General features: G+C 35.9%; 10 protein-coding genes and 1 pseudogene across 10 annotated transcripts; 3 read left to right on the top strand and 8 right to left on the bottom strand.

Annotated features, from left to right (window-relative positions):
* Window positions 1–12,978: 12,978 nt before the first annotated feature.
* On the top strand, window positions 12,979–18,327 carry LOC115451047. The gene is given in 4 exon segments (XM_030179244.2): window positions 12,979–13,592; window positions 16,805–17,060; window positions 17,568–17,867; window positions 17,870–18,327. Coding segments are annotated over 4 exon segments (1,509 nt in total). The 5' UTR covers window positions 12,979–13,034; the 3' UTR covers window positions 18,265–18,327.
* LOC115450781 (cuticle protein 16.5-like) lies at window positions 16,422–17,099 on the bottom strand. Its single transcript, XM_030178894.2, has one exon. The coding sequence runs from the start codon at window positions 17,048–17,050 to the stop codon at window positions 16,478–16,480; it is 573 nt and encodes a 190-aa protein (XP_030034754.1). The 5' UTR covers window positions 17,051–17,099; the 3' UTR covers window positions 16,422–16,477.
* Window positions 18,328–21,258: 2,931 nt separating the features above from the next.
* Window positions 21,259–21,997, bottom strand: LOC115451178 (cuticle protein 38). Its single transcript, XM_030179417.2, has one exon. The coding sequence runs from the start codon at window positions 21,938–21,940 to the stop codon at window positions 21,311–21,313; it is 630 nt and encodes a 209-aa protein (XP_030035277.1). The 5' UTR covers window positions 21,941–21,997; the 3' UTR covers window positions 21,259–21,310.
* A 5,643-nt stretch (window positions 21,998–27,640) lies between these two features.
* LOC115451222 lies at window positions 27,641–28,330 on the bottom strand (annotated as a pseudogene).
* A 2,059-nt stretch (window positions 28,331–30,389) lies between these two features.
* On the top strand, window positions 30,390–34,298 carry LOC115450791. Its single transcript, XM_030178903.2, has 2 exons — window positions 30,390–31,100; window positions 33,462–34,298. Exons 1-2 carry the CDS (start codon window positions 30,432–30,434, stop codon window positions 34,218–34,220), a joined length of 1,428 nt encoding a protein of 475 aa, XP_030034763.2. The 5' UTR covers window positions 30,390–30,431; the 3' UTR covers window positions 34,221–34,298.
* An 803-nt stretch (window positions 34,299–35,101) lies between these two features.
* On the bottom strand, window positions 35,102–35,785 carry LOC115450812 (cuticle protein 2). Its single transcript, XM_030178925.2, has one exon. It carries the CDS (start codon window positions 35,721–35,723, stop codon window positions 35,187–35,189), a length of 537 nt encoding a protein of 178 aa, XP_030034785.1. The 5' UTR covers window positions 35,724–35,785; the 3' UTR covers window positions 35,102–35,186.
* A 3,101-nt stretch (window positions 35,786–38,886) lies between these two features.
* On the bottom strand, window positions 38,887–40,080 carry LOC115450803 (calphotin). Its single transcript, XM_030178913.2, has one exon. The coding sequence runs from the start codon at window positions 40,078–40,080 to the stop codon at window positions 38,887–38,889; it is 1,194 nt and encodes a 397-aa protein (XP_030034773.2).
* A 2,980-nt stretch (window positions 40,081–43,060) lies between these two features.
* LOC115451284 (larval/pupal cuticle protein H1C) lies at window positions 43,061–49,811 on the bottom strand. The gene is made up of 3 exons (XM_030179555.2): window positions 49,707–49,811; window positions 44,867–45,034; window positions 43,061–43,384 (listed from the first exon to the last, which is right to left on the bottom strand). The coding sequence occupies exons 1-3, from the start codon at window positions 49,716–49,718 to the stop codon at window positions 43,268–43,270; spliced, it is 297 nt and encodes a 98-aa protein (XP_030035415.1). The 5' UTR covers window positions 49,719–49,811; the 3' UTR covers window positions 43,061–43,267.
* Window positions 49,812–55,778: 5,967 nt separating this feature from the next.
* Window positions 55,779–56,554, bottom strand: LOC115450682 (cuticle protein 16.5). Its single transcript, XM_030178755.2, has 2 exons — window positions 56,457–56,554; window positions 55,779–56,173 (listed from the first exon to the last, which is right to left on the bottom strand). The coding sequence occupies exons 1-2, from the start codon at window positions 56,472–56,474 to the stop codon at window positions 55,877–55,879; spliced, it is 315 nt and encodes a 104-aa protein (XP_030034615.2). The 5' UTR covers window positions 56,475–56,554; the 3' UTR covers window positions 55,779–55,876.
* Window positions 56,555–58,556: 2,002 nt separating this feature from the next.
* On the top strand, window positions 58,557–59,300 carry LOC115450663 (eukaryotic translation initiation factor 3 subunit F). Its single transcript, XM_030178733.2, has 2 exons — window positions 58,557–58,660; window positions 58,736–59,300. Exons 1-2 carry the CDS (start codon window positions 58,643–58,645, stop codon window positions 59,201–59,203), a joined length of 486 nt encoding a protein of 161 aa, XP_030034593.2. The 5' UTR covers window positions 58,557–58,642; the 3' UTR covers window positions 59,204–59,300.
* A 2,338-nt stretch (window positions 59,301–61,638) lies between these two features.
* LOC119189404 (vegetative cell wall protein gp1-like) lies at window positions 61,639–62,664 on the bottom strand. Its single transcript, XM_037438925.1, has 2 exons — window positions 62,583–62,664; window positions 61,639–62,505 (listed from the first exon to the last, which is right to left on the bottom strand). The coding sequence occupies exons 1-2, from the start codon at window positions 62,598–62,600 to the stop codon at window positions 61,759–61,761; spliced, it is 765 nt and encodes a 254-aa protein (XP_037294822.1). The 5' UTR covers window positions 62,601–62,664; the 3' UTR covers window positions 61,639–61,758.
* Window positions 62,665–65,681: the final 3,017 nt, after the last annotated feature.

The following is a 65,681-nucleotide window of genomic DNA, read 5'->3' as shown; positions in this document are numbered from 1 at the left end:
TTTTTGTGTTGTTATAAAAACATACCACGATTTTTTGTTAGTTGTTTAATTATTAAATATTATAGTACGTTATATTTTTAAAACTATGTCTATGTATGTTCATGTTGCAATTTAATTTAAAGGCTTTTCTTTTTATTTCTTCATTAAACGATTTATTAAATATCTCGAAATTAATTGAGCCTTCCATGATTCCTTTACTTTTTATACTTGGTTAGTATTATTTAAAAGTTTGTAACTTTTATGTCTTACATCACTTATATTAAAAAAGAACTACAGCTATTTTATCAGGAACTAATATCTCTATATGTAACAAGTACGAACTAATATTGCTTAAGGTTGGGTAATTCATTATTTTTCGACAGGCAATTAAATCGATGTTCTACCGTTCACTGTCCAATCTTTTTATTTATTTTATCGTAGGACATGAAACGATTAAATGACTTGCCTTCCGTGGCAAGCTATACACACGGAATATAGAATAGTCCACTATAGTTTAATTCCTTTGTTAGGTAGTACGGTGAATTTGTTTGAGAATGTCATATCCTGTTTCCATGGTAAGTATTTATGTTAAACACGTAGGTACATAAATATCTCCAAATGGCTGTATTCTAAAGTTTATGGTTTAGTGGGCGAGAAACTAGTCGGCTATATGTGCCTGACTATGACTTGAGGCGCTATGAGGATCTCAACACCACGACAAACGTTTGTTTACCTACAAATATTGTTATTGGCCTTCGCGTTGAGGTACCGAAGCGCCTCGTAGATCCTAATATCTGCAGTATCAGGTGTTTTTCTATGGATCGGCAAGTATACTTTAATAGATATGTATATTTTCGGCTCTACATTAAGATTTTATATTTGTCAAGTCGTGGTTAGCAAAATGGTGAGGGAAATTTCGTTCTACAACAATTAAACCCGAGATGAATACTTGTAATTTACACAAATGTCGGTCTCAGAGTGGGAGCCCCATAGCTTCTTTTTTCATAGTCGTTTATATACTCATCCGCTGCTCCAATAGGTTATTGCGTACTCGATTACTACAACCTGAGCCATAAAAGTCACCGTTCCAAAAGACATTGATAAATAATCTTGTGTCTAGATCATATTAAAGCTTATTAGTATGATAAACGATTTACCTTTTATACGACCCAAACGTACTTGACAAGGACGTAATGTGCTAATAAAGTAAAAGCACGAAAAATTATGAAAAACATAGCGTAGTCGCAACATGACTAGATAATCTTTTTACAGCCGTATATGGTAGACAATGCGTTTAACATAAAAATGCTTTAATAGTGTATACGTGAGGTGGTTTGAACTGTTCGTGAAGTAAAACATTAAAATAAGACAAAGTTCCTGACTTAAGCGGCGGGTGCATTTCGACATCCCGATTTGTTGTGTAATTGTTGCAACGCCCGCCTATTCCGAGAGTAATTTATGTTTCTGATATGCATTGGTACCTATGCACTTTCAAAATTGACGTTGGATTACGTTAAAGGGAATTAGTGACCGCCTTTAAGCTAAAACTTGCGCTTATTCGACGTCAGAATGTGTATGAATAATGTTCGTAAATGGTGTAAAATTATTTAAATTTTTCACGATGACGCCTAAAATGTATATTAATATGAATGGTTGTAATGCATAAACTATAAGGATGTTATATCAGTAACACTTTAATTGTGCGAGTAATTTATTAATACGTAGTTTTTAAAAATTTTAAGTAATTGGAATTAGTTGATTGTATAATGACTTTTATAACCACAAATCCATTAACATGATTAACGGTTACTCTGAATGTTCTCCGACCACGACATACTCGTAGGATGAAAAATATAATTCATTGAAATAAATATATCTCATTTATTTGAGAAGATATGATATTACATCAACTGTTTTTATAAAAACAAATTTCTAAACAAATTCAATTAGGGCGTGGGCTTTATGAAGAAAATCTAAGTAATAAGTATAGAGTTATTTGTGTTTTATGTGTTCTGTAATAATAAGCATAATATGCCTTTTATTAAATAAAATATCTAAGTTTAAAAACTCCCACGTTTTTTACTATTAGAATAATCTTTGGTTTATCCCTATTCTGATAACTGATTAAAGCATAAGTATTGAAAATGCTTGTCTCGGAAATGTTAGAATGCATAAATAATATTTTCACGGAAAAAATAAAAGATGCAGAATAAATATTTTAAGAATGAGGATAAATTAAACTAAAGAAACTTTGAGATTATAGAAACTAAAGGCGTGGTTACACTAAAAATTATACAGACGCAGCTTTGTGTTAGGCATTGGATTTTCGAAAGCAAATAGTAAAGATATTATCATCTTTGGAAATATAATCAAGATAAATGTAATACATTTTTGTAGGTAAGCGTTTTGTAGTAACTCGCGTCACGTGAAAGACTATACCCGGAATAAAAGTCTTATTGTGTACTTCTCTGGGATAAAGTAGCCTACATGTTCCTATCGTTTCTCTGTTTCGCAAGCGTAGTTGTGCGTTACAACATCGCTCTGAGCCCCCGGGTCGGGCTAAATAATTTTGGGGTTTTGTGTTCAGTAACAGTCTGAATTTCTAGAATTTCTACCTGATTTGGCGAAAGGTCTTCCCTCATGTTTTCATGGGAGAGAACATATATGGCGAAATGTAGGTGCCCTGATTGCACCAATGCTTAGTCCTTCGGGTATAATTACGTGACGTGTGTTAATATTTTTATGTTATTACAAATCCGTTCAGTTTGTTCGATTACTTATATCAAACAATGAAACATCTTCACAATTTTCGTATTTATAATATGTGTAAGTGAGATAGTAGATACGATATACGTCTTTGTTATGTAAGGAGCGATTGTCAAGCTGTGAACAAAAGGCTGCATGTTGGATATAAACATCGAGAACTCTTATTTCAAATGTTTGGTGTTCAGATATTATAGGATTAAGAATTGCCTTATTTCCTAAAACCCTCGATACAAGACTCGACTCATAGCGTAAGTCAGGTATCTTTAAGTTTGTTTATGTATTTAACCATTCGCCTAATGCGGCCACAGCCTAACCAAGCGGAGGCAATGCAAACAATACATTTACCACAAACTGGAACGATCTGATAATTTGCTGTCTGCGAGACTTGCCATTTTCAAACGAACAATACGTGAACAACTCAGGTTTACATAAAAGAGGTAGATTGTCACACTGTCATTCTGCCTACGTGCTCATAAAACCTTGGAAATACTTTATTTTTGTACCACAAAAAGTCTTTAAGCTTAGTAAGTATGACTATAATTTTAAAATAAATCAAGGCCGTCTTATTATAAGATTCGCAGAAATAAATGGAGTGAACTTTATTTACAAACGTATGGAATAATATTTTTGTGTAAGGCTCTTTTGTGGGAAGTAGCTGAGCATGAAGCTATTATCGGTGCAATTTATTGCTGCATAAGTGATCTGTTATAAAAAGGTAATCTTTGTTTGTAAGTTTGGAGGAAGAGAGTACAAGCAAGCAATCTCTGAACTTTTACTTATAAGGTAATGGTTAGAGGGGTCTTCAATTTAGTTTAAGGGATTTAATATAATATGTAAAGTCGCAAGCAAATCTTGTTTTTGTTTTAATAAAATTACGCGGTGGTGTGACATACAGTTGGAAACTTCCTGTCAGGAAACAGATATCGCATGAGATGAGAGAAGGCGTGAAGCGTTTAGAAGCGTCGCAACATATTCCTTAGGGACTTAAAGTGTCTTTGTTTCTATAAATAATCCTGGCATAAAAATACCCTATGATTCCAGTTCTTATATAAATAAAAAAATACATAGAATTGATAGATGTATATACAAATTGAATATAAGAAAATTGTAGAGTCATTTACATATAAAGTAAGTTAGCTGGGAGTGCTTTTCGGAGACTGTTCCGCGTGGCTATTTCTTGACTTTTTATAGGCGTCAGCCCAGCTGGTTTGCTGGCAACGGGCTTTACTAGATCAAGGCGATCGGCGACCGATAATAGCAGGAATGAACAGATACGGAGTGAGATTTAGACGTAGGGGGGCCGTCAATCACGTCACGCTAAAAAATTTTGATTGCCATCAACTAACTACAATCTTGATAGGAGGTTAGCATTCTGCGATAAATAGGATCCAAATAATGATGATTACTGCTATGTAAAGAAAGATCTTAATTAAATGAAAAAGATTGTTTGGTTCAGTTCTATATGATACAAAACGTAAAAGTGTATGTTATTACTGTTATCTTAAATATTGTTAATGTCAATAATTAATAATTTTTTAGAAACATAAACTTGCATTCTTGCGCCACGTTGCTTGTAGACGTCAAGTACTGCATTGCCGTGCAAAGCTTTTTATTCTGCATCTAGACAGCATAACTTTTTGTCGAAAAGAACCCGAGCATGAGGAACAACGACTAAAGTGTCTGTTTGTTCGTGTTTATATGTAAACCTTACGTTATGTCGTGAGTTACGTTACGGCTAGTCTGGATGGTGATATCAATTCGGTTCGCCAGAATGTTACACGACTTGAGCCGATCCATTCGAAATGTTGTCACAGTTCCGACATGAGTATTATGAACGGTGGCGCAATGATCATCTCGCCGAACATTCAACCTAAATGTATTTGTGCCAGTTGCACACACTCTGAGATTTCGGCTTCGAATCCCATCCATCCCATGTGTAGAACACAGTGGTATTGGTTTTTTCTGCTCAGTATAAGCCCCAAGTCTGGAATTTGTGCCCTACATAGCAATAAAATCGATAAGACCCTACAACATCATGGAACTGAACACACACGGCTAAAAGTTGGTACTCAAGTTGCACTTCTGTCTTCCCCTTCGGGGATATAGACGTCATGTGTTTTGTTTTTTTAATAATATTTATACGAAAGTTCCTGAAGATGTTAAAAAAATAAATGTGGCTATCGCTGAACGTAGAGGCCTTTAATTCTGCGAACATTTTAACGCGGACGAAGATGCGGTCAAAACCTAGTAGACTTAATAAAATAATTTCGAGCCTCGAGTACGTGCCTGGCGAATGTAAAGCATTATCTCGCCTTCCGCCGCAACTAGTTTGCAGCTTACGCTCTGTTACATTTCGATTGTTGTCACAACACAACCTTGCCTCTGTCTAATGACTTTTATGCAGGTATCCGGGCAAATTATAAGGTAGATGCCGAATTAGGGCGTTAGTTAATTTTTTTATGATCAAATAGATATATTGCATAAGAAAATATAAACACAAACTATAAGGCATGTTTATCGCGAGATGGCAATCATTCGAAGACATTTAATGATAAGTCTAATAATGTTTAGTTATTAGATTGGATACAAAGTAATATTTATCGAAATGTAATACTGCTTGTGCAGCTTAGCGGCGGAAATAGACTAAAATATTTGGTATCTGCTATACTTTCGTTTCAAAGTTATTTACTACTAGTTTAACTAGGTGGTGATCGCGACTTCGCACGCGTGAAAGTCTGTCTTGCTATAAAATTCCTTAAATGACTGTAGCGATACATAACGACATCTATACGACACTAACGTAATCTATTTAGTAATTCATATTATAATAATAGTAAGATAAGATGTAGGTGTCCATTTATAAAGAATCTAAATATACCATGAACAAAATCTATAATTTATATTATTCACAATAATACGAAAAACAAATTAATGTAAATTAGTTTTACTAATGCAAGCCAATTTTCATATTGATAATAAAAAATGATTAATGATTTCGTATGAAAATAATAGCCATTAAACACTATTCCCATTCAATAGGAAAGACAATTCTTAATCATCATAATCTGCCCTTATTCCATTCCAATGTGGAATCTATGAAACACGTTATTATACGCATTTTACAGATTGTAGTTAACTTAGCTTTTACTATTTTCTTTGAGTGGTCCAATCCCGGGTATTCCTGTTAATTGACTACACAAAGTGTTACAGTTTTTTAATTCCAAGTTACTAAGTAAAATTTTAATAGTCTAATAAAATCTTGTCTTCGCATATTTATGTAACTTGTTGATGCTTACATATTATATTCATTCATTCACGTATTATACAACAAAGTCCCCCGCCAAGGATGTCTAGCTGTGTCTCTCTGATCGCGATATGCACAAAAATTATCAGAACCGATTTCGATTATTGGCTTGGAGATAGTTTGAGAGTGTGGAAAGGACATAAGCTACATTTAATCCGGGAAAATATACTTAATACAGAAAAACTCTTTCACTCGGACCGAATCGCAAGCAAAAGCTACTTACTTACTAGTAATATAATAAAGTAATATTGCTAATTGTGACTTAAAAGTTTTTTTATTACCACTAAATTAAACACATAGAGGCGGACAGAGATATATAACTCTCAGAAATTTCGCGTAAGTATGTGAATGTTACTAATTAACACGATTTAGTAGAAACGTATTAAATATCATAAAAAAATATTTTTTACTAAACACAGAATTGTTATCTATACTAATATATGAAGTTGAAGAGTTTGTTTGTTTGAACGTGCTTATGTCAGGAACTACTGAACCAATGTCGTTTTTTTTTTATTAACGGGAAAGTATATTACTCCTGAATGGTATAGGCTACTTTTTATTGTAGAAAAACTTTTTCACGCGGGCGAAGCCGCAGGTAAAAATTAGTTTACAATTTAATCAGGTTAGCGTTAAGATAGTTATAATTATAGTTTGGTACTAGAATGCAATGTAATTGTAATATAATTAAGGTGTTATTTTTCTGTATCTGACTATAGCGATATTTTTCTACAAGTGCTAAGAATAGTTATTGAAAGCTTTGGAAGATATATATTTTTTCCAAGCATTAATTTATCGTGTTATATTTGTATATATGGTTGTTCGAATCAAATCTTGCAAATGAATTTAAAGCATTTATTTTCAACCCATGAAGATGAAACTTTGCACACATGTTTAGTTTGGATAACAATGCATGGTTAGCCAAGTGATGTCATTCTAAATTCAATATGGTAGATGGCTCAAGATGATGGACTAGTTATTGCACAGTCATGATATCAAAAGAAAGTATTTACTGAGAAAAATACGAAAAATAAAGTAATTTTACTTTAAATCCTTTTTTTTTACTAATAATTTTCAGATCAATGTTGTAACGTATGGCCGTTTCTTGGTATATATATTCCGAGATCATGATATTTCAATGTCGAATCGAATAAAAACAATAGTTATTAGGTGAACTCATTGTTTTAGTTTTTGTCGTATGATTTAAAAAAGCCTACGATTTCCCCGATAGGGTTAATGTCACACAGCCGGTCATTGTAAAAACTAAGTCAAATACTTCCTAGAATACGTATATAAAGTTTGACGAACTAACCCCATATTGATACGATTAAAAATTTATTGTTGGGTGTATGAAATGGTATGCTTTTAAAGTTTACATAATTTAATTCCAATGAAGTAGTAAAATCGAAAACGTTGATCTAGCGACAAGATTAAACCATTTTGCATTCAAATCTCACTCACCTTTCGGTTTGTTTTGCAATAAATGGTTTAAACAATTACAACAGTTTTTTGTTTGTTTTCGCTATGTCGTAATCGTCAAGAGTATTGTTAATGTTACATAGAATATGTTCATAACTCTGTCGGGGATTGGGTTGGCAGAGGCATAATAAGTAATAAGTATTCTCATGGTTTATGGACGTCGTTTTGTCCCATAATGCTTCTTATGGCTATCGCCTAAGCCATAGTTATAGCCAGAAACTACTTTTCATATTTAAAGACGATTTCTTGTGCGTAACTTGTCAGAGTTTTGAGGACAAAAGTAAAGTAAGGTTGGAGAGAGGGGACATTATGAGTTCGTACAAATCTCAATGATACACCTGGTGGTGACATCGCTGGTATATGGTTAATTTAGGTTTACTGTAAGTCTCTGGTACTACCACGTTCAAGCCAGTTTATTATACTGTATGTATTTAGAACAAATCAGTTCGTTGTGATTCCACCTCTTATAGTATTATAATTTTGTTAGGTTGTAAAAGGAGACTGTTAGTTAGCCACGAGAACCTTCCAAACAATGAATTAGAATAATCTGTTTCGTTCAAATTAATTTAGATTATAGTGTAATAAGAAAGACATTTCTGAACTAGGTTACTATGTAAGGTTTACTTAAAGAATGTACTAGAGGACAATCTGGTTTTTCCTCAATGACACTTTGTGGGCTGTTAGTGCCTACAACCTATATAAATTACAATAATAGAGAATGGACTGCGACAGCTCGGTGATCGGCTTGTGGAAAGAGATAAAGCATATGTTATTCAACCGATTTCAAAAAAGAAGGTTCTTAATTCGAGGTGTTTTTTATGTTTGCTACCTCAGAACTCAGTAATTTATTAACCGATTTGGAAAATTCATTTTTAATTTAAAATACTTTTAGATGATCCCATAGAAATATTTTTATAAACGGTTGAGTGGGTTGGTTTTTAAACCGAAATTATATCTATAAATTATAATTATAAATTATAATTATCTATACCTATATTAAGTTTGTAGTCCAAGTAATCAAAATTGCGAATTTTGTTTGCTGTGTCTTTTTCAGTGGTGTTTTGGTGTTAGGTTTTGTTGGATAATCGTACGTTACCCTGTGCGCAATTCAATTAAGACTAATACACAAATAAGCGAAAAACAAAAACTTTATACCAAAAAATTTAATCGTCTCAAAAAACACTAAAAATAAAAAGAAATTTACATTACCATAAACATTATGAAGGTCCTATGTACTGGTTACAAATTAGCTAAGCTAGATAAATACATTAATAAATATACCTAAACAATGTTTAATTTTAATTAGGCATTGACTCCATATTTAATAATCGGTGTATACATATAGAATCTTTTTACTGATTATGGTAATGCTAAATTGTTTTTTTTTAGTTGTTTTTGAAGGCGGTATAATTTTGTACGTCACTACCGATGAAAACACGCATGTAGAGTTCATCCGCCCTTGCAGACCTGTGACATTGATTAATCCGAATTTTAGAAAAAGACGTCTTATAACTGCATATACGCTTTATCTCTGCCACAGTTTTTGTCAATATTCAATTAATAGGAACATGCAGTCGTCTTGTTCTTTTCAATAAGAACTAACTTCTCTAAAAAGTTACGCGTTCGCTAAACGACGTGCGCATACGATACTTTATAGACTAACCACATTATTCATAAACGTTTTTTATCTAAGGACGGAGTAAAGCTGAGATAAAAGTAAAGTAAGAGTAAAGTCTGTTTCTCAGTGCTGACGGTATGGCAGCCTTCGCAGTGCGTAGACATAGGGACGTCCTTAGATAAAAAACATCTATGAATAGGGGAGTTTATCTCCTATAGCTCTTGGTCCATTACATGTATTACCAAGCGATAAAGAAGTTCTTTTCTGTTTTTATTAATTTTACAAATTAGACAAAACAATAAGGTTTAATATTCTAAATACGACAGATATTAAAATTTTAGAGGACGTTTTGCTGCAAGCGCCAGCACGAGGCGTCAGACATAAATGTATTTACGAATATACATATGATTTAGTAGTTCCCAGAAATAAGGTTTATTTTTACGCGATTTGTTGCTACGTGTAAAGTAATATACAACATCAAACACAAGAGAATAACTTATTCCTTTCAATAATTATAATTAAAAGCTTATTATTCGTATTTAAAGTGCTTTGCGAGTAAACTTGTTTTGCAAGATTAATGACTTTAAACTTTATATGTCTTGATTTGCGTTAACAAGGCGATAAAAAGACATATTATTGTTCAGTTGTAATTTTATTTTCTAGATACTTCCTTTTTAATGATTGCCGGTTTATAAAACAATAAAAAGTATTTTTAACCGACTGGAAAGGAGAAAGATTGTCTATTCGTCACAATTTTGTTTTTAAGTTTGTTTAGCGATAAATTTTACCCTATGATCCGATATAAGTAATTTTTTTGCGTTGGATTTCGTATAGCTACGGAATTGTTTCATTTTAATTTCATTCGTATAGGACTTTCGATTTTAAAGACGCAAATGGGGAATTTCTCAAAATAAAAGAACATCGAAGATGTAGTAGAGAACTCCTCAAAAAAGGATGAGAATCATTCTCTTTGTCTTGGGTTCAATTAGATTTGTTTTATAATTAACATTAAGGTTAAAAATAAAAACATTTTAATAAAAGTTTTAAAACATAAGTAATGTAATCTTCTTTCTTATCCCTGTTTTATTTTTGTCTATATGTTTATAAAATATTTTTTTGGAGTCGGTGCCTAATTTGAATTACCGGCTAAGCTAAGTAAGATAGAAAATTAATGTTCATTTTATATTAGGCACCGACTGCAAAAAAGTGTGTTTTTTGGAGTCGGGGTTTTTTTTCGTAATTGATAATTAGATATTAAAAGTATGGAGCAGGTTTTCAATAAGTCTAATTAAGTAGGTATTGATTACTTATTTTTATTGCGCATTATAATTATTATACGACCCTAAACATAAAAGCTCGTTTATAATATATTTTAAGTGATCATGTAGAGAACATTAATTATTCATCAAATTTTAATGTTTACATTGTACTTTATTTAGAAAAATACTTCTATTAACCAAAAAAATTACCTAAGACCATAAAACATACTTGATTTCTGAAGCATTATATTGCTGTCAACGATCGCCATATATGTTTGGTTTTTTATAGCAAACGTTGGAAAAAATTGGAATATCTCGTTTCTTAGGCCTTAATTACTCACATCAGAATGTTGCGTCGGGGCACGGGTAGCACCTGAAAACTATGAAAATTATGATTACAATCAATAATTTGCACTTATTACAGAAATGACAGATAACCGAGCTTCACGACTTATAATAAACAATCATAAATTTTTTCAATATTCAATATTTCTTTTTATATTTAATACATTCAAAGATTGCACAGTAATACTGCTTCAAAACGGAAAACAATTAGGACGCGGTTTCTTGATGGCAGAAATATACGCTTGATACTGGCATGTGGGGGCTTTATTCTCTATGCCACACGTTATTTTATTAACAAGCATTTGACGCAACTCATCGCGTTTAAGACAAAAAACACTCATAGAGAATACTACATCAATTTCACCAAGATAACGTAACACCGCTGTATTACAAGTTTACATTGTTATAGAAATAAGGGCCCTGTAAACTATAGAATTTATTTACCACTAGCTTCCGCTCGCAGCTTCGCCCGCGTGGATTTCGGACTTCAAAAATGGAGCCGGTCGCGAACGTTCGAGAATTTTCGTTTGACGAAGCTACTCGCTACGTGATTCGCTAGCCTCTAGGTGCCAAGCAAGCCGCCTGCCTGTGCTTTCGCGACCTTATATACTTATATACAAAAATAATCCTTATAGCATGATTAGTATTCACGCGTAATGGCTTATTATTAGCGTATTTCATGTATAACATTGGTGTTTCTATACCGATTTCTATGATTATTTTTTATGGAATATTTAATAATGTTAACTTTTTAATTAGGGATGACTGAGAGTGTTATAAACGTAAGAGTAGACAAATATAATGAGAACGCTTCGAACTGCTAAGCTATCGGGAGTTACACGTGTTATTGTGAGTCAACCATAAAAGATAGACATATGCTGTCGTGGGATATTTTTTACATAATTTTAAGGAGAACATTTCCGTCATACATGATTTCTGTGTAGCTTTAACCATTAAGGTTGCACACGCGACGGAAGCTTAAAAAATGGTGTAACTTCTCCCGTTTTCCCAACATTTCCCTTCACTGCTCTGCTCCTATTAATTGTAGCGTGATGAAAAGTATACTATAACCAGCACAGGAGTATGAAAAATAATTGTACCAAGTTTCGTTAAAATCCGTCGAGTAGTTTTTGTTTCTATAACGGTTATACAGATAGACAGACAGACAGACAGACAAAAATTTTACTAATTGCATTTTTATCCGTAATCACCCCCTGATAGTTATTTTGGAAATATATTTCATGTACAGAATTGACCTCTCTACAGATTTATTATAAGTATAGATAGATAGATAGATAGAAGAAGATAGATGAGTTCGCACTGGATCAAATAGATAGGTTTGGATAATGAACATTCAAAGTACTTTGTTATAAAAAAGCCAAACACTCAGAACAAGTTTGCATTGCGAAATAAAACATTGCAAAGGATTGAATAAAAAAAAACACAAATTAATATAGTTTTATCGAATCAGTTTTTAACCCATGAATAAGATATTTTAGGATAATTTAAGACACTTTTAAAGCTATTTGCGTGGTAGTAGTGTTTATAACAAGGGTATAGGACAAGGCCGGTGCCGGTTTGCAGGACGAAGGCGGGGCTGTGGTCATGACAGCGACACATGCATACAAAACTAGTTTGAAATGCACTAGTGCAATAAAATTACGCACTGGATAGAAATGATACGTGACTCAGATGTTTGACATTGTAAAAGAGGAACACGAAAGTCGAATGCTGAAAGAAGATTCTATCCTTACTATTGTAATAAAATTGCTCGAGGATTTAGAAGTGGGTGTTCGTAAAAAGCATTTTATTTTCGTGAGCGGGTTCTGAGGATCAATATGTGCATATAATTAAAATGTTTAGAAGGAAACAAAAAAAAATATATAGTAGTTACACAGTAGTTTTGTCGCCTTATCAAAATTATGCGATGAGGGTTGAGCTTGGTTGACATGTCTTAATGATTAGTCTAAATATTATCAAAAGAGAACGGACCTTTATCGCATTCAAGGCAAACACCGGAACAGCATTAGGTCTTTTAACATTAAACAATTTATCCCTAATAGTAATAAAGTTCAAAGTCGCCGATTGCCTAACATACGCTGACCCGCGACGGCTGGCCCTTATGGCAATTTTCCTGCCATCGGCGATTCAACCAACGCCCTGCTGCATATTTGACAACGTCACAAAGGTATATGGATAACACCTACCGAACTGAGACGTATAAAAGCTAGGACCTAATAGGGTAAAGGCACAGTCGGTGTATAACCTGAAAACAACACAGACCACAATGTTCAAGCTGGTGGTGTTGTCTACTCTCCTGGCCCTGGCTGCCGCGAAGCCCAGTGGACTCGGCGCATTGGGTCTGGCGCATCTGGGTTTGGCTGGTCCACTAGCTGCTCCTTTGGTCCCCCACCTCGCTGCTCCAGTGGCTCCTGTAGTGGCTGCTGCACCGGTTGTGGCAGCTCCCGTTGTCGCCGCTGCTGCGGGTCCCGTTGTAGCAGCTGCTCCGTTACACCCTGGTAGTAACTACAGGGGCCCAGTGTCACTGGCTCCTGGACAGCCCGCTACCATTTTGGCAGCTGATGGAAGGCCGCTTGACACACTGCCCGTGAACGTGGATCGTGCTGTGCACTATACTGCGAAGGCTGTCGACCACGCTGCAGCGGCAGCGGTCCATGCTCACGTGCTTGGCAAGCGCTCGGCTCCCCTCTTGGCGCATGCTGCGGCGCTCGCACCCTGGCATGCTGCGCGGGTGGTCGCCCCCGCCCATGTTGCTGTTCCTGCTGCGCTTGGCTTACACGCACCTTTAGCCCTGGGACACGCCGCACATTTGGGTCATCACTGGTAAAACTGTAAATTCTAGTGTAATGAACAAAACAACTACCTATAAAATATAAAGAGAGTTACCATTCAAACAACTTTTATTTTTCCACAAACCTATTTTAACATTTTCTGTACTAAATGTAATTTTGTAGGTAATATATTTTTTTGATTCTCTGTGTTTATTAGAATGTAATCGTACCTAGTTAACATCTAAAAATTAATTTCTGTAATCATGATTATTAGTTATATCGTGTTTCAGTAACTGCATGGAAAAGGATTAAAATATACTGATCATTTTTTTCGTGAGATCTTTTGTAACAAGGAACGTATTAATATCTACTTTAAAATATACTGCGCAGTAGCTTAGTGTTTGGAAACGGAAATGACCATTAAAAATATCATATTCTTTCAAAATAAGTGTCTAAAGTGCAGATACATTCTACACTATTATAACGTTTCAAAACAATGACATCTGTCAGTTGCAATCATCATGCCAGTCATCGTGCCTGGACATTATACTGTTAAGCCCTAAAATTGATTCCTGGGAGCGAGCCACTATGACAAGGTTAGATTATAAGGTTGTTGACCCAAGGCACGTTTGGGATAATTTTATGACAGTAGCTGATAAGTAAATTAGTTCAATTTAGGGATTGTCATAACATCTTAAAGTTTGACTTCGTGTTCTGTATACGTTGTCCATTGTAGGCATGTAATACTATTATTACCTATGTAATGACGGGTTATGTGTATGTAGGCATATACATAAAAACACAAAATTAGTTTTATCTAGTTTTATCTAGGAGAATACTTCAAAATATCAAATTAAAATATACACTTCCGATAATTATTTTATATAATTATAATTTGTATTTCATTCAAACATTTACACCTGTTACCTAATTTAGCACGAAGAGAATATAAAAAATCGCTTAAAAAAATTATAAGTATTTTTAAGCAAACTAAATGGATCGACTATAATTATTATCTTGACTTATTTTTGATACAAAACAATGGCTGCAGCATAAAAAATCTATATCACCACTCTCATCTCGTAATGTGGTAATGGTAGAGTTTATTGATCATAATAATATTTATTCATAATACTATTAAAATCCTTAAATATTATAAAACAAAGTCTGTGTCTGAACGCGATAAACTCCATGAACTACAGAACAGCTTTTCGTATGGTTTTCACCAAAGGACAGAGTGTTTCAAGAGACATGTTTATGTGTATAATTCAATAATGTTTTGTACTATAGAAAAACATTTAGACATTTAATAATATAATCTGCTACCCGTGCAAAGCCGGAGTAAGCCGCTAGTAAATTTGAAATAGCTCATATTTAATATCTTTGTTTAATCTTACTTCTCACTAATATTAAAAAAAAATGTTTATTATTTGATTCTTGTATGTTTGTTAGAAGTAAACTAAGAAACTGCTTAACAGATTTTTATTAAATTTGGTATATGGGTAGACCATGGCCTGAATTAGCATATAGGCTAATTTTTATCCTGGCTTCTTGCTCGCAGGGGAAATAATAGATATATTTAATTTGATTTTTAAATACGTGGCGTTAATATCATACAAGTGGCGTTATTAATTATTGCTATAGCATTTTACGGACTTCTATAGAAGGAAAGGATTTACATGTGGGTGAAGTTGCGAGCAACACCTAGTAAGTAATAAAATTAACTACTCTAGTTTCCACTATGACGAACAATTCCATTTGACAGACTCCAATGCATTGAAGTGGCGGCTTTTTCGGTTGTTACGCTTAAAAAATGTCAGTAAGGTCCAGTAACACAATGAAGACCCAAAATATCCCAATTTTCCTTCCCAATCCCAATTAGTTTATGTAAAGGTCAGCGTATACTACAACAAATAACTCGCACAATTGTATGTCCGTATTAAATGTATTTAACACTAGCTTTTGCTCGCGGCTTCGCCCGCGTGAAGGTGTTTTCCAGGATAAAATTCCACTGTTTGATAAAAGTCTTGCTACATATTTTCCCGGTACTTATAGGTTCAAACTAATTTTATCCCCAATCTATAATTTCAGTTCAATCAGTCGAAAATCTAAGAACATTTATACAAACTTTCATCCCCTATTTTATCCCCTTAAGGGGTAGAATTTATCAAAATCCTTTCTTAGGGGATGCCTACGTCATAGTAGCTTTATGCATGTAAAGTCTTAGCCCGATCCGTCCAATGGTTTGGGCTGTTCCTTGATATATCACTGTCAGTCACCTTTGAGTTATATATTATATTAACAACTGAAGTTAGCTAAAATTGAGTTTCTCGAAGCCGACCACTATTTATGTACTATGTATTTTGAGACTATGCAATTTTGTCGCGTTCGCGATTCACTTTCACTTTTGTTGAGTTTCAGAACGCGATATTAGATCCTCCAACGCGCACGCGAATTTGAACTTTATGCAGCGGTAATAAATTACAAATTGACTCTCCATTTTATTTAGAAAACGTTTGTATGGGAAATAGAAAAATGCTGTTTTGAGGATTTTCCCGGCAATTATTCGAATTTTTCTCAACTTTTAAATCTTCCCTAGACCTCCACGAATAATTCAAGACCAAGATAAGATAAATCCGTTCAGCCGTTCTCGAGTTTTAGCGAGACTAACGAACAGCAATTCATTTTTATATATATAGATAAAATATTAAAAACTCTATATTTATAATGAAACTATTATATTAAATGGAAATATCTATATTCGTGTGTTCGGCTGGTAAAGTATATTATTCGAAAACTTACTACTTAGCTGTCAATTATAGGAGCAATAAAAAAGTGTCGATTACTTAGTTGTCAATTATAGGAGCAATAAAAAAGTGTCGGTATGGATACAGTCGTTTATTCAAAAGGTTTGATCACACATTTATGTTGTAGATTTTCACTTCTTGAACCAGGGAGCAAAAGGTGCGGCGTAGGTAAGAGGAGCGTAGTGAGCAGCAGCGAAGGGCGCGGAGTAAGCGATGGCGCCAGTGGTGGTGATCAGCGGGGCGGGAGCCACGATCCTGCTGACAGCGGGCGCGATGAGAGCAGCAGAGCGCTTCTTGAGCACGTGCACGACCGGGGCGGCGTGGTAGCTGAGGGGAGCGAAGGGCGCGGCTAGGGGAGCGGTGTAGGCGATAGGGGAAGCGGGGGTGATCAGCGGCGAGTGGGCCACGGCGTAGGTGCTGACGGGCGCAATGAAGGCGGCCGAGCGTTTCTTGAGCAGGTGGAAGGGCTCGAGGGCTTTGGCGGTGTAGTGAGCCGCGCGGTCCAGGTTCACGTCCAGGGTGTCGAGGGGCCTGCCGTCGGCGCCGAGCACGTCAGCGGGCTGGCCGGGGGCGAGGGACAGCGGTCCTCTGTAGTTAGAAGCGCCGATCAGGGGTGCAGAGTACACGAGCGGCGCGTAGGGAGCGATGATCCCACTGGCAGACGCCGCGGCCATCAAGCAGGACAACACCACCAGTTTCATCATTGTGGAAGAGGTCTGTGTTGTTTATGCTACACTGAGCAACTGATATATTTACTAGTCCGATTTGCCTTTATATACATGCATATTACGATGGATTGATAAGTGTCGCGGAGCAACATCGCTGACCATGAAACTACTTTTATGTAGGAAAATATATTCAGCGGCATTTCATTTCAATTCAACTATTGAAATATTTGAAGTACCTACATTTACCGTGTGTCGTATATGAACGATATTTAGGTATACAATGTTTTCGACAAAAATTAAGGTACCACATAATGTGTACCTACCAGTACCTTTTTTTATATGCGGTAATGCAAATCATTGAACTTTAACAAGAGTTGAGGATAACATAGAAACAAAAAGTTCTGCCATTTGTTTACATGAACAACTATACTAGCGCTGGTACCATTACAGTCAAAGAAATTATAATTCACAATATTGTCCCTAATTTTTTTTAAAATTATTAGTACGAATCAGTCTACGAATATTATTGAACTTATTAAATTAAAGTAGACTTGACGGACGATGATCTTTAGTGGTGACGCCTTGAATCGAATTAAAATGCGAGTATATAAACCGAGAGCGAGATTGCATATACATCAGTTGCTCAGTGTAGCACAAACAACACAGACCTCTTCCACAATGATGAAACTGGTGGTGTTGTCCTGCTTGATGGCCGCGGCGTCTGCCAGCGCGATCATCGCTCCCTACGCGCCGCTCGTGTACTCTGCACCCCTGATCGGCGCTTCTAACTACAGAGGACCGCTGTCCCTCGCCCCCGGCCAGCCCGCTGACGTACTCGGCGCCGACGGCAGGCCCTCGACACCCTGGACGTGAACCTGGACCGCGCGGCTCACTACACCGCCAAAGCTCTCGAGCCCTTCCACCTGCTCAAGAAACGCTCGGCCGCCTTCATTGCGCCCGTCAGCACCTACGCCGTGGCCCACTCGCCGCTGATCACCCCCGCTTCCCCTATCGCCTACACCGCTCCCCTAGCCGCGCCCTTCGCTCCCCTCAGCTACCACGCCGCCCCGGTCGTGCACGTGCTCAAGAAGCGCTCTGCTGGTCTCATCGCGCCCGCTGTCAGCAGGATCGTGGCTCCCGCCCCGCTGATCACCACCACTGGTGCCATCGCTTACTCCGCGCCCTTCGCTGCTGCTCCCTACGCTCCTCTCACCTACGCCGCTCCTCTCGCCCCCTGGTACAAGAAGTGAATATTATATATAACGAATTACCTAAAGACAACTAAGTATTGTTAATAAACGACTACACCAATATTTAAATGTTTTTTTATCGAAACATTATAAACCCAATGATTTTATTAATTATAATCTTTTTATATTTTATTGGTTATTAAAAAATATTAGTCTAAATAGCGCTATGTTTTAAGGAGAGAGTACATTTTAAAGTGAAATAAGAAGTTTAAAGGCATAATTCGTTTGACAAGCGTCAGCGATTGTTGTTTTCATTTTATGTATTCATAATCTTTATTAATGTTTTTATGTTTACTTATAAGCACCTAAACTATTTGCGTTAGGTCTCTACTTATTAAGATGAAAACATGCGTAATATCTATGTCTTAGGAAGCACGCGATTTGAATAACACGCTGGACGAGCATTAAGGCTTATATTTTGAAGATTTACATTACAAAAACATACTATAACATAATTATATGTTAATCTAGGACAAATTACATTAATTTAATCATTGTTTTAATGTATACTTCATAGTATTTATAATAAATATAGCTCAGCCTTAGCAGTTGTAATTCAATTAGATTGTATACATATTTATTAATAAGTTTTCCTTCATAATCCATCTGTAATATGTTAATAAAGTAACTTAGGAAAATCTCGGCGACAGCACAAGGTTTTAACCCTTATTTTTGCATACACGTCTATCTACAGTACGGTTTAGTCGTCAATATATTGACAGCAATATTTAAGTTGAAATTATTTTCATAGTACCTAATTATTTGTTTTTGATGCTTCATATGAATGTAATCTTTCATTTTATATAAGCCGAACTCATGTCTCATAGTCAAACACAGATAAATTTCTCTTGCAGGTTCGTTATTTATTTTTTGATAGATATCTTTGAGAAGAAGACTTTATATTATAATTGTATACTCAAACAAGTGATATCACTAAGCGGTTCTCAAACTAAAGAAAGTAGCGGTGCTGATCTAAATTTAAATACTTAGTTGAAATTTGGAATATAATCTATGGATTATAATGTTCGAAGTATGTGCATAATTAATTACGTATATAATAATAATAATAATAATATCAGCCCTGTATTATATACTTGCCCACTGCTGAGCACGGGCCTCCTCTACTACTGAGAGGGATTAGGCCTTAGTCCACCACGCTGGCCTAGTGCGGATTGGTAAACTTCACACACCTTCGAAATTCCTAAAGAGAACTTCTCAGACGTGCAGGTTTCCTCACGATGTTTTCCTTCACCGTTCATTACGTATAATAAGTACATATTTTCTTACACTGTTTAGTTTTCTAGTTAGTAATATAATATTCTGTATAACATGAACAATAGAAACTAGAATGTACAAAGTATAGGTACTTTATACATTCTAGTTTCTGTAAAATTTTGGAAATTAAGTCAATATGTTTCATATTTGACGCCTTTTTTAATCAATCTGATCAGAGTAGGTATGCAATTAAAATTTTGTTAAAGTATTAAAAAAATTATAGAGTTCCTGTTTAATATTATTTCTTAAATAAATTTTATAAATTATGTTTCATATTACATTCCAAAAAAACCTTTACCTATTTCCAAGATTATTACAACATACTTGTAAAGGTGTGGTCACACAGATCCACACTTTGCGCCAATTCATATAAAAATGTAGGAGCGTACCTTTTATATGAAAATATTTACGTAGTACGTTCGGGTAAACGTTGTCAGCAGGTTATCAGTCACTGAGTCACTGCTCAATTAAAATGCGTGCTGTCTTGAGACCGCATGAACCTGAAAATGGTCAAAATCTGTGCCAACGCCGACAAAACCTGAACATAACTTTAAATTCTATATGAATTTAGTTGGTGTTTTTGTTAGTTTGTAATGATATTTAAGGCGTGCAACAGATGCTATTAACTTGTTGCCGAGTAACACTACAGTGAAGTAGTCAACAGACGCTATGTTTGTATAAATCTCTTCATAAAATCAGATAAAATAAGGTATTAAGGTTTCGTATGTTCGTTCTTCAGTAATTGTTCCTTCCTATAATCCTCAGTAATTGTTATGTATGTGAAGTATTCCATGGAATTTCATGTAATTGTGTAAAGATTATTAAATTAAGCAATGTAGGGAGATATTGCTAAAGTTTTATCATTTATTTATAAAGTGGATTGATCAATTTGTGCTATACTCGTACTGTATACATTACAGTCAGGAAGTTTTGAGATTATAATGTACGTACAGACGAGGTGTGTCATTGAAGTACTCAGCAGTGTCACTATTATTGCTTATTATAATATGTACGTTAATTGTGTGATATGTCGAGATTTTTTAGTTAGTTTTGTATGATATCTCACAGACAAGTGACGTGAAATAACAGCTGGATCGTGAACTTTGTGGGATTTGTTGGGAAAATAAGATTGTATAGAAACCTTACTCGCTGACAACCTCTCTTGTCTTTCTTAGAAGGTTAAAATGTTCCAATACATGGAGGCCTGGGATCATTTCCTACATTGCACAAATACACTAACGCCTTTTTATCCCTGAAGGAGTAGTCAAAGGCGCAACTGGTGCACCCACCTTCCGCCGTATGTATTCCGTCCCATGATGTGATAGGGAGCGCGCTTATTGCCATATCGGACACAAATTCCAGACTTCGGGTTGATACTGAGTAGAAAAACCCAATCTTACTTTGTTCGGACTGGGGATCGAACTCGACACTGCAGCACTGTAGTCGTACAACTATGCTACTGAGACAGTTATCATGTTTTAAAATATTCGTATAAATTTCATACTTATACCGTGTTGATACAATTAGTATCACGGGGTGTGGTGAAACTTCATAATATCCCATGAATGAACGAATAATTGTAACGGACATAATATGTGTTGCATAATCAAGAAGTAATAAATATATAATCAAATTTTAAATAGTACAAGTATCCGCCGATCCTCATTTGCTGTTAAATGTTAGTCAAATTATTAAGGTATGTAAAAAAAAATAACAATATGATCGTAAAGTCGTTTATTTACATTTGGTATTTAATAGTTGCAATTTGTATTCATTTGTACCAGTGGGCCAGAGGAGCGGCAGCGTAGGCAAGAGGAGCGTAGTGAGCGGCAGCCAAGGGAGCGGAGTAAGCAATCGGAGCAGCATGAGCGACGACTGGGGCGTGAGCCAAGGCGTAGGTGCTGATGGGCGCGATTACGGGAGCGGACCGTTTCTTCAACAAGTGGACACTGAAGGCCTTAGAGGCGTAGTGAGCGGAGCGGTCCAAGTTAACCTCCAAGGTGTCAAGGGGCCTGCCGTCGGCGCCGAGGATGTTGGCGGGCTGACCGGGAGCCAGAGACAGGGGTCCTCTGTAGTTGTGGGCAGCGACTAGGGGTGCAGAGTAGACCAGCGGAGCTATGGGTGCGACGAAGGCAGCGGAGCGCTTCTTGAGCAGGTGGAAGGGCTCAAGGGCTTTGGCGGTGTAGTGAGCTGCGCGGTCCAAGTTTACGTCCAGGGTGTCGAGGGGCCTGCCATCGGCGCCGAGCACGTTAGCAGGCTGGCCGGGAGCGAGGGACAGCGGTCCTCTGTAGTTGGGAGCGGCGACCAGAGGCGCAGAGTACACGAGCGACGCGTAGGGAGCAATGATCCCACTGGCAGACGCCGCGGCCATCAAACAGGACAACACCACCAGTTTCATCATTGTGGAAGAGGTCTGTGTTGTTTTCGTTACTCTGAACAACTGATGGATAAGTGTGCTCAGTGCTGCGTTTTATACTTGTTGATACGAGTATGTTACGATCAATGGATTAGCGACGCCGGAAAACATCGCTGGCCATGAAACTACTTTTATTTTGCAAAGTTCATTAATTGGAATGCTACCCGCATTTTTTCCTGAGAATATATTAAGTAATGATCTCTGCTCTGTGTACTAACACTATACTATTAGTAGAGCAGCTATTTTTCTTCTAAAATAACCTTATCGCAACGAAACGATTGCGAAATACATTTAAACTCAAATAGTGTGGAAATAAAACAGTTAACCTTTTTGTTGAAGTTCATAATGTTAAGTATTTCATAGAGCATAATAATATTATTTTGTTGTAACTTTAAATTATTTTAATATGTTTATTTTTGTGTACCTAATGAGAAATTTAGTTCTCATGTAAGGGATCCCTATTCCGTCTATGGGGGTGAATACGTCTTTTTTCGATTACGGGTGTTATAATTAAAGGAAAGCTTTCAAAATCGTATGGGTAAAAAGGGTATTTTGTGACTATTTTTCCTTTACGGCTATCAACACTGCCCTCGTAATATTATTTTGCTCTTTGAAGACGTACTAGTGCCCCGACTTATATGAGAAAAGGGCAGTCATTTTCCATTTTGGTATCTAAGCAAATCAACTCCATTAAAATGCACAGTAAATTGCTTTTATATTAAGACATACACACGTGTAAGTATTATAAATATTTTAATGGTCCGTGCATGTCATTTCTTGGTAATGTGTTTTGGCCCCAATAAATCTTAAGATAAACTGCAAGGAAGTCATTTATTTTGGCACGCGATCAGTTTATGTGCAATTCTATCCAATGATAATAATTTATACTTATTGTGCTATTTATTAATAAAAATGTTACCGCAAGAACATATTTGTTTTATGTGAAACGTATTTAATACACAATTATGATGCTTATTTATTATTAAAACATTTGACATTTTGTCTTTCGATATTTTTAAATCATGGATAAGATTTTAATTCAATTATGCGTTGAGTGCGTAAATCGTGTCACGTGACTAGACTGAAGGTTTAATCATAAAAAATCACTTCAACTGGATTTAATATTTTAACAGTCCACTGTCATATCTTAGTTAGCAGTATAAAGTATAATACGGCATTCTATGTTAATAGTTTAAAATTAATAATCAAGAATCTTCTGACATTTTATGTCAAATGCAATATCTAGATAATTGAGATCTTGGTTCCACTGCTTGACTTCTGACGATATTGCAACATTTCGTTTGCCCTTTTTGTTCAAAAACAGATGTTATCAAACTTACCTTTTAAACGATATCATAGAAAATGATATTATGGGTGTAAAACAATATTTCGCATTATAAAGGCAATATTTAAGTCGATCGCCGACGTACAGATAGACTAAATCGTATATTAACACGATATGTGGTGATTTTTTATGGTGACTGTTGTGAAATGTTTCTACCCGGAACAGATTTCGGGTAACAACATTTAAACGGGCGGAGCGGCGGGTATAGCTGGTTTAATATCTAAAGATATGTATAGTATAGTTATATAATTATATTCAGTATCGGATTCAGGAAGTAGTCCACTGGAATTAAATCAGGTAAGTTTTGAATAACGAAGACAGTAATGTTACTCGCGATTCAAGTACCACTTGTTAAATTTACTACAAAAAGTCCTCATTATTAAAACATGATCAGTTTTTGTGACATGTACTAAATGTCACAGCGGCATTTACACACGTTTAAACAATTATTAGGTGATCAGATTTTTAATCTGGCATTAGATCAATCAGTAAATATTGATCAATTTTTTACCGAATATTTTGTGATTTTTTTTATCTTAATTTAAGAACTTGGTCGTAAATCCATAATCATGTATCTCCATACGTCCGCTTTTACGGATGTTCACTCTGTATTCACTATGTCAAAATACTTCTTTATTAAAATCATAGCCCCTTCCGACATCGAAACCTAAGTTATGAGATCCACTCCGCATACTCCGGCAAAACATATTGAACGTCTTCTTTGACTCAACAGTCGGAGCAATTTTGTGAATTTAACATCAATACGCATATGAAGATCACGGACTGAAATGAGACCAGATTAAAAGTGTAAGGGATACCTTACATTTCCTTCGGATAAAAACTGGCGAATTTCATAAAAAGTGGCTTAATTTTCAAATTATCTATAATCTATATGTCGGAGAAGCATTATTCCCGTCGACATCATCATTAGTGTTGCGGACTTAGTGGGCGTTATCAGGGTAAAATGCGAGCACAAAACACAATGATCACAGATATTTTTATATTCAAATTAAACAATATTTGTCACTTTACAATAATGAAGATAGAAAAGTGGACAATTAAGACCGAGCAGCGGGTTCAGGGCACCGATCTTACTTTAACCAACAAATATTCTCAACGATCCAACTCGGTCAACTCGACCAGTCACTATCATGATTCCTCCAACGAATGTCCAAAGCACTCATGGCCTACCTGAATAGTAAAGATGGCGCCTCGACCCCGCTCGAGGCACGTACCTTGCTCTGATTGGTCGTTTCATAAATTATAATTTTTAAATAAACTTCTATTACATTATGGCTAATGCGTAAGGTTTTAAGTAATAGAAAAATGTAACAAATCAAATAAAATTAGATTAACAATTATTGTGCGTTATGCACGCAAACGACAATTAACCGGATACATGGCTTTCTCCGACATATATGAGTCCCTATTTCTCTTGGTCACGCCATTACGCGTGAACGGCTTGACCGATTTCACTATTTTTTTTGTTGTGTTTGTTATTGTCAGGAGAAGGTTCTTATGAAAGAAAAAATTAAGGAAGTTGAGCGGAACGTTAGAAAATTTAAGAAAAGTTAATTTCAGCGATTGAGAGAATGCGCGCTGCAAATTCATAGTTGACAGGTCAACGTCTGTCGGGTTCGTTCGGAACGAGGCAACAAAGTAATACCCTCAAAAACATAAATATAAAATATGAGAGTCAAACCCAGTATTAAAAAGAATAGGCGTGGCTGTCAAATTCGACAACAAAAAAAAAATAACCTAAGTGGGTGTCAAGGTTTGTAGATAATCCTGAAATTTATTTAAGAATATACGGCATCTCAAAATAAATTTAAAACTTTTTTTTTCGCCAAGACAATGTTTAATATTTAAAACCTCTTAAACTTTAAATTTGACGTTTTTTTGTTAATAAATTTTGAGTTATTGACACCTCAAATACCTAGTTTGTGTTATTTCCTTTTTCTTGGCTGACAGGCCGACGCGTGTCTAGATTTCAATGATTAATTACATTATAATTAAGTTATCAATCATTGTACTAATCGAATGCTTCAATGGCGTAGTAGTATTGCAGTATGATTATCGAGCTGAGGTCTCGGGTTCGATCCCCAGGGGCGGTAAAGTGATATTCGGTTTTTCTGTTCAGCATCTGGAATTATTCCTGGACAAATGGCAACAGGACCGCGTCCTATTACATTGAACCTAAAATAGCTGGTGAAAGTGGGTATGAATGCTAAACAGTTCTATCTATACCTGAAAAGGGAAAATGCGTGATGCTCATGATAACTCTAATAGGAATGATTTTATCATATATATTTCAAAAGAATATTGTTATTATTAGGTTTTATGAGACTTACATCTTACATGTAGAGCAATGCCACGCAGCGCTTATATTTAAGTTTTTAGTGGTGCTACTGGAGGTAATGGGTCGCCGTGATGAGCCGTCGTACCATGAGGCTGCCATCTCGCTACTATCGGTATTTATTTAGACATACAAACAGTAGGCGCACAGTCGGATTGGACCAGTTTTATACTCATTAAATTTTAAATTTTAATAAAAAAGACGTAATAATATTAAGTTTTATTAAAAATAATAATATCATAATTGAAAAAAATTATACATACACACCATAACATTAAAATAGTGCAACAATATTAATTCTAAGAACGTGTAACAGGTAAAGTGAATTTAGGAAACGGGAAATAATTTGCTTTCAAATATTAAGTTCGTTTAACACCTACGTTTTTTATCCGACTAGTCTGCATTGTGTTTATTTTTACTCTATTACCAATAATTGAAGGCCACATTTCAATGCTGTATTGCAGATATACGCCTTTTTTTATACGGGCCACAAAGACGTCTTAGTTATGGTTCCTTGACAGCCGGGCCGCATCGTAAATTCATTTACCTACGTTTGTGTCTAAAAATGTAATTAAAATTTTACATTCCATATTTATTTTTTGTCAAATTATTCAGAAGTACCTTAATGATTTATTCTCATGGGACTAATATACAGCCCGAGTTTTTTTCGGAAAGGGTTGCATGTTGCCTATTGCAGAAGCTCAGCGGGCCGCCGGCTGAGTATAGCTGGTGTATTGTAGTCGTCATTTTTTTAGTATGAAAGTTCGTAAACATAATTATTTCTTATGTTTACATAAATATTAGACATCTAAATAAAACTAGATTTCGGATTTTATCGCCTTTTTTTATAAAATTTGGATGTTTGTTTGTAGTAAAGGCTATGGTTTATAATAATAATAATATAGTATCAGCCCCGTATTATATACTGTCCCACTGTTGGGCACGGACCTCCTCTACTACTGAGAGGGATTAGGTCTTAGTCCACCACGCTGGCCTAGTGCGGATTGGTAGACTTCACACACCCTCGAAAATTACTATAGAGAATTTCCCAGGTATGCAAGTTTCTTCACGATGTTTTCCTTCACCTTTAAAGCAAGCGATAATTCACAAAGAATACACACGTATTTTTTTAGAAAAGTCAGAGGTGTGTGCCTTTGGGATTTCAACCTGCGGACATTCGTCTCGGCAGTCCGTTCCACAACCAACTAGGCTATCGCCGCTCATAATAAATTTTGGATAATTTATCGGTTTATAATAAATTTTGGATTTTTGATACAGATAAGGATAGCTTCAAGAATAGCACTTGAGTGCGGTGACTGGTAAACATTAGTATAATATAATTCGAAAGAAATATTAAATGTTATTTGCAGTTTACAATAATAATTCAACAATGTAATAATATTTTGTTTAAATAAAAAAGGTACGTCTATGAAAGTGGTGGATAACATTATGTCATTTCTAAAAATGGCAATCTTCGGTAATATAAGTGCTATTGAATTTTATAATTATTTATTCACATTATATATTGCTATTTTATTTATCTGTTACTTAAACATTGAAATTTTTATTTTTGGAGTACCTACCTATAAATTTTATTAAACATATTCGCGTTCTTACATTCTGTAAACCTGAGTGAACTAATTACGATGATCTTAAGCATTCCTGCAAAATACCAAAAATGAAGAAGTGTTCATATTATGTAGAAAACAGGGAGACATTTTTCCTTAAAAATAAATGCCTGGGTAAAATAATGTTTCATCAAACGAGTCAAGATTCCTTCTGGACACATGTCCAAAAATGCATAACCTATTAATATAAGAAACATTGCGACTGATATCATAGGATAAATATTATACTAATATCTTAAAATTTTATGACTCGAATTACGAGGGATGTACACAAGGTCATTGTATTTCCGTAACATATTCTATTCGGTTTTTTAAATCCAGAATACCGAAATTATATTCGGAAAAAAATAAACAGATATTTGCAAAGTCGTTTATTTACATATTATTGTAGATATTTACACATAATTTGAACTCGGTCAGTTTACTTTTTGTACCAGGGTGCGAGAGGAGCGGCGTAGGTGAGAGGAGCGTAGTGAGCAGCAGCGAAGGGCGCGGAGTAAGCGATGGCGCCAGTGGTGGTGATCAGCGGGGCGGGAGCCACGATCCTGCTGACAGCGGGCGCGATGAGAGCAGCAGAGCGCTTCTTGAGCACGTGCACGACCGGGGCGGCGTGGTAGCTGAGGGAGCGAAGGGCGCGGCCAGGGGAGCGGTGTAGGCGATAGGGGAAGCGGGGGTGATCAGCGGCGAGTGGGCCACGGCGTAGGTGCTGACGGGCGCAATGAAGGCGGCCGAGCGTTTTTTGAGCAGGTGGAAGGGCTCGAGGGCTTTAGCGGTGTAGTGAGCCGCGCGGTCCAGGTTCACGTCCAGGGTGTCGAGGGGCCTGCCGTCGGCGCCGAGTACGTCAGCGGGCTGGCCGGGGGCGAGGGACAGCGGTCCTCTGTAGTTAGAAGCGCCGATCAGGGGTGCAGAGTACACGAGCGGCGCGTAGGGAGCGATGATCGCGCTGGCAGACGCCGCGGCCATCAAGCAGGACAACACCACCAGTTTCATCATTGTGGAAGAGGTCTGTGTTGTTTATGCTACACTGAACAACTGATGCATGTGCAATCTCGCACTCGGCTTATATACTAACATCTTGAGATCAGTTGACAGGCGTCTCCGGAAAACATCGTTGACCATGAAAAAACAACTTGCGTTTAATAAAGCTCATTTCTAGAGCACATGTTGAAGTTTCTTTGTGATTGACTGATTGTGTGTGAATTTATTATTAAATTAATGTTTCACCAACTCGTCATGTCAAGAGCAGACTTTGTTTATATCCCGTGCATGTGCGGCGTATAGTCACTCGTTGCAATTACATGCTCCAATGAAAATTTTAAAATGTCACCTAGGCATGCACGATTTCTATTATTAAAATCTATTCTATATTTTAAGTATGATGGACAAATGAATATTAAGAATTGCAATAGGATCACGCGATAAAAAAAATTGTACATTTCGTGTCGTGCATCTCGCTAATACTTCTCAGAAAAACTCCTAAGATTTTGTATATAAGGAAAAATAACATTAAACTCATAAACAATGATAGTATACAGAAATATATTCTACTTACCATATGTACAGCGAATGTCGTTAAAATTTAAGTCGCGTAGCATTTTTGATAAGTTTCTGTAAGGTTTGTGTACCTTTATATCTACAAAAACATAAGCTGTTGATAAGAGTTCATTAATAAAAACACATTTATTAATACTTGTACGCAAAAGATACAAAGAATTACATAATAATTTAAATAGTATTACTTTTGAGCTCGTCTGATATTCTGTCTACATAAGATCATCACGAATAGAAATACCGTTCATCTATTTAGATTGACAACAATCGAATAAAGAAGTATGTTTAGGTTACATAACCACTCTACATCAGAATTAGTTTTACGCAGTAAATAGGTCACGGCAAAATCTAGAATAGCCATTTTTTTAATGAGTTGTTTCTGGCATTGTATTTATATGTACATATCTAACATCTTATGTATAATGACTAGAAGGTACAAAATCGAAATAAAATAGGAGTTTAAATGAATGAAATAAAATTGTATGATTCGGTGCTTAGGATAGACTTATTTGCAATGCTTAAAAAATACTCTTTATACTGTCTGTTACACTTCGTGCAGTTTTTAGCCAGCCTGGAGGTTCTGCCCTAAAAACGAGAGGTGGTTTAAATATTTAGATAAAGTTTGGCGAAAACTGTACACTTGTGCGTCTTACTTATTTATGGTCGTACCAAACAATATTTAATTATGTTGTAGGGAATTTCTTCGTCTGTACGATAATACTTAAATTGGTGTTTTAGTACACAGGATCTCAAAATACTGGTAGGTAACAGATTGTCGCCAAAACTATTAAAGATTATATTAATTGTGCGTAGGATAGGGAGATTCGAGTTGTGTAAATTAATAGTTTTAAGTAACAAAATTACTATATGGGAAAGAATTACTAATCTGCTTTTCTGGGTGTGGACAGGTGGCGGCTGCTGCTTCCTATTAAATTCAACACAAGTCCCTACTGTTGTATCTTGTTGTGTTGAATTATTCGCATAACTTACATGAATACTGTGCCCCCCACCCCAATAAAGGTTTTGCGATTTTGCCCCCCTGTAGCATATTAGACGATGTTGTTTTTACATTTAATTAATATGACAACAAATATAAGTGAATCATGTACAATTTATGAATCTTTGAACTATTTATCCAAAACCACAATATTTACCCAAGCATTGCTGGGATAAATACCCTGATTCTTAGTATTGCGTTATTTTTGTCATAATTCGAAATATATACGTTTTGTTAATTACAATGACTTGTATGAAAATTATCGTATTCCGTCGAGGTTGTCCTTTTTGATAATTAAGTGACATATAACTTCGAGTGGGTGACACGTTTATTACAGTAAGTGAGCGGGCGTTTGCGCTCTTTTTGTTACCTACTTACATTGTTATTGGACCCTGTCACTGTATGAGACGATCTACACGGTGATGAACTGACTGGTTCGGACCTTCTGGGCGGCCTCGCTGTTTGTAAATATCAACTTCCTGGATCGCCTTGCACCGGTTTGCAAAACGAGATCGCCCTTATCTTTGGTGGTTGATTTCTATAAATACACTGCATCGGACATTGTGTGGCATCAGTCGGTTCAATCAACACAGACCAAGATGTACAAGTTGGTGGTGTTGTGTGCTTTCTTCGCTATCGCGGCGGCCAAGCCTGATTTGCTGCTGACGGCTCCTGTGACGAGCTACACTACGTACGTGTCTCCGGCGTCCACCACCATCACCAAGCAGGCCAGCAGCGTCATCCATCCATCGCCCATTTTGTACAACACTCCTCTGGCGTACACTCACCTGATCAAGAAGCGTTCGCCGCAACTGCCTCTAACTTACTTCGCGCCTACCAACTACCTGTCTACGAGTCCCTTGGCTACTACTTATACCACACCGTTCGTCCATGGCGCTCCTATCTTACCAGCAGCGACTCTGCCCATAGCTGCAGCTCACTTGATCAAGAAGAGGGCCGCCCCTGTGCTGCCAACAACCTTCATCACTCCTGCTACCTATACCGCGACATCGCCTATCGTTGCTTCCACCTACTCTTCTCCTTTGATCTCAACCCCCTTGATTAATTCTGCTCCTTTAATTTCTCACCCTTATGCCTATACAACCCATTTCATTAAGAAGCGTTCCGCCCCAATCCTGAACACGTACCTTGCTCCTACGTCCTATTCGCACCAATCAAGAATTGATCTTCATAGCACTCCTCTGATCACATCTTACACCAGCCCATTGGCGTACACTGCCCCAATCGCTACTGTGTCTCACGTCTTTTAAATGTAGATAATACATTAAGAAGACGTATATAATGTCTACACACATAATAAATCAAAATTACTTAACAGTTACACAATAGTATTTTGTTTCGTACAAACCTATTGAATTGCTGCATTAAAAACTCAATAGCGACATATCATACTTTATTGTACAAATATAGAATGAAAAACGTTTTTACTGATTTATTTTTTTATTTTCATTTATAATGTTTGATGTTTTTCCGAATTTAAATTTTAGGTACTATAAACATTGTTTATTACTGCTCCAACCAATAGTGAGCGAGCCCTATAGCGTTCTAATTGTCTTTAACAGTTCTACTTATTGGGAAGTTGTAGTACTTACAATTAGACGAGCGACTACTCGCAGCGTCATCGTTATTAGTTGAAAAAAATATATATTTAGTCATAACGTGTATTATAAAAAATACGTCTACATGTATTCATAAACTGGTGATCCAAACACTATATCAGGCACAAATTCCAAACTTCAGATTGTTGAACAGCCGAAAAACTCAATATTATTTTCGTAACACGGGATTCATACCAGAGACCTCAGAGCGGCAATCGTACCGCGCATGCAATTCAACGACGCCACCGAAACCGACATTAAAACAATATTGATAATTTTAAACTAATATTAATAATATATTGGTTTAGAAAGTATCTAATAGTCATTAAATTGTGCACATTTTAAAAACTATGTGTCGTACAAAAACATCTATCTAGGTCATTGGGGTACAGTATCTATTGTACCAAAACATCGCCGCTGGCAAATAAGTTGATAAATACAATCAATGATCAATTAATTATAATTGCAAAGGTAATATATTGCCACACGAGTAAAAAATATAAAACACTAAAAACGAGAATATACCCTATAATCGAAGTACGTATATTTTAATTTCGTTGTAGACATTGTAAAGAAATACGAAAACTACATGTACCTATTCACAATAATAATACAAAAGTAAATGATCTTCAAAGATGAAAACATTCATTTTTTTATTATAAATATTTTAGTTCGAGCTATACTATATAAAACATTTCACACTACTTTTATGACTCTACAAATTATTATACTGTATTCCTATACTTAATAAAAGTAAAAATGTATGTTTATTCTCGATGCAAATGTGCTTCTAAATGTATCGTCAATTATGTTGATCTGATGGGTCGTCACTATTATCGTTTGTTTCCGTTGGTACATATGTTTGCATGTCTTCATTTAATTGTTCGATTACAGCCGTATCTTGCACGCTGGGTGTCTCATTTTCGGAGTTCTCCTCCTGTGCTTTATTTATCGAAATTGGATGTTCTAAGGCTCTTGATAGCGGCAAATTGTGGTAAAAACTGAGAGCCACTGGTGTAATAATAGTATCTGTTAATATAGGGGTCAAAATAGCCTCCTGGTTTAGTTTAGCTGGGGCATTGGCGTAAATCACAGGACTGTATATGACAGGCGCTAATAATCCTGAAGTATGTTTTATATCAATTCTAGATTGATGAGACACTGCACTGGGCGCCGAGAATATGATCGGAGTCAGCTGTCCTTGCACTTGAACTGCACAAACTATCAACACAAGATGAATCATTTTGAATAACTTACGTAATGATGCGCAAAGTAGATGACGCGCTGTTTTATAGCTATGTAACGGTAGTTGACATGGTCAGCCGCAAACGGTTCAAGTTCTCGGCCGATGATATTGGACAAGTCATTGCGTCACTGCATTTGCCTCCGGGGCACTCACTAAACACGTTTAACTCGACGTTCTAAAGATGAGATTAAATTACCACATATGTGTAGCAGCGCAGCTTACATTAACAGGTTGCATAATACATATTGGCGTCTGTGTAAATATATGCACGATTTCATTGTAAGTCAGCTGCAAGCTAAGTACAGAGGCGTTTCTATGTCATCAAAGGCACGAAATCTGATATTAGATAAGTACAAATTTATTTTAAATGCCAAGCGGAACGTGCTCATGTAAATTATATTTATAAAATAATATTATGCTTTATCATTCTATTTTGATAGTATATGAAATGGTTAAAGGAAAATTAAGGAATGGAAAATATAGCGTGGGAGAAATTTGCTTTTACGTAAGTTTATTATAATCATTTACTTATTGTTTTAATTTAGCATTTATTTATTTGCCCCTTATTAGTACAAAATGTTGAGTTGTACGAACGCCCAAATACTATTATTAGATCTATTGTTAACACAAACTTTAGTTTTTGCTGCGACAGTCACAACGTTCAATACCATAGCGAATCTATTATTAGTATTTATCCTGTCACTATGATTCATTCATAGTATAAGAAGGTGGTCTCCTGTCCATTGGGCATCAGTAAGTTTTGATCGTTCAGTCTTGAAACAATCAAGATGCTTCGCTTCGTGGTTTTGTTTGCCTGCGTCGTGGCGTGTAGCAGTCACGCTGTGCCAGTTGTGGTCCCGACAGTGCACGCAGCTCCAGTGGTTGCTGCGTACCCGTCGCATGGAGCACTGGGACACGGACTGGCGGGCGACGGTGCTTTGGGCCACGGTTTGGCTGGCTACGGAGCAATCGGCTACGGTCTGGCGGGCAATGGTCTCACGGGCCACGGTCTCGCTGGGCATGGTGCTCTGGGCCAGGGTCTAGCGGGCCATGGTCTCGCGGGCCACGGTCTCGCGGGTCACGGTCTCGCGGGTCACGGTCTTGCGGGCCATGGTGCATTGGGACATGGTATTGCAGGCCACGGTGCATTAGGACACGGCTTCGTAGGTAAATCATTAGGACATCACGTTTACAAGAGATCACCTCACATCGTAGCTCCGTTGGCTCATGGTGCCCATTTGGCGCCAGCTGCAATAGCTCATGTGGCTCCGGTCGCACATTTGGCTTCTGCGGCTCACGTCGTTCCTGTGGCGGTGTCCCACCAGTCACGCGTGGATGTGCATACCGCGCCCGCCGTGGTCGCTGCGCCGATCATTCCTGTCGTGAAGCCAGTCCTCGCTCCTGTGCTACACGCGGCTCCAGTCTTGCATAAATCTTTTGTCACTGGACCTCTAGGTTTTGGCGCGGGCCACTTCGGACACTATGCGTCCGTGTACCCGCATCATGGCCACGGACATTACTAGTCATTTAAGCAAGTATTGAGGCTATTTTCGTAACTTGGTATTTCTTTTAATAGTATTAAAAGATTAGGTAATGGTATATTTATTTGTTTTATTGCTTTGTAATTTTTTTACTGTTTGTAAAAATTTAAAGAATTAATTGTAATAAAAATAAAATTGATCGGAAAAATGCGGTTTGTTATATTTTTATATACCTATTCGGATATACAGTTACCACCTACATATTATATTATGAAAATATTGTATTACAAGTATTCATATATACAAACTTGTTACATATATATTTTAGGCACTGTTAGCAAAATACCATTAATATAGTAAGTATCTGGATAACATACCTATTTATAATCACTCCTAACATAATTATAACACATGCGAAATTACAAAAGCTTTTGAAGGTCGTATGTCAAGGAGAAATGTTTTATGTACCTGCATAAATGTCACATCTATAATACAATTGTGCAATTGTGTGCAAACTCCAAAAAAGTACAAAACGTGATCGTGATGTGGTGATATTGTAACTAGGCTTTTTAAAGCCTGTTTAAGTTAGCAAGCCACGTTTCTACACATACAAATTACCTTATAATGTTTCTGTTTTAAACATTTATTATTTGATGATAAGCATAATATTCAGTGTAATACACAAAGTGTCGTTTCATTTGATTTGTAAATTACAATGCAATGGAAGAAATTTAAATATTAAATAACAAAACAGACTTTGTTTTAACAAAAACATTGCTTTACTCAATTTTTATAGATTTTAAGGTTTGACATCTTTGTAGTTAAATCTATATATACAAAGATGTATGAAGTTATAGCGATTTACAACAATAAAATGAAACTAGCGCTGTTGTAGGAAGTAACGTTATAATAAAATACCGTAATATGTTCAAAAAATTCGTTTATTCGGCAGTGAAAAAAAAACTACAATATTTCGATGAAAATGTTTCTAAATTTCAGTTGGCTTATTTAGTAGGGGTGTACGCTGTAAGCTTTAGGGACAATTGAAGCGTAAGAGTATGGGGAATAGACGGAAGGGGAGTAGGCAGACACGTAGTGGGCGGAGTAAGGCGGAACCACGGCGCTGGAGTAGCTCAGGGGAGACACAACCGAGCTGTAGGCGACGGGGGCCACGGCAGCGACGGGAGCGACGACGGACCGCTTGCGGAGATGGTGCACGCCAGCGAGAGCCTTGGCTTGGAAGTGGGCGACTTTAGCGGCGACAACCTCAGGAGTGTCGAGGGGCACACCGTGAACGGCGTCCAAGACCACAGCAGGCGAGGCGGGGGCTTGAGAGTAGGCGACTGGTACCACAGCAGGAGACACGACAGCGGGAGCCACGTACGAGCTGTAGACAGCGGGCGCTACCACCGGGGATCCGTGGACAACGCTGCTGCTGTACTGCGACACCGAGGAGACTGCAGGCACCACGGGGCTGTAGGCCACCACGCTGGGCTTGGCCGCGGCCAGCGCCATTACGGAGAACAACACCACCAGCTTGTACATTTTGGTCTGTGTTGATGTGTGGACTGCGAGATGAATCCGAAGCAACTGATGCCTAATCTAACGTGACGGATGCTTTTATACTCCCACAATACAGGGTGTTCATTAACAAAATACTACCAAAGTAGCCTTCAAACCAGTATCTGTGCTTTGTATTTAAGTATCGTGGACACTGAATATTGTAAGCGTTGGTACGCAATCATTTTTTGTCATAGAATTTCCGCAATCGCCTCATACATATTTAAAACATAAATTGACGTGATAAAATAATTCGTTTAGGTATATTAGAATTACTTGAGAATGTTATAATTATTTAAGGTTGCCTAATAATGTTTACTTTAGTTAATTTAATATTTTCATGCTATATCCGACATCCGACAAAACCTCTATGATAAATATGCCTAGACTGAAGTTGACTTTAACAGGAGTGCCTACAAATTTTTAACTCAAATAGAGGTTTACAATTCATTTATACCCAATTTCAAAAGCACAGTAAAGTTTTTCAGTTATAAGAATAAGGATGTCTAGATTTTGCTTCGAAGCTTAATTACAACTAACCAATCATAAGTAAGTAGATATTTTTCGATGATCTTGAATTGAATGAAGTCAAAATCTCTGTTAATTAAAAAAAAAAACTTTATTATATGAATAATTAAAATCAATGTAAAAAAATGAAATTAATACATTCGCCTGCAAAAAAGCTCTTGAACACGTACAAATATTTAAAAATTATTTACTAAAGATCCTACATAACAGTTAAATATAAACATAAAAGGTCTTAAAGTATTGCTTTGTGAAGAAGTTCTTATGTGGGAGGCGATATTTGTAATCCCTCTTAAGGTTTTATCTTAAAGAATACACAGCATTAATTAATGTATAAAAATAATTATAGAGTTATCAGCAAGCCCAATGTTCGTTACGTTTTTATAACTATTATTTATTGCTTTACAATAAACTTAGTTTAACCATAGTATAGTATTTTATGTTTCGGCTTTTGGCAAAGAATAAAAGCTTTCATGTTCTAAGTATCAAAAAAGTTTATTGCTATACTAAACATGAATACAGGTCCTTGTAATTAAGCTTTGGCAGCACTTACTACAAACTTGTTCTAAATCAGTGGTTATAATTAATGTTATCCATTGAAATTACCTAAGTTTCTTGCTAACGTAATAAAAGTCGTCTGGTTTTATATCAAAGTTTTTTATTCTTTCGTTGGGTAGAAAAAAGGAATCAAACAGGGAATATTTTCTATGACAGTGTAAGCCTGTAGCACCGCCGTGTTACGTTATCTTATTTTATATATTTTTTTTTATTTGACAACCCATAAAACGTACACTGTAAATATTTATTTGTTACATGTAACAATAAGTAATTGCTGCAGTGCTGTTTTACTTATAGGCTGTCACCGCAAAAACATATTATTACATAACAATAAACAATTGGCAGCATCATAAGTACAGTATATTCTAAATATAAGACTGAATATAAAACTAGATTTAGGTTTCAACTTTCAACAAGCGAGTTCTATATTTTCTTTTTAAAGATAGTCACTAAATATGTTAATGCAATCAGATTTTTCTATAATTCGTTTATATAATCCGGATAGACGTGGAAATGGTATCTTTGTGAAATTAGCATGGAATTGTATTCTGTAAGCCAATTTCTATTGTCTTAAATGCAACGCGGCAAATTACGTGCTTAATGATTTCTTATGTTAACGCGAATTTTAGACATTAAAGTAAACTATTTTTCAGATTTTATCGCGGTTTTAATATTTTAGTTTTCTCCCGACGTTTCGAAGACTTTGCAGCCTAAATATATAGTTTAATAAATAGTTTAATTTTAACATTACGTATTTGTTACGAACTCTCAAAATAACGTGGGGCATAAAGAATAAGGCCTCAACTAAATATAAAGATGACGGTGGCTTAAACCACAAAGACCGGCATGGTTTGATAAACCCTCTTTTTATTCCACTCTCTTATTTTACAATTGTTGACTTTTCTTTTTTTATTCATTCGAGGTTGCATTAAATCTTAAAAGAGAAATTACGATGATATATAGGTATAAAGTACACATCAATGTTAACCATATTTTTGGTTCAATTCAGGTCCGTAATGATTTTTTATTTTAGATTTAAAGTATACCAGTTTATGAGTTATACTTATTTCCTAAGGACGTTACTCTCGGTTATTATATCCTCTACTTATAGATATAATTATGAAGTGTTATATTTAATTGGAACTATTGTTATCGTAGTTATTATATAAATGCAGGCCATGAAGTGTGGTAGTGACGTCGGTGGCATTAAACCAGCGTGAGATCTATTTTCAACTAATTTTGTTCATATTTATAAGTTTCATAAAAGAAATTGTTGGTTAGGTATTTTTTCAAATCGAAACAATGAAGATAAAATAAAACAATGTAAATTTTTAAAAGTTTTTTTTTGTTTTATTGTGACAGAAGCATAATTCGTTTTTTATTCGTACAGATATCTAAAGATTACACCTTTAGACATTTATTTTGTAGGAATTTTGCAATTATCTTTAAATTGGGCTAAAATCTATTTTATATTCTGAATGTCAAATTGATATTACCATGGTAACATTTTATGTTTAGATTAGAACATATTTATATACATTAATAGGTCTACTTAATAATTAACATTGGAATAAAATATTTTAATTAACAAATTAAGTAGATCAAAAAATGCAAAACAAACTGACTTGACGTATCAGGAAGATTGGACTTGTTTATTTTGCTTGTAAGTTGTGACTACTGAGTTTTAGGGTAAGTAGGTTTTGTTTGTGCAAAAAATAAAAGATAATTAATATATTTTTAAAAAGTAAATGAGATTTAAAATTTAATTAAATCTTAAATATATTCATTTTTGTCTGTTTTTACACGTTATAACTTATTAGCTGCTCCTCGCAACTTCACCCGCATTGTAATCATGAACGGAAATGGATTCTGAATTAAGGGGACGTTTCGAAATACTTTGTTTTTATTAGAAATACAAAATGCCACTTTGCTGCAATTGATGTCGGTAAAGTTTATTAAAGAAAAAAAAACACATTTTGATTTCGTTACTTTATTTACAAATTTTAATTCCAGTCGTGCGTCGTTTCATATCGAAGTATTAAATACCTCCCTATCGTGGTGACTTTTACCAGGAGTGGACTCCATAAACCTTGGTGATGGCTGGGCTTACAACGCTCAGAGGTGCAGAGTATGTTAAGGGAGCGGAGTAAGCCAGGGGAGATGTTGCGTATGTAGAGATTACTGGAGTAGCCAGGGGAGTCGCCGCGATCAAGGGTGCTGAACGCTTGTGCACTGTGTGGATACCAGCGAGAATATTAGCTTGGGCCTCAAAGTGGGCATTGCGGGCAGCAATGACCTCGGGTGTGTCAACAGGCAGAATTCTAGCACCGATAGGAGCAGGCAAGAAAGTACCGGTCTTATAAATAGATGAAGCGATACCGGTGGTTTTCACGACAGCATCACCACAAGGAGCTGTGGCGATTGGCGCACTGTAGGCAACCGATCCAGCAGCGAAAGGCGCGCTATAGGCAACGGGTCCAGCAGAGACAATAGTTTTCGCGAAACCTGGAGAAGACTTGATATCCACGCGGGACTGGCTGGATATGGCAGCGGGTCCAACAATACCAGCAGGGGCAACAAAAGCAGCTGGCTCAGAGTAGACACGTGTAGCAACAGGAGCAACGGCGGCAGTCGCTACTACAGCTGGCGTAGACTTGATGTCAATGCGGGATTGGCTAGACACGGCGGCTGGTGCAGCAAATGCAGCTGGCGCGGTGACAACAGCGGGCTCCGTCAAGACGCGTGTTGCAACTGGTGCTACGGCGGCAGTCGCTAAGACAGCTGGTGACGATTTGATGTCAATACGGGATTGGCTGGATACAGCGGCAGGCGCAGCAACGAAAGCGGGTGCGGCGATAGCAGCAGGCGCGGAAAGAACGCTCGGTTGCGCAATCACGGTGCGTGATGCGATCGGAGTAATTGCTGCCGTCTCTATCCAAGCTGGTGACGATTTAATGTCGATACGGGACTGGCTGGATACGGCGGCAGGACCAGCGAGAACAGTTGGGGCGGCGATCGCAGCTGGAGCACTGAGTAGAGCCGGTTGAGAAATCACAGTGCGAGTGGCGATAGGTGCAACTGCCGCCGTCGCAACTATAGCCGGCGATGATTTGATGTCCAGACGAGACTGGTGTGAGACGGCAGCGGGCGCAGCAGCTACTATCGGCGCCGAATAAGCGACGATTCCTTCATTGTAGAAATGAGAAGGCTTGGCAGAGGCTAACGCCACCACGGATATTAACACCACCAGCGATTTCATCGTGGTCTGTGTTATGTTGACGACGACTGAACGAGATTAACTGATGCTTTCTTTGTATAAGCATATGTTTATATACGTTCTCGGGATATCTGAAATAAAAGTCAAGTTCGACGGGTCTTTAGTCATCACAAAAATAAAATAACTGAATCCGATCTTGCATTTAATTACGTTAAAGTGCAGATCCATACCCAACAAGATTGTGACGTGGGCGCAATATTAATTTATCTTTACGTCATTATAGTTTAAGTAAAAATATAAAAATTATTTGACGCCTTTAATATTGAAAGATTAACTCCGCTATACAGGTTTAACTAAATATATGTATATAATATGACATCAGTGACATCCATGGGTAAATAGTACTTAGTCTTTATAAATATCATTGTTCAAACATTTAAACAATATAATTATTTAGATTTATTTAGTCACAAGAAGCTTAGCGCTCATCACTATAGCAATCATTATGATTACCTATAGACATTTGCGACATATCTTTCTTTTATATTACTTTGGATTATCACATAATAAGCAAAATAAAGAAAGAAAGAAAAAGAAAAAACCATGATTCCTGAGAGGGTTGTGCACTCGTATAAAATTTTAAATTAATTTATTCCTTATTTTACGAGCATATAAATGAACTGCTCTAAACAACAATAAAAAACCAATTGTATTTTTTTACTCCTCTCCTTATTATGTATTGTAGTCTTTACCATAATCTGATTTTAAAAAGAGCAACACCAGAGTTTCTTGCCCGTTCTTCTCTGGTGAGAACTGCTTTCCGAACTAATTGTAGAGTTAATATTGACGGAATCTAAATAATGTATAACATTTTACGGATTCAAATAAATCATTTCATTTCACATATCTGACATAACATTTATTTTATACAGCAATTATATCGTAACACGTAACGCCAACATACAAATTATTTTGTCGTACTACCCAATATATATCATGCAACATAGTTAAATGTGCACAATATCATAATAAGCGTAATCAAACCACATATCCAATATTTGCTTAAAGTGTCATTAGTCGTTCCGTACAAGCATTTGGCGTGCATAACTATTAACTTAAACACCATGGTCGAACAAATAGCAGTAAATTTTATCGTGTACTGGTAAATAATAGAAATCTAGACTTTTACCAAGCGGTAACGGGCTGTGAATATTTTTAACAAACTAGTAATACCACATAATACCTTGTTCAGGGGCGATTCCTTAAAAGGTATATTATAACGGGTATTGCGTCCGATTTGTTGGAAAGGCTAAACCAGTAATAAGAACAATCACGACTGTTACCTAGTTTTGGTTCGTGTGCCGTGTATGTGTGTCTCAAAATAAAAACAAAATGGCAATATCATGAGACTGATTTTAACTCTGATTACGTTTGCTAAGGCTGAGTGTGTCCTGTATAAAATTTACTGCACCAGTCAAAGGTCATAACTATACTAGATTTTGAGACACCTAAAATTATATTTTAATTTATAATCATAATATGCGTCCTAAAAGGAAATTTAGAAGGTGGTATGTGGACTGATTAAGGTATGTTTGAATTAAGACCCTTCACTTTTCATGTCTTATATTGTGTTTTTAAGGCGTCTAATACGGTCATTTGAGACTATAGTTTAAGGGCGCTATTCTACGGGGCGCCAATTCTCGCACAAGAATTTTGTAACGTATCATGTTCTGTACTTTGTACACAATTGTATTGTAGGAACACGTTTCCAAGTACTGCATAGAACTGCAATACGCTCATCACGAATACCGTAAAATTATTTTAACTTATTTCAATTTCATTACACTAAAAATACCCATTTTTACAGGAGTATCTACTAGGCTGTCTCCAGGTTTATATATTAACTGAAACTTGGTACAATAAAGTGGCTCTATAAGTGTGTGTAGGCACGGAACTATAAATAAAAACAATTTAGTATCCAAGAACTTGTTGATATCCTTAAAGGAAAACGTATTTAAAGAATAAAAAAAAGTTGAAGCATGCATAAAAATAATGATGTGGTTCGTTTAAGCGGGGCAGTTCCTATTGTGATTGAAGCATATTTTTTTGCGATGGTGACCGATGAAACAAAATGTTAAGGCTCGGTCGGCCTTGAGTACACTTTCATACTGCCGCGCACAGCTACTAGGCGTAGGTTTTACTTATATACACATAGAGGTGTTAAAACCAAATTAGTCCACAAAGACGAGTAAACGAAACGCTTGATGGCTGCGTGTAATAATATTCATTATTTTGGAATAACAAACGTTAGTATTTTATTTACTTAGAGACCTTAGATCTCGATATTAGCCATTGATGGGCAAATTACATATTGGTAAAATTGCGCCTATAAGTTATTCATGAGGGACCGAAGATAGTATTATAATATGGAGTTTGTGTTTTAACAACAGCTGTAGATGATGTATGATGCATTTACACTTAATAATACCATATGTGATTCAATTGTCGCATTGCCCACATCTTACATAAAATAATATTATGTCACACTTTTTCGAAATATTTTCCAAAGCACAAACATCTCTTAAAAATCTGTATCAAGTCTGTCAATAATATTGACATTACGCACGAGGTGGCATGCGGAATTCGTCTGTGCTCACACAGAGACTAACTACCGTATCCACTTGCTTCACTTGTTTATCGACATATAAAATCTCCTATTTGACAGGTTCTCGCAATGAGAAAAAGCGAGTAACCTTTTCATCGTCGACTAATTGCACTGTCATTTAAATAACTTATAAAAACTGTATCTCAACCATTATCTTGCCAAGTTTCATTTAAAGCAAGTCCAGGTCAAGTAGATAAAATAAATTCATTTATTGAAATTAATTTATTATTATGGAAATATTTTAAGTATTAATCTTGGATAGAGTTGTAATTTATTCATAATGTTTTAACGCATGCCAGGTGTTTAATGGAAACTTTGAGTAAATTCTCGGGACAATAAAAAGGTAAAACAGATTAATAAATATGTAAAAGTAAGAATTTATTGCATATTATTTCCAAACTGTGGCACAACTCTCCAACTCTGTAGAGCTAGATTTTGCTCCAACTTGACGAGCCGATTGGACTTAGCCTAAATGTAATAGATATGGTTTGACTGTTGCACATTCCGGAACTAGGCGACGTAAGCCTGTGTTGGGCCACGGTGTTGGTTTGGCTTATCGAGCCCTCACCATCCATGGGCATAAGCGGGAGCTGCGACGACCGGCGCGTGGGCCGCGACAATGGGCGCGTGGGCGGCGACTATAGGCGCCGGCGCAGCCACCACTGCAGCTGGCGATGCGATCTGACAATCACATAGTTTATTAATTATACAATCGATTGGCAGTTAATATATAATACGCGTCAGTTTGATCGTTTTGTCTTCTATAAAAAGGTAGATACGATTATACTTCATGACTTTTTGAGTACCGTAATACGTGGAACATCAAATTTCGTACATGTTTAGTTTTGTTAAATCAAGGAAAATATATTCAAATATATTATTTGGTATAAAAATAAGTAAATTCCCATATAAAGGCTATTTTTATGACAATGTGAGACAATAGAGATTTTAGATAACATGAAACTTTATTATCAACTAGCTTTTGCTTGCGTTTCTGACTGCGTGAAAGATTTTTCTGAGATAAAAATTCGTTTATATATATTTTTCCGGGATAAAAAACCTATGTCTCTTCTCAGGGTCTCAAACTATCGCCATACCAAATTATCGTATCGTAAACCGTTCGGTTGTTTTTGAGTTTATCCCTTTCAGACAGACAGACACAGCGTAAGGACTTCGTTTTATAATACCTCTGCCTGCCAGCCCGAGCTGGCTACTTTGTTTTACCTTATGCCTTTTAATTCCTTATTATTTTATATTTATTATCTCATTTAAAATGTCTGCAGTTATATATGTGATTTTAATTGTTATTTAGAAATAATAATAATTATTCTTATAAATTATTTTGACGTATCATAAGTGCAACTTAGTTCGCCTATGTGATAAATAAAGTATCTTATTTTGAATATGTAAGAATGAACATTTCTTTTACTCTCTAACTAAGTCTGAAAAACTAGGACATTATTAATAGTAGCTACAACATTTTCGGATCTTTTTTCTTTACCGGAATAAGAGTACTTAATAGGCTGGAATAATTGAGATTTTTACGTCCGCCTCAATTTCTACCTTGCGTCTGTTCTATATTAGGATTTACCTCGTCAACGTAGAGAAATGTTTTGTCTGTACCCACTTCAGCTATTTTTGTACAAGTCTCTCGAGACGTGAATACGTAGTGGTATTCACAAATAGTAAGATATACACACTCATGTCTCGAACCCTTGAGAGTAGACAGAGGGTATTGAATGCCACAAGTTATAATCCTGATACCTCCGCCCTAGTTAGCACAGAAAATAGACCGACCAGTTGTTTTTAGAAAGAGACAAAACGATTGTGCGGTCAATGCTTCCCTTGACTGTAGGTTCGCAGCGTAAACATTCTTTGTTCATAGGCAACAAGGTCGCTTATTTATACTTTTTGTCCGTAATCAGCTGGATAGGATCGCGCAGTAATTCTTTGAATAATATAAGATCACGTGCGTACCAGCTCGTATAATTTGCAGTACAATGATGCCTATTTTAAATATTGTTTTTTCTTAGCGAGATATGTATGCAAGCCGATGATCACCCCTCTATAAGGCGGATAAGTTTTTTTCTATTATCTCAAAGCTAACATACCTATATATGAAGACTGAAATGGTGATAAAAATATGTTATTGCAATTACTAACCCTAACAGTATTGGCATAAGAAGTGGCTACAGGAACAGCGGTCTTGACGACACCAGTGCTAACTAGGGGTGCGCTGACCACGCCATGGCCCCACGGTGCTGCGGCGATAGGGGCGCTGAGGAAGCCTGGTGCAGCGGCAGCGACGGCCAGGAGGGCGGTGAACACTACCTGAAAAAATACGTACAAGTATTATTAACTTTATTTATTTTGCTTTTCGTAAATAAATAAAAACCATTCAATTTGTATACGAGTGGTTTCTGTTTGCACAAGTAACTTAGCAGCAAGTTGAAATTGGTTGGTATAATGCGACTATTAAGGATTTATGTTAACATTTCATCTTAGTTTACAATTTTTACAAGAAACTGGAGCAAAAATTTAAAAAATTTAGTGGCTTTAAAAATCAAAGTGTCTTTAAATCTCTATGTCATATCAACACGGCTGTTGAATGTTGATACTATCTGTTGCAGTATAAGTTGTATTCTCCTTGTAAATATTCTATTGTCCTTTCTCCTTCTCCTCTTCGCATTGTTTTCCTCATTGCTGAGGGTTGTGATATCTTGAACGTGGAGTAATCTTTGTTTTATTTAAGTTGCGCCACCTTTTCCTATCTTTGGCATCGTAGAGCGCAACATGATGTTTGGTGCTAAGCGTAGATCGAATTTGATCCGACCATCTGATTGGATTACGACCTTTGGACGTTTGTCTTCGACTTTGCCAGTAACCATCAGTTATTCAAGGCTATGTACGTCCTTTCTGGCTATGTGGTCGAAAATCCCAAAATATCCTTTCTAGGAACTATTAGTTTGGTCTTCTTAACCAAAGCAACCTGGCAATGTAAGACTAGCTATACATAAATACAGTTTTCATAAAATGCAAATTGTAGAATTACTCAAGTCACGGAATTATACAGAATACAATAGAGATAATTGATAAGTGTGTAAATATATTATGTTTACATTCCTGTGACAAATCTGGTGAATATATCTTAGTATCTTGGCCGTGATAGGATAAAAAATATCCTTCTGCATTCCATAAACTTTGTCCTTAATAGTGCCTACTGTGATTGATGTTTTTTTTTATTATTACTCACTTTTGCACGCGGTTTCACTTGCCTTAATGTTACTGGGATAAAAGTCCTGTCTCGAATCAAAAACAGGCGTTTAGCACTTAGAAAATGTACTGTAAAATATATTTACTGAATAGAAGTTCTTAACGTTTCCAAACAAAAGAAATCTTTCTACCAAATAATATATATACATATAAAAAACATAGGTATTCAATGTCCGTACATAAATTATTTTGGAGCAAAATACTTGGAAGAAATGGCAACAGGAGAAAAAAACAATTATAATTGATCATAAATATGATTTTAACTATTCGGTCACTGTATTCAGTAGTGTAGACTTTATTGGAATACTAAAAACTCTGAGCAATGAACTATGGACTCGTTCTATTTTGTTTCAAATTGTATTTATTTAGCGTAGAGTACTTTAGTCCACTGACTTTGTTGTTAAGGTTAAAAGCTTTATTTGGTTTTCAGTAGAGCGTTTAGAGGTTGATAGTGTAAATATAAATAATATAATGTCCAATAAGATTATTCGGTAATAGAATTTAACGTAAAACTATTAATGCAATTTAAATCATATAAATACTTGGCTTATTTCTTACAAGTAAAGCGATGATAAATAGAATTTCTAATGGCGCCTGGCTTTGTTTTTACTTCAACTATGCCAACACCTTTCGCACATACTGCAGTTAAACGAAGATTAATGTCGTCGTATCCTTTAATGGTGTGGTATAGCGGTTTAGAATAAGTTATCTTATCATCAATATTTATCGTGCATTTTATTGATATCCAAGAAAGGTAATGCACTATATATTATTTGATATTTCTATTTACGGTAGTTATTGATAATATAATAAATGCCCTTCATGATTTTTAAATATGTGTGTTGTAGGGCTCAGATCAAAATATATGTCATGCAGCTATAAAACATACCTTATGTTGTGATAACCAGATAAATTAATAGTTACTAAGCGATAAAAGAAATGCTCGAAATGAAATGTACAGGTATTTGTAAATAGAAATTAAATGTAAAATATGAATAATTTGTAATGTAATGTATTAAAATGTTTGGTAAAAACACAGAATTGAATGCAAGAAATATATTGTATTAATAAACGTATTTTTTAGGGCATAGATTTTAGACTTGTAGGCGATATTGAGCAAAAAAACCCAATATTACTGCCCTTACCCGGGATTCGAATCCGGGATCTCAGAGTCAGAGCCCTGCCGTACCGTGCACGCAATACAATTACACCACTGAGGCAGTAAATGATCTATTATTTTGTAATTTTAAGTGATAAAACAAACGTCCATAATTCTATTTTGATTTCAATGATTATTTGTGACTACTCTAATATAAACAAAATGAACTAGATCTTATTTAACCGTACCTACAGAATTAAGCCGAGATTGGGAAATACTTCGTTATAATTTTGTATGATTCAGCCAGTCTGCCGTCCTTAAAGGACAATTGTAGGGCAGCAAATCCGCGTGGGCTAAATTCCTTTGTAGGTATACAGGTACGCAAGTAATTAATCTATAGTAATATAAAGCTGAAGAGTTTGTTTGTTTTAACGCACTAATCTCAGGAACTATAAAACGGATTTTTTTTTCACAGATAGGAATCAACGTTACTCTTGAGTGTTATAGGCTACTTTAGATTCCGGGAAAATATTTATCGCGGAAGTTATAATATTTCCATTTATAATATTAGTGAGAATGTATATAAATACGTTCTCACTAATATTAGAAATGGAAGTTTTACGAACATGTTTCGATGTTTGTTAGAACTAAAAATATAAACTTTTGAATAGATTTGGATGAAAAATGGCACACAATTGATTTCCTAGATTAGATCAGATTTTTATCGGAAAAAAGTAGAACATAGTGTATTCATTATGGCGAACAGGGCGGGGCCGCAAGAAACACTTAGTATTTACAAAATTAGTGGATTACTCAACTACATGACATAGATTTTATATGGATCATCTAGAACCCTAGAGGTTGCGTAACTTAATGCTCGGAATAGTATCAGTACCAGGTGGTGCTTTTTGTATATTAAATAAAGCATTTGTACACAAAGCAAGGAATACTTTAACTTCGCTATCATCATCATCACCATCAGCCCTGTATTATACTGTACTGTCCTGCCCTGCCCTGTACTGTCCCACTGCTGGGCACGGGCCTCCTCTACTACTTAGAGGGATTAGGCCTTAGTCCACCGCGCTGGCCTAGTGCGGATTGGTTGGTAGACTTCACATACCCTCAAAATTCCTATAGAGAACAGGTATGCAGGTGATAATTCTCAAAGAATACCAACCATAATTTTAGAAAAGTCAGAGATATAATAGGTGCTCGCAACCCTTGAAAATTAAGCAACCATGCTTAGGGCCACCCACTTACGAGTTACGAACCTCGGCTCAGGATCGTTACTGGAAGTAGATGAGACATCAACCATTATGATTGAATAATTCATATTGTTACATAATTTAATTCACGATTTTATAATACATTGTTTTTTTTGTTATTATTACATATTATTTATTTATATTATTTCTGTGGATTATAAGTGGGATCTGTTGTAACCAAGTCGATAGTTACCGGTACAAAAATATACTTGAACATATATTTTTCAAATTTATAATTTTTTTTAAACACATTTCGTTACATATAACCACATCTATCTTTGGCTATTATAATAAATATAATTATTTTAATTGTTTTTAATTTTACAAGTATAAGACACTAAATAAATTTTGGTCATTAAAATAATTTTTATAAACAATAATTATATCTTAAGCGACAATCGCTTATCCAATTTACACGATGTAAGTAAATGTTTACTGATTAAAATATATTTATTAGACATGCAAAAAAGGTATAAACTTCTGAACAGGTTATATTATTCTTGTAATACAATCAGATTTTATGTACTCGTTTTGGAACGTTCCGTGCCATCGATTGAAAAGAAAACTCAATCTTCTTATTACAAACTAAAGCTTAAAATTTCAAAATAGCTGTTTGTACAGCCCATTTGCTGCTTCGCACTATAGCTCAAAATATAATTTCAGCTATTTGAATGATTTACGACTCGATAAATGAATAAAAAGTGTAACATATCGTCTACCGGATGGTAGTGTTCGACCTCGGCGGGTCGTTGTCGCTACGAAGAATGTCAGCGCATACAAAAACTGTCGATACACTTAAAAGTGGCACATGAATCATTGCATTTGTTATATATAATCAGTTTTATTATGCATTATCTTGATCTATTTAAAAGTAAAGCAATAATAATAATTTTACTAATTTGAATAAGACGGTAAAACTGGGTATTTTTGGATATTTCCTTATCGTCATTTCGTAAGGATAGATCGATATATCGGACACAAAGATGGATTAAAGAGTCACCTCTTGTACATATAAACCAAACCTAAGATTGTATCGAATATTTTAAATCGCTGTTGCTTTACAACTTAACACAAAAAAAATTGCGAGAATTTTGACACAGCGGGAAAATTATATGTTTTCAGAGATTTAAAAATAATTTTTAATTAGTTTATTTTTTACTTTTAGCTCTTTGCATAGCAACTAGTCGTGTAATATACGTATAGGCACTTAATCTATTCCATATAATTGAGTCACCATTATGTTAAGTGTAGCTTAAGCTAGTATTCTATTTATATCAGAGTAACCAACAAAAGTTCGTAATGAGGTTTTGAATTGCAAATAGTGTTAAAAGGAAAAATGTAGAAGAAAGTTTAAGCGATGTCTTACCAGTTTGTACATTTTGAAGGGTGGGTAGGGACGGCTTGATGGTTTGTAGAAGTAGGATGAAAGAGCGAATGTGATTAGGGCCTGCTAACACACGCTTTTATAGGGCTGAGGTCTAAGGCACATGACTCGACCAAATCCGTCTAACCCTACCTCCTGCCTGGGCCTAGGTCAACTGTATCAACCTTCGCTAAATTGCACTTAGGGTCAGCAAAAAAAGTAAATTTTAAAAATATCACAGTAAATAAATGATTGAAAATCAATAAATGTTTATAAGTAATAATTACGTGCCTACTAAATGGGGCGAATGAATAATGTTGGCCTTTCAAATCAACATTGTACAGTGGGTAGTTCCTTATCAAGATACCAACTCGTTTTAATAATATTCATAACTCATAGAAAATGTATTTGTAATATTTATCTGTTATTACATCATTGTCATTGCAAATATCTTATGGTTAATATAAATAAGTGCGGGTATGTGCCTTGGCAACTTTTTATCAGAATAAAATTACAATAAACCTTTTTACTTGCGGGAAACCGGTATTAATTTTGAAATAATGCAAATTGTATATGTTATAAAATAATTACACGTTTATCTCATTGGCATTTATGTTTCCTGTTATAAAATATAATCATAGTGATAGTTGTAACGAGATGTTTAAAAGTAGATACTTACTTATTAATATTAAATAAATGTTCAGAAAATATAGGAAAAATTTAATACTTTAATTCATTGGTGAGTGTACGAGATAATGAACGGTATTTGGTAAATTACTGTTTAAAGTACTAGGTGTTGTTCGCAGTTTCGTCCATGTGAATAATCTTTCCCGTTATAAAAATCCCTAGAATACAGTTCATAGTGTCAATTGTACGACGCCTGCGCCATCTATCTACATATGTGATTACAAAATTCCATTATTGCCCATGCGAGAAAATTACCGTAATAACAAATAGCCTATGTGTTAATTTCGGTCATGATCTACATGCGTTTTAAATTTCATCTAAATCCATTCAACTGTTTCTATGTTTACTTCTTATAAACATTCACAAAGTATCGCATTTATAATATAAAGTTCTGCTACGATTAGTAATAATTTCTGTGTTCCTGAGTATTTGAAGATTCACTAATCTCATGTGAGTCTATCAAAAATGTTTTACTGAAAGTTTGTCAATATATTGATTTTACTCTATTTAACTTTAAGGTAATATTGTAATAAAATTATCACTTACTAATTGACCAACAACCTATAAGCAAAGCCTATACCGATAACTAGTCCAGAGTATAACATTATACAAACATAATATAACATTACATACATACATAACACCTATACTTTAGAATAATACATTTTTATAATGATATATTAAAATACATAGTATATGAAATTAAAACCGACAGCAACGATCCAGGCACAGCCTAGTGCCTGGACATTTATAATATTACTAAAAAGGTTTTTTGAAATTTCATTAAATTATATCGTCGATTACACATCTTTTTATTAATAAATTAGCGATGGCTCTTTGCTCAGCCCATATTTAAATTTCGAGTATAATAATCTACAACTAGAGTAACGTAATTGACCATTGCCAATCTTCTTATAACCGTGAATTGCGAGGAGAAACACAAGACGTGTAAATACCATGATAATAATAAATAAAAAAATACCAGTTTATAATACAATAAGATTAATAAAAACTATAGGTATTAATTAAGAGATAGGTTATCCTAATTGCTCTGTTGACAGAGACTGTCTACAGACAGTAGACAACAAAATATTTCAGTTTTAAAACTTAAAAAAAAACACGGACACTTTTAAAAAATAAACAGAATTTGACCACATTTCGAATCTAACGGTACTGCGGTTAGTAGTTAGGTGTGGATATTTTTAATTCTACACATGTGTTATGGTTATGCCCTCGTTAGAATGACCAATTTTGATACTTTACTTACTTTTACGCACGCAGAGCCACGAGCAAAAGGTGATGACGAATATTGTCAAAACCATTTTATTACATGTTTGATGTAGGTTAGGGATTAAATTATTTGATCACGTTATCAAATTGTGTAAGTCGATTTATTTCGGTCGCGATAAAGTCAATAAAAGGTTAAATCGATATACTCGCCTATCATCTTAATTGACTTCTTATTACCATGGGAGACTATATCGTGGCACGTCTAGTTTTTGTGTATTTTATTTATTTATCAGACTAACAAAAAATGTACCATAAACTTCATTTACATTTATACTCCTGTTCGAAACGAATAATTATAATCAACCCGGTTTTAAAAATCTTTCAAGCAAAAAGTTGATTTATGACGACACCTCCACCTGATTCCATCTCACCTTCGATCAAGAAATGGATAAATAATTGCGAGTATTATCTAGAAGCAATATTTGAAAATAAAATGCGCAATTTATAAAAAAAAAACACATACACGTCGAATTGATAATTTGCTCCATCTTTTAAGTCGGTAAAAAAAAATTGAAATATCAGTAAAATAGGGCAAGTACGACGCAGAGGTGTGAAAAGGGATATTTTGATCGAAACTATTATTAGTAAAAGAAAATTAACTATATTTGAAATCAGATTTTCGTTTAAAATATGTTATTAAACACTTTAATTTCGTATATTGTTTATTTAAGAATAATTTTGTGATATAATTTCTGTTTTTACGCCACTAAAGTTATCTTCACCCATTTTTTTTTATAAAACGTAAATTCTATTTTTATTTTAGTTATATACCACATTCAATTCTATGTTAGATATTTAGTAACAGTTTTACACCTCCCATTATACCATAACAATGTATCTCCCAGGCTATAATAGATTCAGTTATTTATTCGCATATCAATTCGTTATTATAATGTACAAGACTTGACTCAATAATTATTCAATGTCTTTCATAACCGTATTGTATTATTGTGGAATGTGTTTAATACTTAACATTACGTATGTGACTGACTCGGTTCTGTAGTTGTTTTAAGGTATGATTGCAGTGCTGCGGTCTCGCGTTCGATCAATTGGGCAAAGTGATATTTAGCTTTTCCACTCAATATCCGCCCGGAGTCTGGAATTTGTGTCCGATATGGCGATAAGCTCGTCCGCTATAACGTAATGGACGGAATACACATGGTGGAAAGTGGGTGCACCAGTTGAGCCTCTGGCTACCTCATCGGTGCGTCAGTATGTGTGCATGATGTATAATATAATTACTACTTCTTTTGTATTATAAAACTATGTATTGTTTAAAATGTAACTTGTAGGTAGATGTTTCGTAGTAAATTCGTTTGGTTAGATACCTGTATTGTCCTATTTCTGCCGCGGAGTAGCATATCAAAGCATTGTTGTATTCCACATTCCATTTTTTCCCATATAATGACTGGATAGAATATGAGTTGACACCTAATATGTCAGAATTACGATCGAATTTTGAACAGTATAGAGCTTTATTACCAAAAGCTCTCAGTACAGATACTCTTCTCACATAAAATTATATAAAAAAAATATTACCACAGATCAAATTTACAATGTCGTACTAGCTAGAGCTTAGTTAATAGCTATTGGTTGACTAAAATTTATTTGTCCATAGATGAAATTGGCCAGCCGTCGTGGCCGCTTGTAAACAAGAAACGTAATGAGGGCAGGGCGTTTTCAATGACACTGTTCAGTGCAAATACGTCACACGGTCAGCTCTATCATATCACTTTGGTAATACTCTATTACCGTAATTATGTTGATTAAATACTTTTAATCATAGTTGTGATTCAATTTACCTTATGTTACTACGGTGAAACTTTGTAAATCAGTATAAGACATGGCTCCATTTCTTATTTTAATGATGCCACAAGTATGAAAGTAATATTAAAATATGCTTATTAAATATGCTGCTTTGGTGGCGTAGTTGTATTGCGTCGGCGGTATGACCACTGCTAAATGCCCAGGTTCGAATTTCGGGTCGGGAAAAGTGGTATTTGGATTTTCTGTTCACTATCAGCCCGGAGTTTTGAATTTGTGCTCGGTATGGCGATAGGTTTGCCCCCTATCACATCACGGGACGGAACACACTGGACAAAAAGTTGATGCCTTAGTTGCGACAATGCCTACCCATTTGGGGATAAAGGCATGATGTATGTATGTGTGTGTGTGCCAAAAGTATTTTTTTATACTGGTACTACATATACTATATTAAAACTGATGGTAAGTGTAGTGTGGGTTCAAGCAGGTATTTTATTAAAATATTGCGTTCTTTTTATTCTGAGTAGGAACACAGACAAGAGAATTATGGCTTCCCGTGTTACTGGGCATATACTGGCTGACTCCGGAAGGCGTTTTGGCCAATTAATGGCGGGTCTTTCACTTTGTATTTGAATTACGGTGGTTGAAATTTTGCTAGATGTAAAAAAATGTCGGTAAGTATACGTATAAACTTCGTTCAGCAATTACGATCATCATTTCATCTTATCTTCTTTCCACTAATATTATAAATGTAAAAGTTTGTGAAAATGTTTGGATGTTTCTTATAAGTAATCATGTAAACCGCTGAGCAAATTTCGATGAAATTTGGCACATGCATAGAATATGTCTTGGATTAATAAATATGCATATTTTTATGCCAGTAACTTGTTGCCGTAGGTAATAATGGAAGTTTATAATCTATTTTTTTTGTAGATTGCGCGTGCATCCTAATAGTAACGCTGTAAATCGCTACAGTGATTAGGGACTTTTGTAACGGAAAAGGCTTTTCACGTGAGCAATGCCGCGAGCAACATCTATTTATAACACATTGGAATTAATTATATAAGTGGTGGTGTTATAGCGCTTAGTTAATATAAATATGTCGGCTCGTCAAATATGAGACCATTTTCTCTCACGTTTCAATTAGAGTAATATACAATGTTTGATTATAACATGTTTATCCGAAATATTTGTAATTAGTCCCAATAATGGGCGGCGATAGCCTAGTTGATTGTGGAACGGACTGCCGAGACGAATAACTGCAGGTTCAAATCCCATAGGCATACACCTCTGACTTTTCTAAAAAAATATGTGTGTATTCTTTGTGAATTATCGTTTGCTTTAATGGTGAAGGAAAACATCGTGAGGAAACCAGCATACTTGAGAAGTTCCCCATAGTAATTTTCGAGGGTATGTGAAGTCTACCAATCCGCAGTAGTCCAGCGTGGTGGACTAAGACCTAATTTCTCTTAGTAGTAAAAGAGGCCTGTGCCCCCCAATAGTGGGACAGTATATTATACAGGGCTAATATTATTATATTATGTATAAGTGGTAATGTCGTAATAGCTCTTTGTCGATATGAATATGTCGGCTCGAGAGACATTACCCTCTCTTGCGTTTGAAATAAATTAATATACAATGTTTGACTATAATACGTTTGTCCCAAATATTTGTAATTAGTCTCAATAAATAATTTAGTTGTACCTCTAATCACCTTTTAAATCAAATTCAAAAGGAGGTCGCATGTTGATACTAGCTTGTTATCACGATATAAAGTAAACAAACCGGCTAACCCATGCTAACCTGTCGGATATTAAAGTCCAAGTGTTGACACATTAGGCACATTAAATTTAATATCTACCTAAGTTTTAGTACAAAGCGGTACATGTGCCACTTGTTAGTAAAATACACATTACTTAACAGATAATTAATAGTGTTTTTAAATGACCGTGAGAAAAGTGGTAAATATTTTTTATTTGCAAAAATTATTTATATGGTTAAGATATCTTTCAGTGTAGTAAATTAACAATGTGGCTATTAAATGTAAAGTAGCGGAAGCTTAACCGTTCAAAACATTAAAACAATGAGTAGAAAGTGTAACTGAGATGAAACTATGAAGTGCAATTGTATCTTATTTAGATTATTCATTGCTTTCTTGTACTAAATTTCTAAAATAGTATAAGCAAACATATTTTATTTCTATAAATATTAGTACACATACATTAATTTGAATACTTGTCAAACAAGGTTCACTCGCTCGTGACCGGTGTTTTATTAATAAATTGCTCGCATTCAAATTGCTGTTTTAGCGGTTATTAAATAAGTAAATACAAGTCTGATTTATAATTTTATATTTCACATATTATAAACAATAACAATTAGGAATATACAATATTGAGCAAGTCACTAGGCAATGAGGTTACCAAATTCGTTTATAAGTAGTAAGGGGCTGACAGGTATCTGGCGGCTAGGACAGGCGCGGCGGGGGCCACGAGCGGTGCGGCGTGGGCTACATATGGGGCTGCGGCGAACACAGGGGCAGGGGCCACTACTCGCGCAGGGGCTACTACAGGGGCAGCGACGGCGTGGTTCACTGCGTGAGCCGAGTACGAGCTGGCGTAAGGCGCGATGTACGCCGCCGGCGCCACTGCAGGGGCCACAATTGCAGCAGGAGCAGCAAGTGGTGCAATACTCGCGTTGATGGAAACGACGGCCAGGGCGATAACAATCTAGAACGAATTACATTTTGATCAGTTTTTATTTTGCATCAATAAGGAGAAACCTCATCAATATTTCTAATATTGGTCGGGATGTTCGGAAACAATGCTCGTTGTCATTGATGATAACCACGATACAGATGTCCCATTTTCCAGTGTACTTGGTCTACACCCCATAAAGATCTCTTTATCTTGAATATTTTTATTACTTGACATCGAAAATGGTAGTATTTCCATCGGTATAATAAAGACACTAAACTGTTAAGCCTACAAAAATTTGGTTTAATATACTTACAACGAATTTGGCAATCATTTTGCTTAGGTTATGTGACTGCTCAGTTGATTACACTGAAAAGAGCGATGGACTGTGTGGTCCCCAGGGTATCGGCATGTTTTATACTGCCTTTTGTTTCTGTTGGGCAACAACGCGGACGCGATGCGCGTGCGCGTATCTAAATAATGCGCAGGACATTGTTGGCACTGTGGTTTTTGGCCCAGACACGTTTGACGGACGGAGCATTCTAATTTCGACTTTGTACACACCAATTTCACTACATTATATAATGCACATAGAGAGTTGTTCAGTCTTACGTTATTGTTATTTGTCATACACAACCCATGGTACGTGCATGGTAATTACCTGGATCACTATCTATTTTTATGGGTAATGGTGAAACCAAGAGAACAAAGTTATGGAGTCAGACTTTATTATTTATACGGACAACCACAATTTTAAAAGGAAAATAAAATGAAGTCGCATTTTAATAGGTTTATTGAATATAGATAGGAAGTATGAGCATTATAATCATCTTCGATAATATGGAGGTTGAAGAAAGAACTATGAACTTTTTTCTAGGCTTAAAATAAAATGTTAAAGGTGCCACACAGATGCTCACCCAGTAGACGTGATCGCTTACAACGCGAATAGAATGGTTCGTTCGGAATAGCAATACTATCTCAGAATGGAAACGTGAAGCGGCAGCATACTGTTGCGCTTATGAGTGAGATTTTCGGAGGGCTATGAAACCACTCCCGATCCTAATTTCCTTTGCAGTTACGAGTTAATCCATGGTTCTTAAACATTTTAGGTGGGATTGCTAAAACTCTTTCCCTAAGATTGATAGCTTAGAAAGCGATAACGAGTCTGTGACGGGCGTGTCTTTAGACGGGTGGCGAGTTGTAAAGAAACATTAGAACAAGTTTCTTTATCAGTCACTGGATTTGATGGTAAGTTCAGTGTAGTTTGAGTATATTAACCTGCATAGAAAACTTGCTTCCCGTCGTAGTTGTCGGAATTATTCTGACCTATATCAGGATTTATAGACGCCCGAATACGTCCAGGTTTTATATTGACATATACGACGGGTACTTTACAGCCAGGTATGAAATATATTCAAAAAACTATTAAATAATAATATCAGCCCTGTATTATATACTTGCCCACTGCTGAGCACGGGCCTCCTCTACTGCTGAGAGGGATTAGGCCTTAGTCCACCACGCTGGCCTAGTGCGGATTGGTAGACTTCACACACCTTCGAAATTCCTATAGAGAACTTCTCAGATGTGCAGATTTCCTCACGATGTTTTCCTTCACCGTTAAAGCGAACGATAAATTCACAAAGAATACACACATGATTTTTTAGAAAAGTCAGAGGTGTGGGCCCTTGGGATTTGAACCTGCGGACATTCGTCTTGGCAGTCCGTTCCACACCCAACTAGGCTATCGCCGCTTCAAAAAACTATTAATACACAAGATAGAAATCGGATAGAATTTTGCACCAATCAAGTCTAAACTCGATATACAAAGTAGGTATTCATTCTCGATACCGCTGGAGGACGACCAACTGAAAGTACAGCATAGGTCAAAGTCTGAACTAAGACACTGTAGGTAGTAGGGAGTGGCGCGAATAGATTTTTTTGGAAGTTTTATGTCTGCAACAATAAAAAGTGACTAGCAAAAAGTTGGTAATGTCAAAAGGAATGACCAATAAAAACTATAGTTCCGGATTGTGCCGACACTTTTCTGAGAAGGAAAAAAATGGAAACGTGTTCCACACCAAACTAGTACCTATTAATGATAAGTTATTTTAAGCGAACAATTACTTATAATCATAATTCATAACTTGCTATTACGTATTTAAAAATGCATGTTTAAAGAGCAAATATAGTCATACATAATATACGTAACCATATTACAATTAATTACATATCGGAAATAGGGATCTCTTATAAATTCCTCACATCAATAAATGCACTTCACGAATCTAAAGAAAAATTTCACAAAGAATTTCTCAATGTGATCCATTTCTCCACGCGTGCCACCGCGAATAGCAAATGAACGTCCGCGATACGTCAAATGTTCGGTTTGTCGAACGATATCTGAATTACAATAAACATGGTATAAAAGGCTACACTTTTTTTCGATAGTCACACACTAAATCTTCTTTTCGTTAAGAAAGGTTCACTACCAAACTAAGCAAGATGTTCTCTTTCAAATCTGTAAGTAAAAAATTGTTTAATGTTTTCCTGTTTATAAAGACCATCGATTTGCTAATTAAAATGTCTCTTTAACAGATCGTTCTCGTCGCTGCGGCGTTCGCCATTGGAGCTGAATCCAGTGCAGTACCAGCTGTAGCTGCTGCCCCCCTGGTGGCGCCTGCGCAAATCGGCTATGCTCATGCGGTACCTCAGAACATTCCGCCTTACGCTGCCCAAGTAAGCGTGGTCAACAGGGCTCTCAGCCCGTTGGTGGCTGCTCCCGCCGTCGCTGCACCTTTGGCCGCCCCTCTGGCAGCACCGTTAGCTGCTCCGTTAGCCGCGCCTGTAGCTGCGCCCTTCGCAGCTCCCTTCGCCGCATCTCCTTACATCGCTGGACCTGCTGCATACGCCGCTGCACCCTACACTGCTGCACCTTACGCCGCTGCACCCTACGCTGCTCCTTACGGTCTCCCCGGCCCCGCTGCATACGCCGCTCCATTCCCTTACGCCTCTGCTCCATTAGTACGCTCTCCTTTCGGTTACGCCCCAGCGTACGTTCGATAGGTTGAAGAGAATACTCCAAGACCTTTCTTTGAAAAGACTTATAACAAAGACTTAGTTAGAAAATTTTATATGAATTAAATAAAATTGTTGAAATATTGTTTGTGTTTTTGTGATAATCCTTCTTTGTTCTTATAATTATTTAATGAGAAAGAGATGATGGCTATTATTGCTTTATATTTTCATCAAGATCTTATTCATATTATTAATGAGTTGGTATTATGTAGATTCTGTTTTCACTGATGAAAATTAAATCTTCATTCAGAATAACGCATTCTTACATTAATTAGGTACTTACGCATGCTAAAAACTTAAAACGCTTTTCTAAGATAACACATGCAATGTCTACAGTTTATAATAGGTACAAACATATTCATAATTATAACATAGATCCTGTTTGTTTGATTGTCGCTTAGAAAAAAACTAAAACATTTGCCTTATACAAAGTAAAAAAAACAAAGCGTGTAACACCTACTTTTATAGGCAAGCAGGTGTGGATAAGAATTGGGGACGAAGACTTAGACAACTCCGTCAGAGGAAGCCCGCAGCCGTTCCTAATGCGCCGAAGAGGGCCACCGCAGAGTTTTAGCTGGTAGGCCGTGCGTAGGTTAGTTGTATGTACATAGGGACTCGGCCCGGCGGCCGCCCGAAGGTCGTCATCAAATCCGGGCGGCTCAACTCCGGGCCGTAAGGCACGGTTTCCCCAGCATAACCGCTCAGTCACCCCCCACGAAGGCTGGGCGGTAGTAATAAGGGACTTTCTCTGCGAAACCAAAAAAAAAAAAAAGGTGTGGATAAGAACAGGAATATATTTGTATCGGATTTATTAGATTTATTATAAAGGTAATTATAGTTTTCAAACGCGCCGACATAACGCTCATACCTATTGACGTAAAATGCGACTTAGGCATTTTTATACATGAACTTCTTTAATGTAATACTTACTTTTTTATTATAATTGATTATTATTGAGTAATTACAAGGATTTAAAACAAAAACAAATGATATATGGGTGTTATTGACTTAGGTCTGTTGTCTTTTTTCTTTTGATAATTTATATCGATCAAATTTAAAACGTTTGATGCGAAGCCCACAATACACGGTAGCGGAAGTCCTAGTGTGGTTTGGTTGTTTTTATTGTAACGTGACGTCAAAACAATTCTTGTATACATCGAATAGAATTTTATTTCTAATAGCGAATAGATTCGTACTTTAGGTCAAGATCAATACAAATATAATTTCTATAGACAAATACATTTTAAATACCACATTATATACGATGAATTTGTTTTTTGATAGCATGCTGGGGATGGTAACTGGTTGAGCCGCTTTGTGTCTTCTCAACGTGAGCTATAGTCGAAGGTAAGGTCTGCGTAGAATTACTCATTCGATCTTTTTTAGCTTAGGAGATGCCGCATTTTTTGTCGTAATATTGGCTGTTATATTGTTTGAATCGGGCATATACATGTCATTATTACTAAAAATTCTTTACGTCACTAATTTTTCCATATTCCTATTATACACATTATTCTTAATTCCCTCTTAAATTTTCATCCCTCCCTCATCGATCCTCGCACTTTATCCTGCCTCTTCGACCGTGGATGGCAACCGGAGCATCGCCTGGCATCCCGGACCTCCTTTGCGGTGTGCACCTCATGACTTTGGCTGCAAGATCGGTGAGTAATTTTGCTCAGTATTACCTAGTAGCCCTTGCTCTCCTCGCTTGATGGGACATCGTAGGTAGTGCCTGCTCGGCCTTGCTGTGCCTGGGCCTTCACCTTCACCTTTTTTAATTTTTTCTTGTTGGTTAGACTATATGCTATATTGGCCACGCCCAACCAGTACTATTGATATGTTCGGTACTTAAGTTTGGCAATTAATAATCTTGTATTTTTCAATTTCGAAAATCTCATTCGATTTGCTAAGGATTGGAATTGAATAAGTGTTCAATAATAGCGCGATAAGCTTATATAATGTTGCATATTTGCCTGCTTTATAGAGAATAAAATGTGTGACTGACATGTTTAATCTATATCTTATTAGGTTGTGTAACTTAATCTTCTTCTTAAAATATTTCTTTTCGGTGATTTTTAAATATTATTAAATAATGTTTTATTAATCTTTACGATACTTATTACGATTACGCTATAATACCATTCGATAAAAAAATAGTTACCAAACATCTAAACATTTGCATTGCATTTTAGTATTTAGTCATCGTTTTCACTTTTTGTACTTTTGTTCTAAAATATAGCTGAGTAGATTTTCATTGTAATATCATTTTTTTTTATAATTATTTTAATACAGCTTCTATTATTAGATAAGGCATAATAGTATGTATTATAATGCGTCATTACATTATGTATATTGCGTTTTATATGCATTCATTTCAGTAATAATATTTTCATTTTAATGAATAAGGAGAAAAATAAAAAACATTTTTTTTTATAAAATATTTATCAATTTCGTATAAAACAGCCTTAACATATTATATACAACAAGTCAACACTAACAGTAACAATTCTATGCTATATTTGTTTCTAAATTATTTGACTAGATCATTTCCACGCAACTTGTTTGACAATAGGCGCTAGGGGCGCGTATGGTGCAATACCGTAAGGTAGAGCTCTTGTTACTGCAAATGGAGCTGGAGGGAATACTGGGGCTGGTAACGCCGGGGCGACTGCAGGCAGCGCCGGGGCCACGGGCCTTATGATCGGTGCGAACGGAGCCGCAGGTAAAGCAGGAACTGCACGAGCAAACAACGGGGCCGGGAAAGCAGGCACAGCAGGAGCTAATCTAGGCAACACTGGCAGAGCAGGAGCTAACCTAGGCAGTACAGGCACAGCAGGAGCTAACTTCGGGAGGGCAGGTGCAAAAAATGGTGCTGGAGCGAAGGCAGGCGCGACAGGTGGAGCGAAGGCTGGTGTTACCGCTGGTGCAAAAGCAGGCGCTACTGGTGGTGCGAAGGCAGGTGCCACAGCTGGAGCAAAGGCAGGCGCGAATGGTACCGGAGCTGGTACTGGAGCCGGCAGGACAGGTGCTGGTGCCGGGAATATAGGGGCCGGAGCAGGCAGGATTGGTGCTGGGGCTACTGGTGCTGGTATGAACCTCGCTGGTAATGGAGCTGGTAGGACTGGCGCCGGTGCAACTGCTGGTGCTACGGCATGTATTGACCTCACAACTCCAGGGAAGTTATAGAAAGGAGCATATCGGACAATAGGAAACGATTTGACTGCAGCCGGCACTATGTGACCAAATCCGCTGGCGTTGCAACCAGCTATGATGGCGGTGGTGAAAATGACCTGTTAAAGAAAAATATGATTTAATTAAACAATTCGGATTTGTTTATTAATATATGCACGATCTGGATGATACTTACTAATCTTAGTGCTGACATGTTGTTTGTGTTCCGACTTGATTAGTCGAGTATCAAAGTCGATGTGTATGGATGAGTGTGTCACTTACAGGTTATATAGTTCATACTGTTGCAAGCATTACGTCTTTGTTCGTCGATGATAGTTTCACTTTCCTTAGGCAGGACATACGCATGCTCAATTAGGTGTCAACACAGACACCATCGGTTGCCGAATATGTCATACGACTGACCATTCATAGTAGCATTATATAATTTAGTACCCCTACTTAACATGTGAGCTGCTTTAATTTTTATTATTGCACTCAAGTCATATCATAAATTGTTTCGTAACGTTAATATTGAATACTACGAATGCATTTTACTTTACTTACCATAGAATGTTGATGGTTGTACAGACTATGTAAAAAGTACGAGCTTCGTATTAAGAAGAATCTTATCATTTTCATTCGAAAAACTTTATAAAAGTTTTGTTCATGAGTCTTTTTTTTCTTTACATGTCTAGCGATTCCCTGGAATCAATTTATGAAATTCTATCGATTTAGCGAGATACGAATGTATTTTAATACAAATTAATGACAAGATGACAATATGGGTATCTATGATAAATGACAATTATAAAATGTAAATAAACAGCATCGAAATAGCATATAACTTTTCATCACAAAGTCCGGCATGCTAGAACTTTGCCAATGATCATGAAACATAATAATTTATAAATAGAATAGATTTTAAAGTGTGCAAATTATTACACTTTTTCAGTACTACGGGTCGCTTTCCGGTAGAAATACACTAAAGGACTCTTCTTGCCGAGACTAACGCTCACATTCGAGACGAAGCATCACGACCATAAATAATGACATTCTATAAAATTAGAGCATGAGAGACTGATTAATGTAATTTTGTGCATGGTAATTTTAATTTAATATTCACTGTAAAATATACTGGAAATCAAATTAGGATAATGACGGTTTGAAGTAGTTTTATTATGTACCGACGACGTTGTACAAAATCGTTACTGTTGTGACGTTATAGATGACGTTATAGATTCTATGCTCCTATATGGATCTGATTATGACAAACACTTGCACACGCACTCACGTCTTTTATTCCCGATTGGGTAGGCAGAGGCGCAACTGATACTCCCACTTTCTGCTTTGTGTATTTCGTCCCATGATGTGATTGGGTTCGAGCCTAACAACATACCGGGTACAAATTTCAGACTCCGGGCTGATACTGAGTAGAAAAATCCAATATCAATTTGCCTGACCCGGGGATGGAACCCGAGACCTCAGCACTGCAGTTGTACCGTAATACAACTACGCCACCGAGGCAGTGATTATGATTATTAATAAATATTCTACATAGGCTTCAAATAAGGCAATCATATTTATAGATAATAAGTGTTCAAATTACTTCAATCAATTAATTAATTTGATTTGAATATTGATAACATTAATTGACATCAACGATCATTGCTTACTAAATCCAATTAGTAAAGGTGAATAATACAATAAATTTTATGAAGGTTTATATAATATTTGATCTACATTAAAACACTGTATTTGTACTATATAAATAAGTAATAGTCGAATATTAAATCTATTATTTATAGATAGAAGGTCTAAAACTCGTAGTTAACGACATTCCGCGGAACACAGACCACTGCATTTGGCTGATTTGGACATTAATTGAATTGCCGATTTTACGCAATAACGATCCACGTCGTTTGTAGATACGTTTGCCTGAACTTCCTTTGGAAGGTTCTATCATTCTCAGAGAAATCATTGAGCTTGCCATACAAGGTACAATAACATATTAAGCGAATGATACATTTACGGATGTATAAGTTTATATCCAAGAAATATACGGTACACACTACACGGAACGATTAAATCTACGGAAGGATAAGAGTATGCACAGACTTAGAAATAGGGTCTAATTAGGTCTAACAGGGTCTCACTTTAGTATATTTTTTTATTTTGAATAATTACGATCGCTTAATATTAAAAACACTATACAATACCTAATTGGTAGTTGTAACTTAATTTTTTTTATCCATGAATAGTCCATTGAAATGTTACATTTTTTAGGCCTTACCTTGCGTTTTAAGTTTAATTTTTATTTTTTTGAAATTTAAATATATTTTTGCCTTTTTTATAGCCGGATTAATAGGTTGAAATGGTTATTACGATGTATTCTAAAATTTATCTGACAAAATGTACAAATTACGAAATTAATTCTTATAACTTTGTCTAGTAACTTTTGTCGTAGAACTATAAATAAAAAGTTATTTGCGAAATGTTAGAAATTCAATCGTTAAATGTTTGCATACGTCATCAGAACGTGTATTTATAAGGTTCATAATACTTTTTTTATACTCTCATTAATACCCAAATACCCAAGGGACCATTAGGGAACAAAAGAACATCTGCCTGCTATTATTATTTCTAACCTCTCTTATTGTAAGAATAGTTGATAATATTGTGTTGAAGTTGTCGTTCAACTTATATCTTTAGTTGTGCTACATATTACTGTACGTACGGATGTATTTTATTCTGTTTTTAATTGTGAAGACGATTTCGAATGATTTTAGACACGATTTTAACTTTAGTGAAAACTACTTTTATTAGCATTTTGACTTTTAAAAGACTTTTTAAAAGTCAAAATGCTAATAAAAACTTACTTACGACAACTTCAACACAATATTATCAGCTATTCTTACAATAAGAGAGGTTAGAAATAATAATAATAATAGCAGGCAGATGTTCTTTTGTTCCCTAATGGTCCCTTGGGTATTTGGGTATTAATGAGAGTACAAAAAAAAGTATTATGAACCCTTATAAACACACGTTCTGATGACGTTGCAAATGGACATTGCTTAACATTGAATTTCTTAACATTTTCGCTTATAACTTTTTTATTTATAGTTCTACGACAAAAGTTACTAGACCAAAGTTGTAGAGAATTTAATTTGCAACAAAAAATGTTTATACATTTTTTTTGTCAGATAAATAGTTTAAAAGATACATCGTAAAACCATTTCAACCCCTATTTTCAAGATGGCGGCCGTGCGACCCCACAAACTTGGTTTTAGCTTTAGAC

Source organism: Manduca sexta, chromosome 15, assembly GCF_014839805.1.
Source record: "Manduca sexta isolate Smith_Timp_Sample1 chromosome 15, JHU_Msex_v1.0, whole genome shotgun sequence".
NCBI classification, from domain to species: Eukaryota; Metazoa; Arthropoda; class Insecta; order Lepidoptera; family Sphingidae; genus Manduca; species Manduca sexta.
Note: the sequence above shows the minus strand (reverse complement) of the source record. Positions and strands in the feature narration are given on the sequence as shown.

What these genes read in the sequence shown, in the direction of transcription:
- LOC115450781 (XM_030178894.2), bottom strand. Translation starts at nt 17,050, where the DNA reads ATGATGAAACTGGTGGTGTTGTCCTGCTTGATGGCCGCGGCGTCTGCC.
- LOC115451178 (XM_030179417.2), bottom strand. Translation starts at nt 21,940, where the DNA reads ATGATGAAACTGGTGGTGTTGTCCTGTTTGATGGCCGCGGCGTCTGCC.
- LOC115450791 (XM_030178903.2), top strand. Translation starts at nt 30,432, where the DNA reads ATGTACAAGTTGGTGGTGTTGTGTGCTTTCTTCGCTATCGCGGCGGCC. An exon ending in CTACTGTGTCTCACGTCTTT is followed by an intron (nt 31,101 to 33,461) that starts TAAATGTAGATA and finishes AGTAAGTTTTGA; the next exon opens with TCGTTCAGTCTTGAAACAAT.
- LOC115450812 (XM_030178925.2), bottom strand. Translation starts at nt 35,723, where the DNA reads ATGTACAAGCTGGTGGTGTTGTTCTCCGTAATGGCGCTGGCCGCGGCC.
- LOC115450803 (XM_030178913.2), bottom strand. Translation starts at nt 40,080, where the DNA reads ATGAAATCGCTGGTGGTGTTAATATCCGTGGTGGCGTTAGCCTCTGCC.
- LOC115451284 (XM_030179555.2), bottom strand. An exon ending in CTTATGCCAATACTGTTAGG is followed by an intron (nt 43,385 to 44,866) that starts GTTAGTAATTGC and finishes TGTGATTGTCAG; the next exon opens with ATCGCATCGCCAGCTGCAGT.